The sequence below is a fragment of the Hydra vulgaris genome, chromosome 08 (genome assembly GCF_038396675.1).
Source record: "Hydra vulgaris chromosome 08, alternate assembly HydraT2T_AEP".
In the NCBI taxonomy this organism is placed as follows: Eukaryota; Metazoa; Cnidaria; class Hydrozoa; order Anthoathecata; family Hydridae; genus Hydra; species Hydra vulgaris.
In genome coordinates, this window is record NC_088927.1 from 22,824,275 (window position 1) to 22,879,038 (window position 54,764).

The 54,764-nt window shown below is 27.5% G+C and overlaps 1 protein-coding gene across 1 annotated transcript; it reads left to right on the forward strand.

Annotated features, from left to right (window-relative positions):
- Positions 1 to 12,485: 12,485 nt before the first annotated feature.
- On the forward strand, positions 12,486 to 46,399 carry LOC105850951 (uncharacterized). Its single transcript, XM_065803260.1, has 10 exons — positions 12,486 to 12,670; positions 14,320 to 14,362; positions 14,677 to 15,153; positions 24,354 to 24,411; positions 33,870 to 34,065; positions 43,436 to 43,664; positions 44,077 to 44,152; positions 44,345 to 44,394; positions 44,545 to 44,781; positions 46,155 to 46,399. Exons 1-10 carry the CDS (start codon positions 12,641 to 12,643, stop codon positions 46,226 to 46,228), a joined length of 1,470 nt encoding a protein of 489 aa, XP_065659332.1. The 5' UTR covers positions 12,486 to 12,640; the 3' UTR covers positions 46,229 to 46,399.
- The last annotated feature ends 8,365 nt before the right edge of the window (positions 46,400 to 54,764 follow it).

Genomic DNA, 54,764 nt, shown 5'->3' on the forward strand with positions numbered 1-54,764 from the left:
TTTGCTTGCATAAAATATAGAAAAATGAATGGAAAAGAGTGGATCTGTAAAAACGATCCACCTAAAAACGAACCTATCGACCACAACATTCGTCTGTTTGCTCTTTTTGCTCAATGGAATAGTTACTTCATGTTTAATAGTTACTGGAACATATGTTAAACATATATGTTAAACTTTGATTTTTTTATTTATCATTTTGATTTATGATTTTTTTAATTACCAGTTTAAACCTTTTGGGAACGTTATGGGAAGCGCATCAAATCCCCAGATCCTTCGGCCCTGATAAAATCCAACAATCAAGCAACTTTGCTTTATTTTTTTAATCATGTGGGGCCAGTCCGAAAACCAAAACACTTTCCCGTTAAAATTCCGTTCCCGTAAGCCCAGACAAAAACCATACGGTACCCGTCTGACAATATTGGCTGGGTAACTTCCGTTAATCAGAAGCATTTTGCATTTGGTCTGTAAACCAATGGCTCGCCCATTTATTTAAAACACTTGCTTTATACAATGTATTTATACTTGTAACAACTTTATTATTATTTTTTATTATTTTATAGACATTGATGTTTGAAAGGTTTGTACTAGTGACTCTTTTTATATGAATTTTGTCTATAAAATGTAAAGGTATATTGCAAAGCAGTAGTTTTTTTTTTTTGAAGCTGGATGAAAAGGTTCCCGTTTCAATCAAATCAAATCTATATTATAATGCTGAACTCATTAGTAGTAGTAGTGTCCTTTCGAGCGTATTTCGAAAAGTGTATGCAAATATCTAACTTATGTAAACTTTAAACTATGTAATCTTAAAACATACATCAAGTTTCACAATTTTACTTTCACTTGAAAATTGCATTGCGGTAAAATCTCCATCATTTCTAACATCTCCTTAACTTTCGATCAATAGCGTTTATTCCGTTTTAATAAGTCTTTTGTTTCTTAAATAGTTTTAAAACCGTTGCCAGACTTTTAGAATTACAGCCACGGTTCGAATCCTACCACTGAAACCTTTTTTTGCTTATTTTTTTGATTTTTGTAAAATATAAAATAAAAACACTTTTAAAATTTTTTAGATACATAACATATGTAAAGATATTATACATTGTAAAAAACGAAGAGGGGAGAAGTTTTGAAAAAGCATAAAGTTTGTTAAAACATTTAAACACCGGTAGAAATTTATTGCGCATATGTCAAGATAATTATTTTCGGCTCGGAATACAAGTGTCATATCGATAAATTATTAAAGTTATTTATAAAAATGTAATTATCTAATTTATGTAAATTTATCATTATTTTAATGAAAAAAATTCTTTTTCTATAATGTTATTTTGTAATGATATATAAAAATAACTTTTTAGATTTACATAATTTTAAATTTACATAGATTAGATTATTAAATATTTATATATAATTTTATTAAATTTTTGATACGATATTTGTATTCCGAGCTGATCTTATGTTATTAGTTTGCTTAGGTAATTGGTCCTAAGAAGCTGCGCATGGTCTAAAAAAAATTATGGTCTGAAACCTATTAAAGAGCAAAAATAATCAGCCCGTCCTGCTACTCCAGAAAAATCTGCTGTGGAGGCAAAACAAAAGAAAGTTAAAAAAACCTGTAGCTTGCAAAAACTTTAAAACTGGATTTTAACAATTAAGTTTTTTTTGCTATATTTATATTTTTGCTATAAATAAATACCCCCAGATTGAAAAAATTGAAAATGTTTTGTATTATGGGACGGATTTGACATGCCTAGCTTCCCTGACCCGTGTTCCTGGTCCTCTTTTGCTATATAAACTTAATATAGTCTTGAGAAATGGTTGAAATTTTATTTTCTTAGCTTTGAGTTTTGAAAAACGCTGCGATAAATGTCACATTGCCTACGTTAGGTATACTTGTGCTAAGTTTTTACGCAATTTATAAGGTTAATGTGTACATCTAAGACTTTAAAAAGACTTCTTTTTTTTTTAAAGTAGGAAGGTGTTTTTATTCAATTGTTTTTTGTTTTTTTCAAAATAGATAGAGGAGAGTGGGGACTTGGCGAACACCTAAGCGGGAATGTGAAATAAAGACACCAGTTTTACATAAGTTGATCATATTTATTGCTCATCATTTAGTCTAACTATTCAGTCACAAATCCCCGAAAGCAATTTTTATATATCTTATTATAACATAAAAGTTTAGGGCAAAAAAAAAACCAGTGAAATTCGAAATTACCCTACGTAAGTAGGGTAATTCCAAACACTCCATGGGTTAATCATAAACACTGTTGTGTTATAACAAATAAAATGCTAATTGTAATAAATAAATGCAGAAATCACAGACAAAACCTCAGGATATGCTCACCTCCACCAGGCCTTACAACTGTAACACATAATCCAGTCTTCCATTGACAGATCATGTAACTTTTTATCGCAACCAAGACTAGCATTTATGACACATGTTCCGGTCTTCTGTGAGTGAATCCTTATACTTTTCTTCGCAAGTTAAACAAAAAAGTTCTGTATCACCTCTGGCTCTTTTTTTTTTCTTTACATGATGGTACATATTCTGCCTCTAGTAGAATAAAATTCTTCTTTCTCTTTTTACTTTTACCATTAGTAATTTTTACTCTTTCCTTCTTACCTTTCTTTTGCTCTAAAATATTTCTCATTGGCAAACCAGTAATAATAGTGGAATGCTTCTTTCTTAAACATTCTCTGGTTTTTACTCTATTAAATAAAATTGTAACAATTTATCTGTTAAAATTAAATGTTTCAAGAGTAAGAAACAATAAAGTTCTGGCCGATTGATGTCCGTGTGTTATTAATGACACTTTAGACGTTCGAAATTACTCCACTAAGATCATTCGTTATTTCCCCGCGGACACAAACAAATGAAATAGGATTAATCTACTGAGGCTGTATTGACATACCCAATATATATAACTATATAATATAATAAATACCCAAAATATACAACATGTTAAACACTCCTTGATTATGGTACATTGCAACAACAACAAAATGAGTGGTTTTATATCCATTATAGCTACAACAGGAAGGTTTCTCAAACAAAAAATTATATAAAATTATCAGAAAAAGTTATGATCAATTTATTGGGAACAACTAGCGCAGCTTCACTACACTACTGCACGTCTGGAACTAGGTTTGGGACCCCCTCTCAGCAAGCAAAAAGAAATTGTCAACTATCTAATTCTATCATGCCGTTTTAACCATGTTCGGAGTTACCCCACGTTCGTCATTACTCTACTCTTCCCTAAACGGGGTACGAGATCTAATAAGCTCTAATCATGTTAATAATACGCATACTTTTTTTTTTTCCAATAATAATTCATTTAAACATTGCTCTCAGAGGAATCTTTAAATGAATTGTTTTTCAACGATTTATTCAAAAAACATTAAAGTAAAGAAGGATAGATGAATATCTGAATAAGTATAAAAATAGAGGTAGGTGTGAAATAAACTGCCCTAGACCCGTATTTTACGGTTCATGACAGCTAATATAATAATAATGATAATAAAAAATCAAGCTAACCAATAAAAATAAATATAAATTATATATAATTGTGCATTTAAAATATAAATAAACTGGATAAAATATATAAAATAAAAGAACTAAAAACAAGAAAGAATATTTTCTCTTGAAAAGAAAACTTCTTATAATTTTCTTTTGAAGAAGTTAAAGTCCATTTCAAAAACAAATCAAAATTAGGCTAAAGTACTTTATTCCATAAAAAATTTATATTTCAAATATTCCATGAAAATCTTTTAAATTAAAAGCACAAGTGCTTGAGCAATTTTCAAACATGGAGCCAGCGACAATCGAGATAGAATTGTTATATATAATTTTGGAAAAGATTTCTTTTCAAAGCGAGAACATTGATGGATGATTATGATTTTATAAAAAATATAAAATTAAAAACTGATAAAAAGATTTTTAATTTAGTTCTGTATTTGTTTAATGAACCTAAAATGAGCAATGAAGTGATTAACTTTATTACTTAATCGACCGAAAATTGTATATATCCATGAACGTTTGAAATTTGAACCATTTTAAATTGAGTTTTCTCAGAAATTAGTTTTTTTTGTGAGTTGATATTGCATTGTTTAATTTTTATTAGTTTTAGCAATGTCAAGTAAAGAGACAACATTTGAAATTTACATAGAAAATCTATCGTTCTGATATTCCATGATTTCAAATGCATATAAAGTTCCAAAATCAACTGTTTGAATTGTCATAAAACGTTATAAGGGAAACAAAACTGTATAAAGAAAATCGGGAGGTGTTGGAAAATCAAGATTTATTTCTAAAAAAAAGGCAAAATCAATCTTCGACTTAATTCGGCAAAATCTGACTCAGTCACAACAAGATTTAGCTACGAAGTTTAAATACAGTAGATCTTTCGTTCGAAAAGTATTCAAAAAGGAAAATCTGAAAGCATATTACAAGAAAAAAATACCAAAAAGGTCACCTGATGGAAAAATAAGGCAAACGGACAAGCTAAAAATTAGCTTAAATTAACTACGAACTTGAATTAACTCGATGTTTCCAGGTAATTAATACTGTTATCAGTCAATATTTCATAACTTTTCTTATAATTTTAATTACATTTTATTTTAAAAATTTGCTCCCTATTTCTTTTTACGGCTGGCTTTTTGAATTTGTGTTTTTAAAAGATCTTTTTTCATATAGATTTCAAAACAACAACTGCAAATAGCCTGCCGTAGATGACATCAGATCTATATGTGACTCAATATTTTATAAAACAACTTCTATTTGTGCTTTCAAAGAATGCTGATCCATCAAACAATACATATATATATATATATATATATATATATATATATATATATATATATATATATATATATATATATATATAGAGAGAGAGAGAGAGAGAGAGAGAGAGAGAGAGAGAGAGAGAGAGAGAGAGAGAGAGTAGTAAAAATTTGATAAAATAGGTAATGTGATTAGAAAACCTTTGTTTTCATTTGAAGAACGAAACATAAGTGTAAAAAAGTTTAGAGCCCTATAAATTCATTCCGCCCCCTCCCCTTCCCTCCTCCCACACACACACTTATACAAACTATGAAAAAAGTGTCGTCGGCCCTGTTATATGTTTAAACATGATGGTGTTTAATTTTTTTAATATTGCTTGTTATTTTCAACGCCCTTTTTAACTCTAATAGCTATGGGTTTTAGCAAAATTTGTAAGTTATAACGCAACTAATATTTAACTTTGCACCTGGTAAACTAGGTTTATATGTTTTAATTTTAATAAAATAACATTAAATAAAAATAGGTTGTTCGTTGTTAGACTATTTATCCTGCGATTGTAACAACGGAATTTGTTTAAATTATTTATGCACATAAAATATGTATGACAAATTTTATTTAAAAGCATGAGATGTTTAATTAGAAGAACCTTTAACAATGTTATTATTGTATAATAATGAAAAAAAAAAGCAATTTCAAAGATATTTTGTTAAATTCATAAATATAAATAAACTTTTAATAATAAAAAATTCTAATAAAAAATAATTTAATTTAGGTAAAAAAAAACAAAAAAAAACATTGTTTTGCGTAACTTTTGAAATTTATTTTTTAGAAGAAAACCAAACGGAAAAAGTCTAATTACTTGTATGTGAGTCATTTTTATCGTTGTGTAGTCTTAGCTGTAAGATTTTATGTAATTTTATCAATTGATTGATAAAAATACCTAAGGTATATTTTGATTGTTCAAAAGGTTTTGAAATTTCATTTTCTAATTGGATAATTGCATGGTCTGTTAACTTTTATATATATATATATATATATGTATATATATATATATATATATGTATATATATATATATATATATATATATATATATATATATATATATATATATACATACATATATATATATATATATATATACATATATATATATATATATATATATATATATATATATATATATATATATATATATATATATATATATATGTACATACATATATATATATATATATATATATATATATATATATATATATATATATATATATGTTGTTAATTTAAAATGAATATATATATATATATATTCATTTTAAAATAACAACATATATAGATATATACATATATGTTCATATATATTCATGTATATGTGTGTGTGTACAGTTCGGGCCGTCCCGAAGAGCGCTCTTATGGGGGGAGGGAGTGTCGTACATGTTTTTTGCCAACTAGAGACACCAAAAATAAAAAAATAAAAAGAAGGTCCTCGATATGTGACATTTGCCAAATATATAACTATTTCAAAACTTGCCAATTAAAATTTTAAATGTACAAATGTGCCTACTCAGATGCATTTATATCAGCTTTAAGGGTTGGGACATCCCCTATACCTCCCGTTCGGGATGGCCCTGTGTATGTATGTATATGAATATATATATATATATATATATATATATATATATATATATATATATATATATATATATATACATATATATATATATATATATATACATATATATATATATATATATATATATATATATATATATATATATATAAATATATATATATATATATATATATATATATATATATATATAAATATATATGAGTATATAAATATATATATGAGTATATAAATATAAATATATATATATATATATATATATATATATATATATGTATATATATATATATATATATTATTGTTAGCAGTAGTTGTAATTGCAATAGCAGTAGTCGTAGTGGTAGTAGTAGTAGTAGTAGTAGTAGTAGTAGTAGTAGTAGTAGTAAGAGTAGTAGTAGTTGTAGTATTAGTAGTGGTAGCAGTAGTAGTAATAGTAGTAGTAGTAGTAGTAAGAGTAGTAGTAGTTGTAGTATTAGTAGTGGTAGCAGTAGTAGTAATAGTAGTAGTAGTAGTAGTAGTAGTAGTAGTAGTAGTAGTAGTAGTAGTAGTAGTAGTAGTAGTAGTAGTAGTAGTAGTAGTAGTAGTAGTAGTAGTAGTAGTAGTAGTAGTAGTAGTAGTAGTAGTACTTGTTATTGTAGAAAAGTAATTCAATAAAAAAATGCTTCAAAAAAATTAACATATGTCTCTTTACTTCATATGTAAAGCTTATAAGAGATTTATAAAATAGTTTGTATTACTCATACATGCATAACTTCAATAGCTCATTGATTCAATGCGCTGTCATAGGTGTCGTTTTGCGAGGGTTCCAATTTGCCCCTTAACACAATACATTTTAGTTTTTTTCAATCTGGCTGTATATATTTATAGAGAGAGAATAAATATGGTAAAAAAGACTTTTTATTCTTCAAACAAAAATTTAAAGTTTTTTCTAGCTATATCTTCTTTTTTTTTTTTTTCGTCTTCACAGCAGTATCTTCTGGAGTAGTAATATGAGCTTATTAATTTTTTTCTTTAATAAGTTAGATTATAATTATTATCAGATTATAATTATTTATTCAGACCATAATTTTTTTTTCAGACCATCCGCAACTTATAAGGACTAATTACCTGAGCACATTTAATAACATAAGTATTTCTATCATGGCATATCCGCATCAACTTTCTCTAGGTATTTTTAGGTTTTTTAGAAATTTCAACCTTTTTTAAAAATTCTCTCCATTTCGTTTGTTATAGTATATAATATCTTTATATATGTTACGTATATAATATGTATAAAACTTAAAAAGTGTTTCATTTCATATTTTAAAAAACCAAAAAACATTTTGAAAAAAATGTGTAAGTGGCGGGATTTGAACCAAGGTGCATTGCATAAGAAACGCTGCGAGCTAACTACTTTGGCTATTTAAGTATATTGTATGGGGAAGGTTTTAATAGTATTAATAAGCAAATAAATATTTGCATACACTTTTGTTAACATTTACTTATAATATAAAGCGCCGCGACTCTTTCTGGCTGTTGCCCCGGTTGCAATTGCTGCCAAGAATTCCGTGTCAACTAGAACTATTAAGTTCGGCTTTAATATAATTTATACAAAACTATTAAATTCGGCTTTAATATAAAGAGATTAGAATAGCAGCAACAGCAACCTATTATTAGTCTACCTTATGTTTTTATTACTAGATTAGCTATAAATATTTTTGATTAGTTAAATTAATTAAAAAATTTATATTTCTTTTAAAATTTTCATGATTAGAATTTTTGTTTTTTTTTATATATTTTAGAAAATATAAAATTTTAACACTAAATGGATACTATTAATGTTAACAACTCTGTATATATTTTCTGTTAAATTTAGATCCAATATGGTGTTTTATATATATATATATATATATATATATATATATATATATATTTATATATATATATATATATATATGTTCAAGAGAATCTGTTGAAGTTACCTGTAAATCAAAGTCTTAGTTGATATTAAGTAATAAAACTCGTCGATATAAGTTTTGCACTAAATTCTTCCTTAACTACCCAAGCAGCACAAGTAAGTTGGCCCTACGTAGTTTTTATTGCTGGGTTAGTAAGCATTATATTTGGCCGTAAGTCGGCATTATTTTGGCATGTGGTTGAATGTAAAATGTAGGTATTAACATTTTGTTTGAACAGCGTTATAGTTTATCTTATAGATACACTGTAACACTGTATAGCCGTACGGAGACCACATACCACTGAAGGGCATTATGACCCTGGCCCATGAACCAGGATAAGTGAGTTTAAGAACTACAAAAAAATGTTAAGTAAAAGTTTGAAGTAATCAAATTAGAAAGATAGCATTTAGAAATGCGGACATTACAACTATTATAGCTGATATCATTACATTTCCATATTTATATAATATTGAATTGTACGCAAGTAAATTTCATTGTGCTACTTTTTTTTTTTTTAAATATAAATAAAACATCCATCTATTTTAATAAATAAGTAACTAATGCAATGTGGCAATCAAGTATTTTCAAAAAATCATTTTTGTTTCATGAGTTTTTAAAAACTCAAAATAAAAAATGTATATAACAAACACGTCATTCACGTCACACACGTCAAACACGTCAAATTTATATAACATGTCAAGTATTATTTTTTCTTAGTTGTATAAAATCATAGCTCATAATGCTTATATTTTGGTTTTGAAAATGCAAACGGAATAAGAAACACATTAATCTTCTAGTAGCATTTGCGTTTTTATAATTTTCCGTCTGTCTGGTGTTTTTATGCTTGCATGCTTCTAACACAACTACTTCATGCTTTTCTCTTCTGTTACTGTAACTGCAGTTTTTTCTAAAATTTCTCCTACTCTTGGTCTGTTAAGGTGGCATCATGACGTAATCTCAGTAGAGAGATGAATTTCTTTTATATGGGCTTGTGAATCTGTGGCCTCCGTACGGCAATTAGTCGGACAAGAATAAATTCAATAAGTTATAATAGACTAGCTAGAGGAAAAACAAATTCAAAAATTGTTTAAAATTGTGGTACAGTCTTAGTTATATAATTAATCTTGTGGCAAGTTAAATAGCGCAATAAATTTTGAAATTTGGTTTTAACCTATAGGAGCTGTAATTAAAGTGGGTTTTTTTTTGAAAGTTGTTGTGTTTACTTCTTAAACTATCAAGAAGTAAACACAATAAAAATCAAAATCTACGTAAAGTAATTAATTTTGAATACCTCAATACAAGGCATAAATATCAAAGTTTTAGACAATCTCTACCATTTGTATGAACTTTATCTTATGTTTCCCTGTTTAGTTATAGATTTGTTACGCTCTTAAACAACATTTTTTGACAAAGAATTTGTTACATCTTTCCAGGATTTAATTTTGTGTTCTAGTATTTTGCTAGGTTTAAAAGTAAAAGGCTATATTTTAAATATTGGGATATGAAATCTGGCAAAAATACTACTAACTACGCTATTTAACACAAATTTTGTTCCATGCTTCTGTGAAGTGTTATACTTCAATTGGTTGCAATGTCTCAAGTACGTGAAAAAATGACTTCATTAAGCACAAACTTTGCTTCCACGACAACAGCACAAAGAAAACTCGTTTTTTTGTAAAAATAGATCAAATTTTTTTTTCATTTTTGTTATTATGATCAGGTAAAAACAAAAATTGCACAAGTAATAGACAAACGCAGTTGAAAACCGCTCAACAAGATTCAGAAATGTTTAGATTTTCTAGATATACGATTGCACTGTGAATCAATACCTCAAAGCAGTCCCTAAATTTAGTCCCCTATCATGTTTTCGTTATACTATTCTTGGTAACAACGTTCAAAACCCAATATATCTTGATGAAAGCGCTCACCTTGCTCCTCGGAAGAAGCGCTCTATCTTGAAGTGCAACGGTGGCTTTAGTACTTTATGAGGTTCTTTAAGCGGCCCCCAATTTACATCGCTCTTCCCAACATAAAACTCAATCCGTTGTGGTTAGTCTTTTGTGCGGTAATGCGTCTAAGTGCCACGGCTGTCCCAGAGACAGAGGAAACAACGAAAATACACAAGTCATTCAATAAGTCAACGAAAATAATAGGCGTCATTCAATAGGATTACATGCAATACCGAAGCCTGGAATAGACCGGCAACATTTTTGCAGAAACACAGCCCATCACACTGACTAAAGAATTTGGAGAATCTTTAATGCCGCTTTCTCTGGTGCAATCTGAATTTGAGGACAGTAAATTTAAAAATATTGAACAATTTTGAGATGGAACGTATTTGCCTATCGTACGCGACTTACAACAAAGCTTTGTAACTTACAACTCCTTGAAATTAACTAGATCTAATGCATTGAAGTTTTGTGAAAATAAATTAAAACACATCTAAGCAAGAAGCAATGCATGTGAAATGCGATGCATTTCACATGCGAATATTGAAAGAAAATACTTGAAGGTAAACTGAGCAGCTGCCTTTCAGTCTGTAGCAACAAGTATCGGAATCTTGATTCAAAACACCTGTACTTTTATACTTGTACAGCTACTTTTGGAACGTTCAAGGACGTTCTAGAACGTTTTGAGAATTTCTCAAAAGTTCCGGAAATTTTTTGAACGTTCTAAAGTGTTTAGGAGAATTGTAGAAACATTTGGACAACTCTAGCAATTCAGGAATATTATAGGAGGAAGCTCGGCATTGAAAGCAAATTAAGAATTTGCTCTCAATGCCAATGTCACAGTAGCAAAGTTTTTCTGGAATAACAGCAATTTCCTTTCTGTTCTAGACCTAAGACCAATTGATTTTTTCTTTAAAAAAAAAAAGATGTTACGCCTCGTACTAAAAAACCTGTTTACAAGTACATCTAAAAGATGTTTTGAAGTTTTCTTTATAAACACGTGTTTTAGCCTTCCCATTGTTCACAAGATGTTTTTTAGACCTTTGAAGAACGTGTTACCACTTATTATTACGTTTTATGATTTAGACGTCTTCGAACGCCTATTTTATACTTTTTTAACGACATTTAGACGTCTTTTAAACGTCTCTGTGTCAATTGATCTTGTCACTGAGCACCGCGGAAGAGCATTTAACTAGAAAGTTCACGTGGAAAACACGTCTTTGTGTCTAGCTTAAATAAAATAATTTACAATACCATTATAAAAAAAGAAAGTTTAAATTGTATATTTACAAGAAACAGGATAAAATAAAACCGTATTTTAGGAGTAAATTTTAAAATATAAATTGAAACCCTATTTATGAAGTGGTCAGTAAATCAATAGGGTTATATTAAGCTAAAGCGGCCGTAGCGCAGTGGTTATAGCCCTTCCTTTATAAGCAAGAAATCTTTTTCTTTACTTTACTTAAAAATAAGTTTTCCTTATAAAAAAAATATTGACGAGTTGAGTTTTCCTAACTCGTCAATATTGCAACTCACCCAACTTGTCAGTATGCTATCATGGGAAGAAGTCATCATTTTTATTAAACAAGCTGTGTCTGCATTGTTCAAAAGATAAAATTAAACTAAATATTCCACTAAATACATAAAACTTGGATATAAATGCATGAAATGGATATGCATGGATATGCATGAAAATTCCCTTTCTGCACAGTTAATAATAAAATCACAATCTTAAATATATGAAGGGAATGAAACTACAACAGCACATCCCAAAATCGATTTTTGTTGATTATGAAAACAATATTTGTGCACAAGGGACGCATTTTCACTAAAACTAATGTAAAATCAATATAGTCATGTAGATCTAATCACTTCTTTACCAAAATCAACTTTTATGAAAATATGACCGGTATGCCATCATAGGCGCCATTCCCTTAATAAATAAAAATAAAAACTCCCCTAATAAAAAAAAGCTACAAAATTTTAACTATTTTAATATGGTATAAATTATAATTATCTCTGTTGTATGAAAATTTCATGGACAAATTGTTAATGTTTTATTTTTATATATTATACTCAATGTAAAAATATGTTTATAAAAATGTTAAATGACTTTTTATGAATATTTTACAAACTATGTGTTTATTTGAATAGCATCAATAGCAACCTCAAAACTTATAAATTTAAATTCCAAATCGTCGGCGAAAAAAAAAAAGTAAAAGAAGAAGAAATGCTACACGTTCCAATCGTTTTAATCGTTTCAATCGTTGACATTTTGAACTTTTTCAAACAATTATTATGAAATCTAATTTATTTGTGTTTAATTGATAAATAAACTCTCAAAAAAGTATGGGTGTTGCTGAAACAAATTTTCTTTGCGTAAGTAGGTTTATCAATAACTTTTTTATTACTTTGCGGTTGAGTCATTTTTTTTTGCTTTCTTATTATTTATTATATATACTACAAAAAAATTACTCAAATATTTTTCTTCAATATAATTTAATTAATCTGATCAAATCATACAAATACGGCATGGTAATGTTGTATTTATAGTTCAAATTATTTGTATCAAAGCGAGGTATACACAGCGCTGCTGTAACTAAGCATCTTGGGATTCAAGCCAAGATCGATTTAGATGCCAATACAATATAATCATATTTAAAGCAAATGTATTCTACAACTAGATTAGTTTATTACGAAACATTTTAATAGAAAGGTCCTCAAAATGTTTAAGGGCTACGCTTTTCAGTTTGGAGCATGCACTTTGTTGGCACAAATTGTTCCGACCAATGCAATTTAAAACTCGCTACAAAAACAAACGTCGATTAAAAAAAAATTTAAGATACTAAAAGTTTTCACTTGAACTGAGAGGTTCATCAAATATTTTTTATTTTTGAAGAAAATTCAATTTTTTTATTTCTTGATGTTCTACTCAAAATGGGATTCAAATAACTTTAAGCATAAAAAGTTTAAATTGTGGATAGTTTTCAAATAAACTCTTCTAAAAAACAAAAGTTATAAATACAAACCGCAATTATGAATTGACTTGTTTGTAACATTAGTAAGTTATTAAGTGTTATCTTCAATTTATAAACATTCTTTCTTTCCCTTATTTTTCTTTTTTTTTTTCTTTTTATAATCCTAACACAGCTTTTATTTTGGAGATAATGACTTTATTTATTTTGGAGATAATGACTTATTTTTAAGTTCAAAATATTTTTACTTTTCATCTTTTCATCTACAAATGATTGGGTTCTGTACACTCTGACAGAAAGAGCTTTTAGTCATGCTGGAAGTTTTGATTTGTATTGTAGTAAAAAAAATTTTACTACAATATGTATTGCAGTGAAATTTTTTATACCACAAATTTTATTGTATTGCAGTAAAATAAAGTTTTACTACAATGCGTACTTAATACTACATTTATATTATTTACTGTTACAACAACAGATACTATTTCTAAAAAAGAAATCTGTCAAATTTTTTTTTATTGAAATTTTCAATTTAATATTAATTTAAATTTCAGCACTATCTTAAGCTAAAAAAAAACTCATCGGAAAAGTTTAAAATGATGACAGTGTAAAGTTAACAAACCAAAAGCAAAAAGTGGGTAGGGATTTCAATATTATTTGATCATTTTTATTTAACGGTGAGGAAAGTTTTTAAAAATCAGGAAACTTATTTTGAGAACGTTAAGTTTACTTCCCCGAAATTTGTAAAGTTTTACATTTTAATACTCATTTGTTTTTTCAATAGAAAATAGTTAAATATGTATTTATTTATGCTCGGAAGAATTTTAAGGAAATTCCAAATTTGCAACACACAAAAAATCTTTTTAATGATGCTTTACTATGAAGGTCAACGTTACTATGAAGGTCAACGTTACTATGAAGGTCAACATTACAATGAACGAAAAAAATGACTGAAATATGACTTTGAAGGAGAAAAGATAATCAAAACTTATTTTATAGATTATTTAAATTATTTAAAATGTTATTTATTATTATAAATCTTAACTTATTATATAGATTATTCTAACTGTAATCAAGTCTTACAAGATGGTGGTTGTACGTAAGTTGTTTAATAACGTTTTATAGTGATTCAAAATCACAAATTTTGACATTTTCACAAGAATGAATGCAACAAATTTTTCTGTCTATCTATTTATATATATATATATATATATATATATATATATATATATATATATATATATATATATATATATATATATATAAAATATATATATATATATATATATATATATATATATATATATATATACATATATATATATATATATATATATATATATATATATATATATATATATATATATTTATATGTATATGTATATGTATATATGTATATATGTATATTTACAGCATTGTACTCCAAACAAGAAGAAACTCTAATAGAACACGGAAAGAAATTGACGGTTTTGGATATTGTTCCACAAGAATACATAGTCTCGTTTCAAGTAAAACCTATGTCTTATAAGCCAGAATGGCAAAGTATTTTTCATATGACACCCGGAGGCGATATGGGTTACGCTGAGAGAAACTCCGCGTTTTTTGTCGATTCTTACGGAGTTCTTTTTATAATGTCACCTATCAATGGAACAACACAGTCAACTGAAGCAACTGTTCTACCTCTTATGTCATGGACTAAATTAGAAGTATCTCAATTAAAAACTGATGGAAAATTCGTATATAGTATTTCAATAAACGAAACAATTATTTATACAACAGTTAACAACGATGCACAAAATTTTTCTCACGTTGTTGTGTATGCTGCAGATGTATATTACACTGCCCAAAATGGGTCGATAAGATATTTATTTATCAGTGATCCTGCTCAAGGTAGGAATTTTGACATTTAAGCCTAGTTAACTTTATTATTAAATATAAATCAATATAAAATCTTTTTAATAAGCGACAAGATTATATAAAGATTGTTATATTTTAAGAACTAAAAAATATATTAAAATTCTATTATAAATAATCAACAGAATAAAAAAAATTTTTAAATTTGTGATGAGAGTCGTTTGATTCGACTGTTTGATTTAATTCGTTTGACTAGGCTGTTCCAAGGAGCAGCTTAGAATTTTAAAGTATCGTCTGAAATTTATCAAATTATAAAGCGCAATTTATTTATAATTTTCTTGGGAATAGTTTTAGAAATCACGTCACCTATATTCAGACACTTTACTTAGTGGCAACCCGTTGCCAGATACCCTTAAACTTCAAAAAAATTTAACGGTACTTACGTTGCAAAATAAAAGTGGAACTTTAGACATATTTCTTGGATAACTATTAGAATATGTTTCCTCATTAGCTAAAACTTTTTACAATTCTAACCCCCAGCCAGACAAACATATGTAAGCATTATTGTTAGTCGTGCGTAAAAACGCAAGAACAAAGAACTAACTTAATATAATTAAAGATATTTGGTTGCCTATAACTCAACCTAACTTTGAAATTTCATAAATTGTAGATTATGACAATTTCCATTTTCAATTGATAACTTTTAATTTTTTTATTTACACCTAATTAAAACATGTACTATTAATTTTCCGACATACTGAATCGTCAAACTACTGTATTTTCGACCAACTGAACTTTCAATCTACTAAATTTTCAACCTACTGTATTTTCGATCAACTTTATAACTACGTCTTTTCCGGTCTGTATTTTGTATAATTTTTGATTGATTTGAATCCAAGCTAAATTTGATCACCCTATATGATTTACTTAAATACATACATAAAACATAATACAAGTACATATATATATATATAGATATATATATATATATATATATATATACATATATATATATATATATATATATATATATATATATGTATATATATATATATATATATATATATATATATATATATATATATATATATATATATATATATATATATATATTATAGCGTAAAGATCAGTAACTGCTTACTCTTACTTACTTTAAGAGCATACAGCTTTTTCAGAAAGAAAAAAAAAAAAAGAAGAAGAAGAATAAAACAAATAATTGCTGTCCCAGCCAATCGCTAAGTCGATGTAGCGACACTCTTCAACTGGTAGCAGGTTATAAGTTAGTTGATGTATGCACTAAAACCTAAGGCAACAGGTTATCAGTTAGACATTGGAATTGTCTATTATTGATTTGTTGCTAGTGTCTTTTTATAAATTAAAACCTTAAAAACGCAAACTAGTGTATTGAAATAAATATCGCCTAAAATCGGTTGAAAATTATTATCTCAAATCGGTTGAAAATGAAAATCTTTTAAATCGGTTCAAAAAAAACATCGGTTGAAAATGAAAACATCATAAATTGGTCCAAAATACTGTATTTGGTTGAAAACAATTTAGGTCTCAGTAAAACATCTGAAAATTAATATCGCTTTTTAGTAGATGTTTATTTTTTAGAACAAATTAGTAGGTCGAGATTTTTGTAGATCTAAATAGGGTTGCAAAATTTCCGAAATCTTTGAACTCGGGATTTTTCAGGAAATTTTGGAAATTTATTTAAAAGATAAGTTATTCTATAACTAATGGATCAAATTTTATGTCTTAGTTAGGCAGTTTTATGGACAATTTTATGGTAAAATATTGTGAAGCAGATCATACAAATTTTTGAAACCCCCCTTTGAAAAAACACTTTTTTTGGTATTTTTTTGAGTTTTTTTATTATAACTATAAGTAGCAACTATGATCATTTGTTTTCAAAATTTTCTAAAACTGTTTTATCCTGTTATTTACTAAGCATATTGATGTTCATTGCCGTATTTGTCAATATCTATTAAATTGACCGACAAATTACTGAAAAACTTTAAAATTATATATAAAAAGATTTGATATAAATATTTGCAGTATTTTACAATTTTTTCTTGATTTAAAGATGTTATTGATTAATGAAAGGCAAAACGTTAGGAAATTTTATGCTAAATTTGAACTATTTAAAAATTAAGTTAGCAATAAAAATAAAGAATTAATGATTTTGAGGTCATAAGCCCACTGCTATGTTTAGCACGCTTGCCTCAGAAGCTAGAGATCTATTGTTCAACGTCACCTCTTGGTAAGTTTTACAACATCGGTAAGAAAGGGAACGTAAACTTCTTTTTAAATGCGCTTCCGCGGTGTTCTGTGATAAGAACGTAGGGACATCTTGCACCAAAATAAATAAAAATTAAAAAAGTCATAACCTTGTTAGGACACTTTTGACTTTATAAATCAATATATTAAAAAATGAGGATGTGGGGAATTATAAAAAGTACCGTTTCTTAAAAATAAAAATAAAGGAGGTTTTTAAAAACTAAAATTCACCCGACTGAGTTGTGTCAAAAACCCAACTAGCCTACTAAATTTGTCAAAAAACCGACTTTAACTTAAAAATCACCTTCTTTGAGGGGGTAAAACATCCCCATCTCTCACATACCTTCCCCTAAAATTGTCTTTGTATGCATTATGTACGCATAAAAAAAGTTTTTTTCTTTAAAAAAAAAACACTCTACAAACATAATACTGAATAAAATTTATTGTCTAAAAAAGACTTCGTTCTTTGTATTTTTTATGAATATTTTACATCGTAGTTGAGAGAAGTAGAAACTAAAAATGTGTTATATACAAGCTTAAAAGATAAGCTAACGCGGAAAACACTGACTTTTGTTATTTTACAAAAGCAATGTAAGTAAAAGTAACATATAACAACTTGAGCGTTTTATATTTTTTTTAAAAATGCGTGATTCTTAAATTGACCATAAAAGTTTGACTAAAAGATGAGCATTTTTTGCTTGTGGGTCCTTATTATTTTATATTTTTTGTTGAAATATTTATGTTGAATACCTAAACACTACGATGATAAAACACATAATTTTGAAACAAAGAAATGGATTTTTATAAAACTATATAATAACTATGAAGTTTATTGCTATAAAAATTTTCCGGAAAATTTTAACCTTATATCTAACTATCTGACACGAAATATCTGCCGTTTAATTGTGCAAAAATATGTATTGGTTTTTATTAGCAATCAATAACTGTTAAATAAAAATTGTAATAAAAATGAAATTAGGGGTTTTCGAAAGCCACAATATTTTTAAAAATAATAACGAAAAACAATTATAATAACCTTCTTAATTGTAAAGAATATCGTATTATAAATTTTTACGGAGTAAAACAGAAAAAATTATTGCAACGTTCTGGTAGCAAAGATAAACCCCAGACTGTATAATTAAAGTTTAGATAGTTATCAAGTCTATAACTGAATAAAGAGCCATCGAGTTTAATATAGGAAAGCAGAAAAGTATTTAAAAGGATTAATTTTTTTTTAGGCCACCAAGTGTGTCGCGAGATCACTGGACTTAATAGTATGTGTAAATTGTAAAAAAATAACTATGCTTTCTGAAGAAACATTGAAAAAATGTCAATCAGTTTAGAAACTGCGAAAAAAACGTTGCCTCAAATAAGAGGACATTATTTTGCCTAGTAAATATACTGACAATGGTTATGCATTTACAGGACTCATAAAAATGTTTTTAACAAAAGTTTTAAAACATTTTATGAAACAGTCAAAGAAAAAAAAAAGGGATAAAGTTTATTTAAAAAGTTAATTGTAAAACCTGAGTTTTACCTCTACTGTTTAAATTTAGTATAATATATTAAATATTATGTTATATTAAATATTATAATATATTATATTAAAACGCAGACTGAGGGTTTTGATTTTAGTCTATTTATCCTAAACTTTTTTCTGTCTTATTTCCTAAAAAATTTTAAAACAATTTTCTTTACGATTATGAGGGTTGTTGTCTTTTTTCTTACATAATTTAAAAAAAATATATATTGTAGTTGTTAAAACCTCTTTTTCAATTCATTTTTATTACAATTTTTGTCTAACGGTAATTGATTGTTGATAGAAACCAATAAAAAATTTTTTACTCAATCAAAAGGCATTTATTTTTAGTTAGGTTACGTAACTTTCGCTGCAGCATTTTCACATTAAATATTCGTTTTTACTTATAGAATGTGGGTTTATACTATATACGATAATATTCGTTTTCAACCATAATATTCATTTTTGCGTATTGAATGGGGGGAGGGGGGTTATATATACAATAAAGGATAATACAAACACCGCAAACCTAACTGTAAGCTTATGAGACCATGCTAACATTACAGCACGTTTATAAAAAATTAATGATTGGTATTTTAACAACATTTTTGATTGATAGAATATTTATTACTATGATGTTATATAAAATATCATATTATTAAAAACCATATGTGGGCTAATTTATTAGTTCACACATTTTAGACGTTCATAGACATTTAGAATGAACCTTGAGATATCTGGGTACCTATTACATTTCCTGTGATCGCAACAGCTATTGTTGATGTTTAATTATGCTTCTTTTGTTGAAACTATTTTGATCGTAAATCATAGGATTAGGGTAATAATTTACTGAGTTTAATATTAATACTATTTTAAAATTTGATAACACTGTTTTAAAATAAAATATATTTTATTTATAAATAGAAATTTCATTAAATTGTATTGAAGTGTTCAAAAGTCAAAATGAGGGAGTCATATGGCTCCCTCATTTTGACTTAGGAACATTTCAATATTATTTGATGAAATTTTTATTTATAAATAAAAATTTATTTTGTTTTAAAATAAAATTATTATTTTATGAAATAGTAATAATACGAAACTAGAAAGTTATTGCCTTCAGGTTTTGGTTTAGGAGGACACAAGTTTCTAGGTTTTTGCACAAACTCCAAGGTTTTAAATACAGCAGGTCTTTGCAAAGCATTCCTATTTGATGTAGGGGAAAAGCGCCTATGATAGCATAGCGGCTATAATACCGACTAGAGTGTGACACGGTAACGGGAATTGCAGTAATACCGCGGTTACCGCGGTAATTACCGCGGGGATGGAAAACAAATTACGGTAATACCGCGGTAACGGCATTAATGGGCTCGGTTATACCGCGGAGCGGTATTTTATTTCAAAAAACGATGATAGCATAAGTTACGTGGAAAATCCGGGAACCAGCGATGTTTGGCCGTTTTTCTTAAAGGTGAATGTTGACAATGTTTTTAGTGAGCACGTTCTTTGTTCGAAGTGTAAAGCTCTGCTAAAATGGAAATCTCGAGATTGTACAAGTGGTTTGAAAGCTCACATAAAATCGTGTGTGGGGAAAACAGAGTCGCCAAAAATAACCAAGTTTGCTGTCAACCTCTGAAACTGTTAAAAAATATCGACTACAGAAAAAACCCGGCTGGTTAATGTAATTTTGAACATGTGTGCTACTGACATTCGGCCATTTTCAATTGTAGAAGGTGTTCGTTTTAGAAAATTTGCAGAGAAATTAATTTCAATTGAAGCTAAACATGGAAATGTTTGTGTTGATGATATTCTTCCTTCTGCTCGAACTGTTTCTCGTCATGTTTATACTGAAACAGAAAAGAAATGAGCTGAGCTTAGAAAAGTGTTTGAGAAGCAGAAACGTTTTGCTGTAACGACTGATTGTGGACACACGTACAGACAACAATGCCATAATTCACAATTACAGTACTCTATATCAACGTCCAATGGAAATTGTGCTCATACATCATTGCAACAAGATCAATGGAAGAAAAACACACAAGTGAGATTATTATAATTTTTATTGATTTAAATACTCAATGGTTTCCAAAATATTTATTTATTTAAACGAAATAGTTTTAAAAATATTTCTTTAATAATATTAAACCACATGATTTGATTAGTATTTCTTATTTAAAAACAAATGGTTACAAATATGTCTTTTTTAAAACCAAATGGTTTCATAAATATTTCTTTACTTAAGTTAAACTACATAATTTCATAAATATTTATTTGGCTTGTCAATTCTCTTCTCTTGTCAATTTAAAAAGTAGTTTATTGTAATAACTCTTCACAAAGCTTTCATCAATTAAAATCTTATTTCAATGTTATTGGTAATGTCAATCTTGTATTTTTTATTTTAATTAACGTTTCATAAATATTTTATTATTATTACATTTAGCTGAGAATATTAAATCCATTACCAAAGAAATTCTAGAAGAAATGGGATCATGGCGAACTGACAATTATTATGTAACTGACAATGGCTCAAATGTTAAAGCTGCTTTTAAAGATCAAATTTGGATTCCATGCTGTGGACACAACCTTAATTTGGTTTTGGTTCATGGTCTAGAAGTGAAAGATCCCCCTGCTTCGGTTGTGGAAATCATTAGTCATATTGGCACATGCAAGGAAATAGTGACACATATAAAACGTTCAAAAACTCAACATGAACTACAAACATCGGTTAAGCAATCTGTTTCAACAAGGTGGAATTCTCAACTCACTATGTTGCAATCAGTGTTGACAAATATTGAAGATATAACAAGTTTGTCAGCAAGAGAACAAGATAAAAAAACTTCAAAGGAAATTATTCGATTTGAACGAGACTTTATTGAAAGATGTCATCACACCATTTGATACTGCACTAAATATCTTGCAACAGACAAAGAATGTTCTTTGCACATGGTTGTTGCAACTAAATATCAAATAACAAAACATTTGCAAGTATCGGCTACAGTAGTAATATCATTAAAGACTTTAAGACACATTTAAATGGCATAATGAAGCGCTATTTTCCTATAAATAAAATGCATAGAATTGCAACTCTTTTGGACCCAAAATTAAAAGAATTGCAACTAAAATAATGACAGAAGAAGAAATTAAAGAAGCACTAAACAGTTTAAACAACGTGGTAGATGAATTGCCTCTAGTCAGACCAGCCTCCTTTGACTCGAATCAAAAAACTTCTCTTGAGCCACCTGAAAAAAAAAAGAAAATACATAATGACAATTCAAGTGAATTTTTTGTGGATTTATTTGAAAGTGAAGAAGCTGCCATCAATGAAGTTGAAAGCTACTGGAACAGCACAGATTCTGAGAATAATATTTCTTCGTATTGGAAAAGTAAAGCAGGACTCTATCCAAATTTGTCACAGGTAGCACAGTCAGTGCTGTCGATTCCAGCAACAAGCACATCATCCAAACGTTCATTTTCAATTGCTGGAAGAACACTTGACGATAGAAGAACACAACTTCATCCGGATTGTGTAGATGGACTGTTATTTCTGCATGGTTTGAACAAAGAATAGGTATAGTAGGTATGCATAATAATATATCTGAATCAAGGACAGTTTTCAAGTATTAATAAAAGTGTTAATAAAAACAGTTAAAATACGAGATATTTGAAATTTGTTTGATATTTGAATTATTATTTTGGATGTGGTGACTGGATGGGGAGAGAAGCGGTAATGATGGGGATGGGATGGGATGGAGATGGGGACAAACCTGACGGGGATGGGACGGGAATGGAAAAATGTGTATGCAGATGGGGAGACCTTCTTTCCCCGTGTCACTCTCTAATACCGACCATATTATCATAAAAATTGGATATGGCGAAAAAGTAATTAGATCAAAATTTCTATACCGACTTTTCATTAATTTTAGTAAAAAAACGTCCTTTATGCACAAATATTGCTTTTAAAATCAACAAAAATCGGTTTTGGGATGTGCTGTTGTGGTTTTCTTGCCTTCATATATTCAAGATTGTGATTTTATTATTAACTGTGCAGAAAGGGAATTTTCATGCATTTTATATCCAAGTTTTGTGCATTTAGTGGAACACTTATTTTAATATTATTTTTTTGAACACGGCAGACATAACTTGTTTAAATGAAAATGATGACTTCTACCTATGATGGCATACTGACGAGTTGAGTTAAGAAAACCTTTTTTTTTTTCATAAAAATAACATATTAGTTAGCGAAGTAAAAAGGAATTTTTACTTCGCTAAAAAACTTTTATTTCAAAAAACACATTAAACGTAATATCTCTGTGCATGCGCAAAATTCTACACTGCTGCTGCGTAACACGAAAGGGTTAATTAGTATGATTAAGCGCAATTTCTGGCATTTCTGAGAGAAGGCTCTAAGGTTAAATGAAATTGTCAAGTTACCCTTGATCCTAACCAGCCCCATTCCCCCTATGCTATCATAGGAGCAGCAGTTGATGGGATTTTTCTGCTTTTTTTTTAATAAAAATAACTAATAAAAAAAATAAAAACTGATGAAAACTCCTAGGGTTATTATTATTCTACATGTAACAAAAAATGTATTCATATCAAAACTTTTCTTTTCTTGGTCTTCAGGATACTCAATAATGAAGCTTCATAGTTAAGTATGCCATCATGGGCGCCTTTTCCCTAAGCATAATCATGATACAAGCATAAACAATCCAATGTTGAAGTTTGCTTAATATCTGAAATTTATCGTTCTCAAACATCAAATAAAAATGCCGCAATCCCTGGGTCAGCATAATTTATGATGAAAAGTTTTGAAGCATGATCGATATTTCTCTACAAAGTTTGGTATTTTTCTATGCAATATTACAGCTAGGAAGATATTTATTAATAAAAAAAATTTATATATATTTTAAAGATACGGCATTAAGAAATTGTTTTATATAGTTTAAAGATATTTTTTATGATTTTATTTTTATTGATAAATAACATATGAAATTACTCGTAAAATGTTTAAGACTAATTCCCTTTTAATACTATTTTATTGATTAAGTTTTAAAAATGTACAGTTAATTTCCTGTTTGTCGAACACCGGTTAAGTCAAACTTTTCTTATCGTATACTGTTTTCTAAAATCCCTTGAAAGCAATAACAATTTTTTTACTTCTCTCTAGTTCAATATTCGTTTAGTAAAATTCTTTTCCTCGGCGCCTTGGAGGTTTGAGTTACTCGAACTTTACTGTATTATCAGTTTTATTTAGTATTTTGAATGAACTTTTTTCATTTAATGTTAATACTTTTAACAGTTTTTTATCAAGATTTTTTTTTAATAATTGCAAAAATAAAAATAAATAGTCTAGTTTTGAAAAATTATAATAAATTTTAACTCTTAACAAAAAATTAAATTACTAAGAACATTGTAATAGCATATTACTTTTTTCGTTTAGAAACCGTTTTTGATATAGAACCTCGAGTTAATATAACCTACAAAGGAGTTCTAAAAAGGTAATTTGTTTAACTAATAGTATGACTGTATAGTAAATTTAGTAATTGTTGTAATAACATGCAGCAAGTCTATATATTTTTGTAATAATTTACAGCAAGTCTATGTTTTGTTGTAAAAACTTGCAGCAAATCTATGTTTTTTTGTTATAATTTGCAGCAAATCTATGTTTTAACCATAATTTTTTTTATAGCAATTTAGATTTACTGTATGTTGTTTTGTATTTGTGCTGTGAAAAATTAAATTGAAGATGAATAAGGAAACCGATAAAATTGATGAACAGCATAATGTTTATTTGTTTCAATTTATATTTTACTTGTTATTTTTTTAAAACACAAAAACGTAAACCAGATGACAATTTTCATAAAAAAATTTTTTTTTATATTTACTTTGTAAAGAAGGCCGTGTTTTACCATTATTTCAATTATTTAATGATTAAGGTGGTCGTCTAGTATAAAAAACAAAAAACATTTCGTTGTAAAGTTTATTTTTCAACATAAAGAAATTTTATTTATACTGCGGCACAAAAAAAAAAAAAAAAAAACAGGAAAAATTTTTTTTAATTTTTTAATGCTGAATTAGCAAAAACATTTTTAATACATCCCTTTCTTAAAACAAAGTGTTCTAGCTACCTGTAGATTAGCGTTGCATGAACTTTGGTGTGCATGCAAAATATATACAAAACTACTATGTGAAAAATTTATTTACTATTATTGGCACATAGAACCAAAAATTAGTTATAATTAAATTACCTTTTTCATTAAAATAAGAATGAAGAAATTAAAATAGTTGTTTGTTCCTCTGTAAATAAATAGTGATTTAATTGATGGAAATATTCTCCATACTTTTTTTATATGGCTTAAAGCACCAACTAACCATTCAGTCATGTGATACATGTAATACAAATAAAGATGGTTGTCAACTTTTACACTATACTTCAAAACAAGTACACAATGAAAAAATAATTTCAAATAAAAATTTCCAACTTCATTTAAATGATTCAAAAGTTAATTGTAATAACGAGATTTTTTTGATGCATGAACTAATTTAAAATTAAAATCTTTCCACTCAACAAAATTTTCTCTTATAATATTTTTCACAAGATAAGTAAACTGAATGTCATTTTCAAGTTTCTTAAAATAATAAAAATAATTGTCGATACCGTTATCACCATTTTGTTGTGTTTGAGATACCTCAATTTGAATGCCTTCAATGACCATATTTATGTCACTGATTTCATTTTGTTTTACTTCCATATTAAAATTAGCTTGAGTTGAAACATCGAACAAACTGATTTTTTCTTCCAATACTTGAAATCATTGCACTTCCATTTTTTTAATTCAAAATATTGGTTTTTTTGATTTAAAAAAAATTTGTAATTCAAGACATTTTTCATTTTTTTTCCCCCACTACTGACTTTTCAACAGCTTTTTCACTTTTTACACAAGGTACTATTTTTTGATAATAACGCGGAATAGTAACTTCTGTGATTTAATTTTTCCAACCAGTTCGATCATTATTTACTTGACTAATTACTTTAATTTTTCTATTCTCTATAATATAAGTAAAACAAAACTAAAAGCACAAAAATAAACTCAAAGCAAAAATAAATTAAATTAAAACATTATTACTTGCCAACATTTATTTTTGTTAAAATAAAGTTGACTTTCTTTTTCTTTTATTACCATCTACTTTTAAGTCAATGTACCTTTCAGGATACAGATATGGCAATAAACCAATCTTACTTTTCCCGTTAGGTTTTTTCAAGAATACTTTTAACATTTTTTTATAACAACAACAAATTGAATCTTTATTTTTAAAACATATGCATATTGATTGCTCCATTTTTTCATTAAACGCAATTTTTTTTATAACAAAAAATGTAATACAATTTTTTAATTATCTTCTTCCTCCGATATGACTCTTTTCGTCTTTCTTTTTTTCGTATCTGGTTCGCCCTTTTTAGTCGGTTTTGAAATAAGATCCGTTATTTTTTCCATCAACCCATTTGCATTTTTAGTTTCGCCTTGGTCACATTCAACTGTTTTAATCATTGCCGCCATAGCTTCTTCATAATCGTCATGGGTATAACAAAACTTGTCTGAAGAACATTCCTCAAAATATTTTAGATCTGAATAATTATCTGGAATCGGCAATGCCACTTCCAATTTCTTAACAGCTCTTTGTAGGGTTCGGACTATTGTAATTGTAACTGTAAATATTAAATAAAATAACACATTACAATACAATAATATTGTATTGTAATACCAGAGATGTAATTAAAACATTATTTATTGTTATTGTATTGCTGTGATTAAAAACAGTTACAATAACTATTGTATTATTTTTTTTCTAACATTACATTAAAGTTCTAAAACTAAGGTATTGTATTGCTGGAATGAAAAACACATGCAATAACTATTGTGGTGTATTGTATTACTATTTCAAAGTCCAATAGCTATTGTTTTTTAAAGTATTTAGATTTTTCCGCGAATTAATTATTATTTGTGCACTAGAAAATTCAGAGGTGCTCGTGACGCTCGTTTTTAGCAGTCATCTATATATATAAATTTTATTTAATTTGAGAAAAAAAGTGAAGCCAGGAAAGCCAAAGAAGTATATATATTACGTATACTTAATAAACATAAAGTTCAGAGGCGCTCGTGGCATCCTTTTCTAGCAACCATTTACATATATACATTTTATTTATTTTGAGTTAAATAATATAACTGTTTAAAGAATAATTCTTTTAGAATTAACATTAATGATATTCATTTAAAATCATACAAATATATAATTTATCATATGTTTGTAATTAAATAGTTATTTACTTTGTGAAGTGAAATTTTTGATTTTTTTATTATTTTGTCAAAACTGGTATTGAAATGTTTCACCGGATGATAACGTTTTATCGGATGATGACGTCTAAACTAATTGATTAACTACATAAAGCGCATAAAAATAATTTTTTTTTTTTCAGTATAATTTTAAATATAATTAACCGCTAATAAGTAATAAATTACAGCGTTATGGAATCAGGGAACCATTGATCTGGATAATTATCGATTAGATTGTGTAAAAATGTGAACTACTTTTGTTTTGCAAAAAAGTTTTATACATTTTCAGATTACTCATCGCCTATCAGACCGTACCAGTATATTTTGTTGGGGGTAATTTTTGAAAAATGAGGCAGTTTAGAATATCAAATAAATATTGTTCTTAATTTATTTAACAAAATTTTTGTACAACTTTGCAACTAGATCCAACAGTCAAGTTACTTTATGAAACACACACAGCCATAAAAGCCTCAGGAAAACGAAAAACAAAGTTATATTAGAATAAGTGTTAGTTGAGTAAGTATTGAAACAATTGGACAGGTGCCTAATGTAAAAGCAAATAACTAAGTGGAAAAAATGGTAGTAATTGATAATGTCTATCCCCAGTAGTAACAGAAGTATAGGTCAGACCAAACTCACTTTTATAAAGCTATATAAAGTTTGAAATGAGGACAAGTGATATTTAATAAATAAAATAGAAATAGAGTCAATAATTTTATATTAGTTGTACTCTATTTTAAGGCCACATATCTTGGAGACTGGAATGTTAAAACATTTATTAAATTTTGACATTACAATTATTATTTTTTTAATTACAATAAGTTATTGTACATACAATAACAATTTATTGTATAATTAATTTATTTCAACATTTAACATGGGAAAAATTAGATTTTATTAATGTTATTCTTACAAAAAATTTTCGACAAGTCAGCGACTTTGACTTTCAAAGTCACTTGAACAATTTAAGATTAGGTAAAATATATCCTATTGCATAAAAATACTTTATGGCAAAAACAACTACATGTGATAACTATGGCACGTCGTTTATTAGAGCGTTGTTTACTAACGAAGAAAAAGACAGTTATAATGAATTACATATGAACAATCTTCGTGGTAATCCTTTCGAATTTCGTCATCCTCTAAACTTTCATAAAGATGGAAAAAAATAAAATTTAAATTACAACGAAAAAAATGTAGCTCATCAAAAGTTTTTTAATGAAAATACGTATAATAAAGAATAGGTTTTTAAAACACCTCCAAATTTAGTAATAAAACAAAACGCACAAGTTATGATTACAAAAAATATTAAAGATCTTAGCGTGGTGAATGGTGCATTAGCTACAGTAATAAATTTTGAAACGAAAGAACAAACTATCACCCTTTCTATTGAAAATATTATTTTAATCATGAATATGCAAGTCGAAACATTTTATACAAATTTTGTTTTTTGTTCAATAAAGTCTTCAACTTGTTTCCAAGTCCTGAGCCATTTTGACATTGATGCAAATTAACACCAAAACTTTTACCTGGGTATTGCTTGCTCATCCAAACATTTTTAATATAAGTCACTTTATTATTAAATTTTATGTCCGCATGTTCAAAACTCTGTTCGTTACGACAAGTTTCTTCCAAATTTTTAACTACTTTTACATCAAAAGTTGATATCGGATAAAACACAAGTTGCAAGTATGATCCTTTACTCTCTGTTAAAACGATTGTTTTACTTCTGTAATCTGGATCAATAACTCCATTAAATACTTCAATCCTCTTTTGCCACATGCTTGATCTATTTTTAATTTCCATAAAATACCCTTTTGGTGGACATATTTTAATTTTAAAATCAATCGCAAAACATTGCTGACTTTCAACACTAATATCATAAGGAAGGAGCAAATCGTAACCTGCAGAATTTTCAAATCGCTTTGGTAATATTCCAGCTTCTTCTGATACTATTTCCATTATACTATTCTAAAAAAAACACTTTGATAAATTCGAAAATTTAAATAACAAAATATTCCCAATTCGAAAAAAAATTTATCATATATAAATTGATTAATAACATTAAATTTATACAAATAAGCAATAATTAATATCTCAAAGTTAAATATAGCTGGTTTTGTTAATGTGATTTTTGTTAAATATTTTTTGCTTAAATATACTGCAAGAATGGAGAATGTATGTATGGATTTATTTATGTAGTTATGTATTATTGTCAAGATTATGTTCTCGGAGGTTCACTTGTAACTGTGCGGTAAAAAGAACTCACAACTTTAGTGAAAATAAGTAAAGATAAAAATTAAATGAATTGCACAAGTACACATGTACTTGTATGTATTATTAACAAATTAGGCCGTTACATCGAGTGCATTAGATAAAAGACAAATTGCGGACTTAGCAAAAACATGTATCAGGAAAAATAACGGATCTGTTATAATAATTTTTAATGTTTACGAACAGATAACAACTAAAAAAAATGCCATCTAACAGTATAAAGAACAAATACAAATAAATTTACAATAAAAGAAAAAATTGTTGTTCCATTTTCACTAAGACTTTTTGTCAAACACGCAAAATAAAAAAGCACTGATATTACTTTTAGCCTCTGCTTTACATGGAGATAATCAAGAAGTGCATACTTGCGAATATGATGCTAACACTAAAATTGTAGAACTTTGTTAGAGCTATCAAAACATTCAAAAAAAAGTTACAGCTGATGACACAGATTTTGCTGTCATGTTGCTCGTTCATTCGAACACATAATTATTTGATATAATATTTCAACAAGGACACGGTAAAAAAACATTAGAATATTAAATATTGCCAGTCTAATTGAAAGCATGAAAAACTATTTGCTTTTTATTCATGCTTGGTCTGGATGTGACACAACATCCGCAATATATTGAAAAGAAAAGTATACTTTTTCAATTTAGTACAAAATCCAAGAAACTTCAGGTAATTGCGGAGTCTATTAGTGATTATTGGGCAAATCAAACTAAGGTTGGTGAAAGTTCAATAGATATATTTAAAGAGTTGTAAGGCAAAAGTCATTTAATGACCTGACAATAACTTAAATTTAAAACCGGAAGAATGGTGTTGGACGAATAAAAATCGATTTCTTAGTTGCATCGCATCTATCATTAGTTATACGTTGAAAATGTAAAGTTTTTCAAAGAATCAATTTGAAACAAATCTCTGTACATGTAGGAAACATTAAATAATATGCATGGGTGTTTGCAGTGCTTCTCGTGGAGAGGGCTGCAATAATGAAAACGTATATATAAATATTTTTTTAGATAAATGCTGGATATGGTATTGTATTTTTTTGGTGAACATGATTTCAGAACTCTTACAATAAGACGTTTTTACATTCTTTGGGAATATCTCGACTTAAATTATCAATAAAAATTTAGATATCAATATGATCAATGATTTAATTATAAATTTCTCAAGCATTTTCTTTGTTTTACTCAATTTATACTCTTCTGCTTACTGCTGTTCTGCGTAAATTATTAGACTTTATTGCATAGACTCAAAGGAGCTTATAATATAAGTAGTTACTTGTCGGACTGGCTAGAGAGGTTAGGGAGAAGGGCTCTCTATAAATGGGCCCCGTATAAATTAGGATGCACAAGTAAAATACTCAAAAATACAAATTAATAATAACTATTTACTGTTAAAATGCATCAATTTTGCAATGGCAATACAATAAATATGGTAGTTACTTCTACGATTAAAATATGAAATGTTTAATAAAATATACAACACATCGTAAAGAAGCCTTTGTTATTATTTATTAGTGGTAGAGTAAATTATTTTGAGTAAAAGACTAAAAAATTAATTTATTCCAAGAAAACATTAAACTTCGTGCTTTTATTGAGTCATGCGTATTATTTTGCCTTGTACCCTGGAGAGGATAAAAACGTGCTAGTACAAAATTGTTTTTGGACCCCCCTCCTTAAGACGATAATTTTATAAAGACATTCAAAACGTAATAATAATTATAATAATAAGCACTGGGTTATTATTCCTGTGGTTTCCTGTGGTTTCCTGTGGTTTCCTGTGGTTCCTGTGGTTCCTAAACAGAGAATTTTTTTATTATTTTATTATTTAAAATATTATTATTTCTTAGTAAATATTATATTTCAGTTTTTTGTATTTATAAAAAATATGTAGTGAAATGCAATAGGATAATATAATACAGGTTTATATAGAGTAAAATTTGCAAATCTAAAAAATATCTCATTTTCTGAAAGAAAATTTTTTTCAGAAAATTTTTTTTATATATAGTTTTAAAAAATTTGTACTATAATAAAATAAAAAACATAACATTATATTATAAAACTAAAATTAAAATCTTTGATTTTTAATATTTTGTTAATGGCTATGCTCTTTAAACAATTCCTAAACTTTAAACAAACAAAACTTAGCGGCCAATATATATTTTAAGGAAAAAACATAAACGTGATGTTTTGATTTCTAAAAAATGATGACATTTAGATCCCAGTGAGGCGATTTAAGGTTAATGTATTCTATGTTATTGTTGACAATGCCACAACAGCAATCAGAGACCGTTTAAAAGATAACGATTTTGGTAACTTAAGGGATATTGCTTGTCTGGATCCTCAAAACTTTCTATCTTTGCGTGACCATATAGACGACTACATTTTTCATAATTTAGCCAATCTTGCTGGCATACAGAGGAAAACACTGTCCACAGAAATGACATCATTGGCAACTAATTGTTCATTTGTTACTAAGGCTGATGAAACTGAATCAGAGGATTGCAACTCCAAAAAAGACTGCAAAAGATGATTGAGTTGCGTTCTTTGCTTTCTCCATTGCTACAATTTATATCGCATTGCATATTCTAATATGTATGCTGTATATAAAATGGCATTATGTCTCCTTTGCACACAAGTTAGGTGCAAGCAAGCTTTATCAAATGAATAATGAGAATGACATGAAAATTGATTATGAGGTCGTCCACAGTTAGCAAAGTCATTAAACCTCTTATAAATTACTTGCTGTAGTATAATAATACTGCAAATACATATCTTTTTATTATATTCTAATAATTAATTTCTATATAAATATTGAAAAACTTTACAACAAACTTGTGTTTTTTCTAATATGGATAAACTTATTGGGCAAATTCATTTTAGCATAGCAATAATGTGCAAATAAAGTGGAGCGACGCTACTTTACTACGCTAATTTATAATTATTATATTTTTAAAACCTTGCATATGGATTTATTTTATTAAACCTTTCGAACAAATTGATAAACAGAGTGCCTGGTCAAAGATATGAAAACTTGCATGCACATTATTAAAAACTTCTTATACCATTATAACAATAAAACTATGTGATTAATGGTTTAACTTACTTTTTCTGAATTTTTGCAACCATAACAGCCGCATCAATTTCTTCCCTCCGGCCCCTCAGTGCTAGTTTGACCCTGATTACTCGTGTTATAAGCTATTTTGAGTCGATGCAATAAAGTATAACGATGTATACAGTACATAACTAAACGGAACAGTATAAATTAAGTTATACTTAAAAATTCATATAATTAATTACCTTGCATTAATACAAGAGCAACGATTGATTATATGAACTTTTAAGTATAACTTGACTGGAAGTAATTTTGAAAACATGGTTTTTTTACATTAATTAATCAGCATTAAATTATCTTTTCCACGATATATTGGAAAGTGCATTTTTATTAAATTCAAATTTTTCCTTCAACATGCCCTATTTTATGTCCAAGTATGGACTTTCCCATGACCTAAATGATGAGGCTTTTTTTTAGTGACTCTAAACATATTTTTAAGTTGGCGTACCAAATTTTAGCTTTATTGTATTTCTGACGGGCTTTTATCTTTTTTTTTTTTCCTAATTCTACTGTACTACAGTATTAATCAAACGCGTTCGTTACCGTTTCATCTCCGAAGCGTTATAGTTGGTCGTTTGTTGACGTTGCGTTAACATATTGGCTGTTGATCTAATAAAAATTACTTTTTTTTGCTGCGCCATATTGTACTAACGAGCGGGTGATATATTTTGATTATCAAAGCATGATATCGTTCTCAGGTCTTTATACTAACTATGATTTAACAATAGTGTTTTTGCCACTCATATCTCAACACAACACCGTATTTTATAATTGGGCAAAGTAAAGTAAATTGCGGTAAGACCAATTGCAAACCTAATGCAATTGTGTGAATCAACTTTAAAATAGGGTTTGCCTAGCTGCATGATGAATGATGTTGCGTCATTTCACAATATGTGGTGTGCATATTAAATGTTGTTGAAAAAGTCCGATAGGATAATTTGACATCAAATTATTTAGCTAAACTGTATATTTAATGTAGATGTGCTAACTAACTTAAAAACTTGATTATGTATGTATGTATGTATGTATGTATGTATGTATGTATGTATGTATGTATGTATGTATGTATGTATGTATGTATGTATGTATGTATGTATGTATGTATGTATGTATGTATGTATGTATGTATGTATGTATGTATGTATGTATGTATGTATGTATGAATGTATGTGTATGCATGCATGTGCCTTTTATATATTCTTATTTTTAAACTTTTTGCGGTACAGTAAACTGTTGTCACTGGGTTTATCTTTGAATCTAACATCAAATTTGGATACGTCAAGTTTAACGTTTAAACCAGATTCAAGTTTATTAACATTTAATATGACAATTTCATACTTTTTTCCCATATTCTTTGCAAATATTTCAGAGAGTAAAAAAATCAATTTTGAAAAGAATGACGGTTTACATCACAAATACATGGTATGTATATTTTTTTATTGCATTTTTCCAGAATCTTTCTTATTGAAACAACTTAGCAGTATTTTTTAAATTCGGAGTTTAGCAATATCTTCAAGTAATATATATATATATATATATATATATATATATATATATATATATATATATATATATATATATATATATATATATATATATATATATATATATATATATGTATATATATATATATATATATGTATATATATATATATATATATATATATATATATATATATATATATATATATATATATATATATATATATATATATATATTGCTTGAAGATATTTTTCAACCAGAAAGTTGCATTGCTAAAAGATTACTACATCTGTCCAACAACATCTGTAGAGTAGTCCAAGATTACTTGTATTTTTTTTTTTACAAAAACAACATCTGTCCAATAACATCTGGAAGAATTTCCTCTAGATGTAATTACACCTGAAAAAAATTTTATGTGTAACTACATCTGGTTAAAATAATGTATTTATATTTATTATTTTTTTCAAATGTAACTACATCTGAAAAAATCTATATATGAAACTACATCTGGTTAAAATAATGCATTATTATTTAATAATATTTTCCAGATGTAACTACATCTGAACAAAATCATTTATGTAACTACATCTAGTTAACAAAATGCATTATAACTTAATAATTTCATAACTCCTTTAGTTATATTTAATATAATTGAAAAGATGTTACTACATCTGTAGAACTCTCAGATGTAGATGTACAGATGTAGTTATTCTTAACATAACCCAGTGGGCACGGTGCGATTTTAAAACGTTTTTTAGACGTTTTTTTAAGGTTTAAACCTAATAAAAACGTCCAAAGAACGTTTTAAAAACGTACTGTGCCAACTGGGAATTAAGAAGATGTAACTACATCTGTAGTAATCATATACTTTTTAAATAGATATTATTAAACATCAATGAAATGTTGTTGGACAGATGTAGTTATACATCATTATATTTACAGATGTTGATGGACAGATATTAGCTGACATAGCAAAAACTGACGTTGTTACCCTGATCCGTTGCATCAACCACATAAAAATTAATCATGAAAAGAATTCTTTAGAATTAGGATAATTTTAGTCTGGTCATGTGTTTTTATAATTTTTTAAAAGGTACATATTTCATGTCTACATTTAAAAATAATTCATAATTTTTTGTTTAATAAATTTTCTTGATCCAAATGAGAAATAATTTCTAACTTTTCTTGTAAACATAGCATACGTTTTTTGGAAATTTATTAAAATTTATTTCAAATTTATTGTTGCTCTACTCTTTAAGAACATTGAGCTCTCTGTTTTTAGAATACACTAACATAATATATATATATATATATATATATATATATATATATATATATATATATATATATATATATATATATATATATATATATATATATATATATATTCTTATACTTTACGGCTAAGAAAACGTGTTTGTGGTAAAAAAAAATGGCTCTTCGCTTGTTTGTAGTTTTAAAGCTGATAAAATTAAGGTTAGACTATGTCATTAATTTAATTGTAGGAAGTAAGTAAACCACAAAACCACAAATTAAAAGACTAGAAAGTTTTTAAAAACATTCTAAATGCTTTTAAAAACATTCTGAATGATTTAATTTTATTTTTTTTAAATAAAAAAATTCGGAATGTTTTTTAATTTATTTTTTAACTGTAAAACATGCGAGGAGTGACTGCTACATCAACTGACAAATAGCCTGACTCGCAACGGAGTGCTGCTATACCGACTGAAAAATAGCCTGACTCGCAACGCAGTGCTGCTACATCGACTGAGAGTTTGGTTTGGGCAGGCAGTCTATCGAATAATTTTATTAAAAACAAAATTTAACTTTAACATGACTTTAAAATTAAAAAAACTTACAACTGACATTTTATGATAAAAACTTAAAGACGACCATGCAAGAGTGTGTGTGTGCGTATATATATATATATATATATATATATATATATATATATATATATATATATATATATATATATATATATATATATATATATATAAATATATATATATATATATATATATATATATATATATATAATATATATATATATATATATATATATATATATATATATATATATATATATATATATATATATATATATATATATATTAGAATGTCCTGTTTTCAGGGTTTTATTTTATTTTGACTGCTTCTAGCATTTTTCTGCGGCTTATATTTGAGAAAATGAGATCTGTAAAGTTTTAGAGGTCTAACTTTATTTTTGTGACTACACAAGCCACATTAAGTCTAAAAAATCATGAGTTTTGAGTGAAAAAAGCCTATTTTTCAGTGCTTGTGTAGTCACAGTTTGAAAGATACAGGCTAATCTTATGCTGAATCATGTACTATTATTCCTCATTAGTTGGAAAAAAACTGGGAGCAGTTTGAATAAAACCGTTAGTTAGGTTTGAAGTGAGTTCAAAGATACGCAGTTGACACAATTTACCCATTTTTATGCGGTTTAACGCGGTTGACAAAATGAAACAAAATACTGATCTAATCATTATGAAATGGGTCTAAATCGATTTCGGTACCCTTTTCACACCTAATTAGACCAACGAAAATCCAAACTCGTTTGAAAAATGTTAAAGTTATGTATATTTTTCCAAAATATTCATTCCTGAAGTGATAAGATTCGAAACATGTAAAAATGCCTCTAATATTGCGTGTTATATAAATTAGGGAAAGGGGAGGGGTGGGGGAAGACTACAATCTAAATGTGGTTTCCTCGGCAAGGAGTGGGGCCTGGGGGTTAGTTGCAACGGTAATCCTTCAGTAAAGCGGCGTAAAATAAAATTATTATTTAACTTTCTTGCATTGTCTCAAAAACGTTTTTAAAAGCAAAATAATAATTTTATTTTACGCCACTTAACTGAAGGATTACCAAAATTGCTTTAAAGTAGTGATAGAACGCTGTTATTGGAACTTTATAAAACTTTATCTTTTTAAGTGAAAGAACACTTTATAACTCTGTAAGTGAAAGAACACTTTTATAAACTTCTGTCTATTATAATTCTTATTTGACTCCAGTGCAGAGAGTAAACTTCATTGAACAGAATGGCTAAAACCAGAAAAAAGAAAGAAATATTTCTTCTTAAGAGTATAAGTGACAAGTAAAATGACAATCAACTTCCTTCTAACAAAGATATTTTGGAACATTATTATTTTTTAAGGTCGGAAAATCCAAAGATCGAAGATAACACCCTTCTCTGCTGTGGATTTTCTATTGATTTCAAGCTCATTTGTGAGGAAAATTGCCAGTGTTTGGTTAAAAAGGTTACTGCTATTTATGAAAAAGCTGGAATTCCAACATCCAGAGTGGACAAAGTGTAGAAGAAAATAAGTGAACTGCTTGCCAAGCACCAAAAAATTGATTTCTCTTCAAAAAAGGCAAAACAATATTTTGCCTTTTCTTTTTGATGTTATGCCAAGTGATGTGATACAAATATTAGAGAAAGATAAGAAAAGATTTCAGGTAGACAAGGCAGAAGATATCATTTTCATAAATGATCAAAAAAGTTGCAGGTAAAATGTACATTGGGAAGAAAGATAAAAATTCCCTTTGTTCTGCTCAAAGATCTCAAGAGGCAAGAGTAAGGATGTCTGGAGCAGAGTTATCAGTCTGAGCTGAAGGTTTCATCTTCAAGTGAAACAAAAATATCTTCAAAGGAAACAGACACCTCTAATTCTACAGACTTGAGTAAAGATGAGATAGATCCACAATCTTCTACATCTGCTGGCATAGTGGGAGATACTGCCCTTATTTCGAAGGTTAAACATGTGAGCATCAGAGCTCAATCCGATATTTTAAAGCAGGTGGCTGATACAAGTGGACTTTCCAGTAAAGGTATGTCAAAATCCAATATACACAGAATTGGTAGAAAGGTCAAACAGGAAACAGCAGAGGAAGCCAGGGTAGCTTTAAGAGCAAAAGTTGGATCAAACATTATTCTTCATTATGATGGAAAGCTAGAATAAAGAGTATACTGATAGTATACTAATGGAAAGAAACTCAAAAGAGAGCGCTTAGCTTTGAGTGTAACTTGTGATGGAGAACATTTTTTGGTACTGTCATTGATTCTACTGGAGCTTGTCAAACTAAGAAGATTATTGAGATTTTAGAAGAAAACTCACTTAAAAAAGACATTAAAGGTCTAGTATTTGAAACCACTGCGATTATTGGGAGCTAGCGGAAATTGTTCAATTCTATTTATACCCAAAGATTGATCAACTGACAGTTCGACAACCTGGAGCAATTCGTCATGCAAGGTTTATAGCACAGGCTATTTATTACATGAAGCAAAAAATTCTGAGCCAAAGGACAGATATTTTGTTCACAGTTTCTACAAAAAGAGAAGTTGAGGCCATCTCTGAGTTTGTAGAGTTGTATTATGCAAAATGGTTCTTAACCTCGTCTCAGACTGTAATTTCTCCAAGACATGACATAGAAGCAATCTGGGAGATGAAGTCATACATGAAGGGCAGACTTAATGTTGCAGCCAAATGTCTCAATAGCATTGCAAACCATACATGGTATCTTCATCTAACTTTGATCCAATTTAGTTTACTGGATCCTGGAGTGTCAGATGAGGAAAAGACTGAAATTTCTGAAAGAATTCTGATAATAAATGGTTCAAAGGAAAAGGATCATCTATCACTTATGTATAAAAAGGTTAATGTATCAGGTTTCATTGGCAAAGAAGGAGAGAGGCCCAGGTTGTCTGAGTTTGTTGATACAGAATCTATTTTGATATTTAACATCTTAAAAATGGATAGCCAGCAGCATGAATGGATGAAGATTCCATTTAGTATGTGGAACAGATTGTCTGGCTTCACACAGTTCAAGGATTTTATCTCCAACATTCCTGTAACTAATGATGCTGCAGAGAGGAATGTTAAGCTTATACAGGATTTTGTTGATGGAAGCCATGATGACGAGCTGAGGCAAGATCTTCTCCTAGCAGTGGACCAAAAAAGAAAAGCTGGAATACCCCAAGGGAGTGGTGGAAAGAAAATTAGATCTTAGTATGTTGTAGAATTAGTGGTTAAAATATATCTAGTATAATAAATAATAATATATAAATAAAATTAAACATATAATTAGTAGGGGAGAACGGGGTGAGATGAGACAAAAAAATTTACTTGCGTGCTGCGCTTTAAATTTTCCACAAAAACCATACAAATCGGTTTAAAACTATAGTCCAATGAATTGTCATGTTAAATTATTGCAAAACCCATTATTTAACCATCAAATTAAGTTCAAGGGCTTGGTTTTTTAAAGTGACACTGTTTGTCCCATGTCACCCCATGTTGGGGTGAAATGGGACAATGGTTGGGGTGAAATGGTACAAAAATAATTTTAAGCATTATTTTATTGGTTATTCTACTCCTTATAAAACATAACAATACACAAAATTTATTTATGTTTAACAAAAATAAAATACCATTCTAAATGCATTTGTAACTTTGTTTAACAGGTTGCTCGATGTTTAAATTGAGTCAAAATTACGTTGATGTCTGAGGGGGTAATTTTTTTTCTTTTTCTTATCTTTATCTTCTTTTTTTCTTTTACATTCTGATAAACTTTCAACTAGTTCATTTCTTGTTGGTGTGTCAGTCAATACCACAGACCTAGAACATTTTCTTTTTGCACTTTTTCTCTTTGCCACCCTTTCACCCGCTTTTGGAAATGGCCATATATAATCTGCTGTCCAATGGTAGGCAGAAGTGATGATTTGCTGTTTCTTTTCATTAATAACTTCAAATACAATACACAGTGATGTGGGGATTGTTTGTTTGTTGGAATTATCATTTGCTGGAATTGGTCGATCAGATATATAATAACATAAAAAGTCGACATCACTGAAAATATATGGATCGTACGGGAAAATGCCAGCTGCTTTAAAACCGTTTTGAACATTTTGGGAAGTAAAGGCTCACGTATAAGCTATTCCTAAATTTTCAGAAATGTCATATATAGTCATAGGAGTACTTGGATGTGTCTTTAACCATGAATCAAATGCTGAAGTGTAAAATTTCTTTAATGGCTTAAATACTGATCTGTCAAGTGTTTGGAGTTTGTGGCTGCAATGGGGTGGCAATGTCAAGAGCACAACATTGCTTTCCTTAGCTTTATCCATCAGTTCAATCGATATATGAGTTTTGTGGTTGTCCATTATTAAAAGTAATGGATGATCCTTGCTAGGATTTCCATACTCCACAAAATGATCAAACCATTTCAAAAAAATTTCTGTATTTATCCATCCACTAGGATTAGCATCACCTTTTGTACCTATTGGTGCACCTTTAAGCATATGGCTACGAAAGTGGACACGAGTAAATATCAAAAGCGGTGGAACAAAATTTCCAAGGGCATTAATGCAACCCACCATTGTAACTTGGGTCCCCTTTCAACAGAAGTTACCTGTCCTACTTGCATTACTCCTTTACCAGGAGTCATTTTCACTGGCTTATGAACAGTTGTCAGACCTGTTTCATCAATATTGTAATGTGCGATTGAAACTAGTTGTTCAATTGAGGCTGGTAGCTTCTGGCGTACGAATAGATAATTTTGTACGATTTAAGAATAAATAAAACTATTCAGTTCCAGCTCTTTAAATCTTTTTCGAGTTTTCTGGTATTTCAATTCCATTTTTAATTGCATATTGATATGCAAGTTGCTTTGTTTCTCTAACATCAATTCCATAATTCATATTAGATGCTTGACGAAGATATATTGAAAGTTCATCTTCTTGTTTCTTATTAAAAATATACTTATGTTGTTCATCAAAGTATAAGTTACTGTAAGAAGTTTCTTTATTAACCTTTATTTTCCGCTGTAAACTTGATTTTGAAATTGTATACTCTTGAACAGTTACTCGTAGTGATAAACTGCCAGATTCGACAGCCATCACAGCAGCTTTTAATGTATGAGCATCAGGCTTTCAGATGCCAAGAAAGTACAAACGACTTGTCACTCGTTCGTACTTTCTTGGCATCTGAAAAATTATTACTCATATTACTCACTCCATTACAAAAAAAAATTATGCTATTTTTAATTGCATTAACCAAAATCCAGATTAGGCTATAAATTTTAAATTTATTTTAATGAAAATAAAATAGTATCACAACCCTATAAAACTTATAATGTGATTAAATTTAGTAAGGCTAATAGTGAAGAACTATATATTTAAACTGAATTTAAAATACAAAAATGATTAGCATTAAAACAATACTTACTGTGAAAGATGTTTTCAGGACAAAGTAACAAAGAAATCCAATATAATTATTATTGTTTTCTATGATAAAAACACTTTATTATAAAGTAAACATTGAAATCTTATCATAAACATAAACATAATTTTCTGTTCACTTGCTTTTTTACAAAAATATTGATTATAAAAGTTAAAGTAAAGTAAATTATTAAAATGATAAATTGAACAGCGTCCCATTTCACCCCAATTCTCCTGTCCCAAGTCACCCCATCACTAGTAGGTGTGAGAAAACCTTTATTTTATATAGTTCTCGTAGCCATATGCTAATCATATTTCTTCAGTAGTTAAATAGAATAATAGTGAATAATTAAAAACCATAAACATAAAAATATATGCAAACAACACATAAATATTTAATATTAATGATGTCTTCAAAATCCAGGAAAATTGTTAGATTTTTACTTATTCGCAAATAATCACCAAAAAAAATACTTCTGAAACTTAAGAAACACAATAATATGAAGAAGCTATTGCAAACTTATAACATATACAAAAAATTTTGCTTTATTAAATTTTTCACTGAGATATTGCCAAGTCCCATCTCACCCCATGTCCCATCTCACCCCGTTCTCCCCTACTTTTTAACCGATTTTGGATTTTCGTTGGTTTAACTAGGTGTGAAAAGGGTTCGGAAATCGATTTAGACCCATTTCATGATAATTAGATCAGTATTTTGTTTGATTTTGTCAACCACGTCAAACCGCATAAAAATGGGTAAATTGTGTCAACAGCGTATCTATGAACTCACTTCAAACCTAACTAACAGTTCTATTCAAACGCTCCCAATTTTTTATTTAACTAATGAGGGTTAATAGTACATGGTTCAACATAAGATTAGCCTGTATCTTTCAAACTGTGACTACACAAGCACTGTAAATATAGGTTTTTTTCAATCAAAAAGAGTGAAAAAATCCTATTTTTACAGTGATTTACTTATGATTTTTGAAACATAATGTGGCTTGTGTAGTCACAAAAATGAAGTTAGACCTCTAAAACTTTACAGATCTCATTTTCTCACATATACGCAGCAAAAAAATGCTAGGAGCAGTCAAAACAAAATATAACCCTGAAAACGGGACACTCTAATATATATATGTATATAGATGTGTATATATATATATATATATATATATATATATATATATATATATATATATATATATATATATATATATATATATATATATATATCGGATTTAGGGTCGTCATTCGGCAGTACCGACCGAATTACTGACCTAGAAGTGTTTGAGGTAGTTTAAAAATTTGCCGACTTCAATTCTATGTTTATGGTCTTTGTTTTACATTATTTCTGCCAACCTGATGCCGAATTTGATAATGACTTCACACATGCCGATTTCATACAGATTAAGGTCAAATTATTGCTTTATCTGAGGGCTATATATATATATATATATATATATATATATATATATATATATATATATATATATATATATATATATATATATATATATATATATATATATATATATATATATATCAATTTATCTGAGGGCTATATATATATATATATATATATATATATATATATATATATATATATATATATTTATATAGATATGAGGATAATAAATCAGATATTCTTGTACTTTAGTTTTTTGTTACGTAAAATTGAATGTAAAAAACTGTTAATTTTTTATATATAAAATTATTAAAAAGTATTTATTTTTGTTTCTTTAACTGCGATATATAATTTTTCATCATTTCAAAAAAAAAATGAAGAAAACAAGTCTTGTATAAATAAATGTTATCCTTTTTGAGTTAGGAAACGTTATAAATAGTTACATAATCACATAATATGCAACTTAAATACCTAATTTTTTATTTTTTGTTTATATTACTATTAAACGAAGTTATCCTAAAAAATACTGTGATAATCAGATCATAACTAAGCTAAACCATAACGTGCTTATATTGGTTAAAGTTTTCTAAATATAAAAGGCCAGCTGTAGGGAATATTAAATAAAGAGGAATCAAACCAACATTTTAATCATTTTTTTTTACATAGTGGACTGGTTCGCTGAAATGTAAAGAAACTCTTACTCATGAAATCAATGCAAATCTCGACGAAGCAAAAATTCCAACCAAAAGTAATTTTACATTAGAAGTACCTGTTGAGATTTCTTTACAAAATTATTTAGGAAAACGATGGACACAGTTCAGAACATTTAGAACAAATTTTAGTTTTCTTTACAATCAAAAGTTAAACATTCCACGACATCCTAACGCACTTCCAGGTAATAGGGTTTTTTTGTTATATTTTTCGAAGAATTTATTTTGACCCTCAATCAATATTAATAATAATAAGATTTTCATGGGTGTAACACCCTACAGGGTATTAATTTTTATTCATAAGGAATACAGTTTTAAATTTAACTTTAGAATTTTAGCTTAATCAGACAAAGATTTTTAAATAAAAGTTATGAATAATATCACTTTAACAAAATTCTTAATAACTTTTTTTTTTTTTATTTTAGTTTTATCTACGGTATTACATTTAAAAACTTAAATATTAATAATTTTAAATTAATTTAAAAATTAATAATTTTAAACATTTGTTTAAACTTTTCAACCTGTTTAAATAATAAAATTTTAAATCCTAAAATTGTTATTGTTAAATGTTTCTCTCTTTTTTTTATTTTTGTATAGAGAGCTATGGTCGAGGAGTATATTGGGATTCAATAAACTCCCACATTTATGTTTGCAAAAACCAACATGTTATTAGGTAAACACATTTGAGTAGTAAGTTTAAATATAAACTTTAATCGCGTACGTGTATATATATGTGTGTGTGCGTGCGTGTGTGTATGTTTATATATATATATATATATATATATATATATATATATATATATATATATATATATGTATATATATATAATAAAAATAATGATAACAATAGGTTTAAATTTTTTAGCACAAAGACTGCATGTTATTATTCTAACAACTTGGGAGCGCTATGGGCAGGTTACACTTCTTAACATAATTCATAAAGTAATTTAAAAATAAAATTTGTACGTATAACTACTAGATGAGGTTATAAAAGTAAATAAAAATAAAATAAAAAACTTAAAAAAAAGAACATCTTTTACTTGCTTTTTTATTTTATCTATTAAGCTATAGACGTCAGTATAGGTTCTATTATTGGGCACCATTCGATAACAAGAGAACTCTACGCAGTTCACAGAAATCAGAAAACCTATTTAATGTTTCATAACACATTCCAAAAGTGGTTTTCTTTAAACGACGACGATTTTTACAAATATTCAGCCAAATATATTAATCCTAATATGCGGAAAAATTTAGAAGGAGACGATGAAAAAGTTGTTGTTCTAGGTCCAAATCAATGGAAAGGTAAAACTTTATTTAAATTAAGATCAATGTATTAAAAAGCAACACATATAAAACATGAATAGATTTTTTATCTATATATGTTTGTCATATGTTGACCTCTTGGTTCTGAGTCAGAATTTATCCACTGCACCACAGCTGATATTTATAGATAATACACATTGTAATGGCGGTTACCGTTAAATTTTCGTTTACTGGTAATTCTGTTAAAATATCTTAAGTGAGTTTTAAATTAAGTATACTTAGAATATCGTAATTGAAATTGAATAAGGTGGGAATAGAATACTTTAATTGAGTTTTAAGTAAGGTAGGCATGAAATGTTGTATTATGTGTTCGATAGAGTGAATATGAAATAATTTAATTAAAAGTTAAATAAAGTTGTTAGGGCTTTTTAATTGTTTTGATTTCTTAACATTAATATTGCAAGTAGAAACATTGCATAGTTAATTTCATTAATATTATTTTTTAGACTAGTTTACTGAAACTTTTAGTTATCTCAGCGGTGGATTGCATTGCTGTCTGTCAAATATGTGTGGAGTTGACAAAGCAAATGTTAAATGGGGTTAAGTGCAGTCTCGGTGAAATACTGTTTTTGTTTTTGATCATAAAATACTTTGATTGAAGATTAGATAAAGTTTAAGGACTTTTATAGTATTTATTTTCTGGATGATGGTATTGCTTTTATTGCTTTCAACATTAGTATGTACATTAGTACTAGGATTGTAATACCGGTTTACCGGTTCATAGCTATTTTTAGTTAAAATTTACCGCTAATTTGTGTTTTTTATTATGATCGAATAATTCGTTTTGGTTGGCTATTTATATATAAATAGAAAACGGTGTGTTACAATTAAATTTTAAATAAAGTAAGTATTTCATTTTCTTGTCGACAACATTTTAATGTTAACATTGTAATGCATTTTGAACGCTCGAGTAAAACCTTACAACTGTAATTTTAAAATGTTTGAAAGAGCAAAAATGTTAGCTCGTTTTTCAATTTTAATAAATTTATTTATATTCGAAAATTTACCGGTATGCCTGTATTTCAGTTTTCATTTACTGATGTTACTGGTAAATGAAAAAGTCGCTTAATTTACAAACTAATCATTATTATAATTAAAAGCAATTTAAAAGACTGCGTATACTTGAGATTCTACCACATGTTTGATTTTTTCTATAAAAAAAAGACATGAAAACCTCGATATTATGAAGCTAAACCACATTTGTTTAAAAAAAAAAAATTTTTGTTGCCATGGTTAAAAATAAAAAGAGTTAAATGTAAAACAATTTAAAAAATAAAACTATGTGGATAGTATGTATAATAATGTATATGGATTATTTATACAACTTTTATTATGCACTTGTTTATTTATAGGCGATGCTGATGGAATATACTTTAGAAAGTTTTTAAATGACTCCTGGGTTCAAAGGGTTAAATGGAAGATTTGATCTCGTACTGATAGTTAAGTTTTGGCATCAGTAACAGCGTTGTTACCAGTAACAATAATATTTAAAGCTTTTTGGTGTAAAAAAGAATAATGTTTTCGCGTAACCGTAAGCTAATCAACGCAGCTAAAATATTGTTATTTGTGGTTTAACTGAAATAGAAGTACTGTTTTCTTTGTTGGTTTTGATTAACAAATAAAAAGATATTTTATACAATAATTTATATTATTGTTGAAAATGAACAAAATTAATTTGTCAAAAAAAGCTTGCTAGGGTAGATAGTGGATTTTGTAATTTTTTGCTGCGTTGGCATAAATAATCATGTAAATTTCGTAAATAAAACCACGTGTTTTGACGCCATTTTTTATTGAAGTTTACGACAAGAGTGTTGTTATAGACTATTTTTAAAAAAAATTTTCATACAACTTTTAGATTTAAATAAGTAATATCATTAAAAACCGCTTTTATTTTTGTTTTATTATTATTAAATACTAATTATTATTTTCCTCTCCGGACAAAAAGTTCCCAATTTTTAATCCGTTTTTCATTTGTTGAACATTAAGTTTCTTTCTATTTTAATTAATTTAGTTATTATAAACTCGTATTAAAATATGAATTAAGGATATTTTATCTATTTTTTCAAGTGTTGCATTTCCATAAATATACAATGTATTTGACTTTCTTTACGTGTTTTATTACTCTTATAACATTTTTTCAAGTGGCATGTATGTATTGTATGTATGTATTTGTATTTTTTGTTTGTTTTATCATGTTTTCTTGTTTTTATGTTGTTTAGAGTATTGATTGTTGAAAAATAATTCAACATTTTGTTCGTAAAATCCAGCAAACATTCTATAGGAAAATTTCAGTTGATCTGTATAGGCATTTTTAGCGGTCCACTGTAACTTTGCTTATCGGTTACTTACATTAGTGACTTTCACCAAAAATGGTTAGCTGATAACGAAACCACGTGTTAAAAAGTTATCGGCTGGCCACTTATACAGGATGCTAATAATGGTCCACTAAATAACCGATAAACATCAACAAACATCAATAAACCGAAAAAAATTGTCTATATAGGTCCAGTACGAATATGCTTGCTTGGAAGGAACTTGCACCTTGTTATATATTCTAGACCACTTTTTTAGTAAAAATTTTATAAATTTCCATATAGTTTTTGCCGTCCTACAAAATCTGAAAATGTGGAAAGTATTATCAGCTATCATATGTAATTTTTTTTTTTTCCTGTTTTTTATTACATTGACATTTTTATACAAATATATAGAAAGTAAACAAGTTTACAATTAAAGATTATGTTAAAATAAAGATTAAATAAAAATAAAGAACGCGAAAACTCAAATAAAGGCTTATAGGTCTTGTCATGAGAACCGCTAGTTAGAAGCGTCGATAAAATAAAGTTGATGTAAACTCGTGCAAAATAGTTTTTTTTTAATAAAAACAGTATTTGATGTTTTATTCATTTATTCAATTTCTTCAAAATTTATATCTTTTTCAACAATAGTAAAACACTTCTGGAAATACATTATTGAATAGATTAAGACAATCAATTTTTGTTTTTATCAGATTCACGATTGTCTTGTCGAATATTGTTTAGTATATCACGATTTTCTTGTCAAATTTTTCATTTTTCTTTTTATGTCATTTTCATACAAATAATTTTTATTGTCATATGATGAATATTTCCCATTTGATGTTTTGAAAAAGTTCTTCTTTGACCCACGTGTAGCAACTTTGAACAATTTCAGCCTTTTTTAGGCAATACATACATACATACATACATACATACATACATACATACATACATACATACATACATACATACATACATACATACATACATACATACATACATACATACATACATACATACATACATACATACATACATACATACATACATACATACATACATACATACATACATACATACATACATACATACATACATACATACATACATACATACATACATACATACATACATACATACATACATACATACATACATACATACATACATACATACATACATACATACATACATACATATGTATATGTAGTATCAATTAGGAGAGGCTTGGCATGAGTAAAACAATCGCTAAAATTAATAAGGCGTGCAACATGTTTTCGTTGACGATATAGTGATTCAAGTTTACTTATTAAAGTTAAGTTTATTATTTTAAAAGCCTATTCAGGTTCATCGAAAGTTACCTCAAAAAAGTTAAGATGTGATATTAGGGGGAAAGAATAATGTTTTTCAAAATCATCAGTTGGTTGAAATTTTTTGGTTAGGTTTGGGCTTACAGATACAAAATATTTATTTAGCTCACAATCTATATTTTCTTGATTAATCAAGAACTCTTTATTTAATTACTGGTTTTGGGTAAATACATTTTTGTTTTGCTACTGCCTGTAATTTTTCGTATGATTTCCCAGGTGCGTTTAGAATTTAATTTATTTTTTTCTGGCAAATTAGAATAGTATTTATAATTATTAATTTTTTTTTTTTCACTCAAAGATTTAAGTGTAATTTATATAAGTTTTACTGTCTACTGTTTTTGATTTTGAATATTTAACATATAGTTTTTATTTAAATTTACAAAATATTAAAATGTACATATATTAAAAATATTAAATATAAATCAAATAAAATTGATAAAATCCCGTTGAAATTACCAAAACTGTTATTAAAAGGACTTCTTCAAAAAACATTTTAGGAGTTGGATATAAATTTACGATGGAATTTTTTAGATAAATAGTGTAGAAAAAAAAATTTCAAAAAGCATTGGAATGATATATAGAGCTAAACCATTTCTTAATTTTAAATTACTAAAAGGTCTTTGGTTTTGTTCATAGTAACTTAAGATACTGTAACATCCCTTGGCCAAGTACCATTTATGCAAAACTAAAAAAGCTTTACATTAAACAAAAGCATGCATGAAGAATTAAATTTGGAGCTAAGAGAGAAGAACCTTACGATCCTTTCTTGTGTTTACTTAGAGCATTAAATATTTATAAAATCTATTTACATCAAAATTTAGTGTTAATGTATAGAGCGAAACTAAGATTTTCGCCAAAATCTGTCATAAATATAAGATTCTCAAGAAACAACTTTGTTATTCAAAAATACAGTTTGAAATTGAGCTCATACTCAATTAAGTATCTATGAAAAACATTCTCCGATACTATGCTAGATTTTAAATGTTTTTTTTTAAATAAACCTAAACTCAAATATAAAAATTAAAATAATTTAAAACAAAATTTACCATCAAAATCCATAAAACAAATTTTATTAATGACATTACCACTCTCTCAGAATGGTATATGTATGTGTGTAATATATATATATATATATTTTTGCTACTGTAGAAAATGTTAGCAGTTTAGCAATTACTATTTTCTTCTTTATGTATTAAAACTTATATAAAACAATACGGTATCTTATTTTCTTGTTTATATATTTACGTCTTTATAATATAATATTTGTAAACTACGATTTTATTAAAAAAGGTGCTTGGTGATATGGTGATATGATGCGTACGTGATGCAAAGTTAAAGAAAATAAGAAACGGTAAACAAAGTTTGGTTTTGAAAAATAAGTTTTATATAGTATAAGGGCTTTATAAAACATTATGGCAAACTCGGGATTTATTTTTTAAGTTGTCCAAATGCAGTTTTTCTCCCTTCACTTCGGCTGCAAAAGTCATTGGCTATATTTATGATGCTCAGTTCGTCGGGTTTTTTTGCTGTTTATATTAATTATAATAGGCGGCCGTGGCACAGTGCACAGTGGGCCAGAATTGTCTAAAAAATCGCAAAAACAATTTATGTGTTAAATATAGACACATGATACATGTTTATAGAGGTTTTTGGGGTCAAGGATTTCATTTTTGGGCTCCATTTTAATTTTTGGAATGGTCATGACCACACAAGTTGTTATTTTAGTGGTTGTCAAAGGTGGTCATGGTGATTCTCAATGTTTTTTAAATTAGGTGGGACATGTTTTATATCTAAATATAAAAAAGGCTATCAATGAATATAAAAACTGGGCATATTCGGTCTTCAAGAGTGGTTATGACCGCTCAGCTGATCATTTTAGGGGTGGTCAAGGGTGGTCCTGGAATATCCGGATGGTTTTTCAATTAGGTGGTTCATGTTGTATGTCTAAATATATGCAATTGATATCAGGAAAATCAAATCTGGTAATATTTGGTCTCCAGGTGGAGGAGTTATAATCACGCAGGTAGGTGTGGTCATAATTATTTCAAGATATCTTCGTGATTTCTATTTATTTTATATACTTAATTTTTTTGATATTGTGAATATATACAAATAACGTTTAATAAAGTTGAACTTTATTAACATATTTTTATATATGTATAAGAATCTAGGTAACGACATATATCATATATTAATACATCAAGAGTCCCTTGGCCTCCTCAGATTGATTGAAGTCTTTAACTTTTCCCTGACTCCTTCTTATTCTGGACAACTTAGTAACGTAGCTGCAAAGCATTTTCATCATAAGATCATAATTTGTTTGAGGCCTGGTGATTTGTGTAGCGCTCTCTGTTGTTTTAGTCTAAAACATTAATATTGGGGTGTATAAAATGACAACACAACGAGAAATCTAAAAACTTTTTTTCTCATAAACAAGCTAATTTTAACTTTTTACTAAACCAAACTCTTCTTTTTACATAAATAAAAACTTTTTGCTTGCATAAATAGAAATAATGAATATTCTCTTCAGTGACGGATCCAGCATTTTTTGGAGTATGAGATAATAAGCTAACTTCCGGACATGGAGCAAACTCCGAACATTTGTATGTTTATACTTATGTCAAATAATGATGCTTTGCAAAAAATTGTGATGATTAGAGGCTGGGAACAAAGAAGCCCAAAATTTTGTTAACGTTTGGTATAAGGTAGGGGATAAAATTATAGGGTTTATTTGTTCCCAGCCTACAAATCCTTATTTGTTACCTCTTCTTTCAAAAAATGTTTCATAACTTTTTACAATAACATTAAAAGTGCTATTCAAAAAATATTTTAACAAGATTTCTCCTGTTTTCAAAGCAAAATCTACGATTAGATATCATTTATTATAAAAACCCTAGCACCTATTGCGCTCAGCTGAGCTGAGAAAATTTTATTCTAAATTTTTATCTATATATGAGAGTGTAATTTAAAGTATATTACATGTGCGGCCTGGTGCGGCCTAATGTTTTTTGACATGTGTAAAGGTAAGTCTTAAAAAAAATGTTGCGCATTTTAGGAGGTTTTATTGAAAAACACATTGAATTAAAGCAAGCATAAAAATAAATTTTCATATTTTTTTTTCTTATTTCAATGATAATGGACTAATATAAACTTTTAAGAAATTAAAATGTTGTAAAACTGTCTTGCTGCCCTCATATTTCATTTTTATATGATTTTTTACATTTTCACTAATATTAAAAAAATAAAAATATACTATTTTTGTAGTAAAATTAATATACTGAGCTCAAACATCACAGTAGGGAAACAATTATATCAGTTTTAGAGTGCTGGGGGTCTCTAGAATTACTCCAATATAAAAGTTGGTTTTGAAGGGTTTTGCTCACTTCTGGCCCACTGTGCAATGGTTAGAGTTCTGGCTTAGAACGCAGAGGTTTGATGGACCGAGGTTCGAAGGTCCAAGCTTCGATGCCAGCTCTAGTCCAATAAGCGACATTGGTAAGAAAGGAGGTGTGAACTTTCTAGTTAAATGCTCTTCTTAGAGGCTTTAACCTCTCACCCCCTCCCACCATACCCCCACCCCCTTCCCCCACACACACTTTTAATAACCTCATGGCGCTCAAAAATTATGATCATATAAAGTTTGAACTTGCTCAATTTGAGGGGGCTACAAATTTATTCGAACAATAAAAATTTGTTCTATGAAATTTAAAATTTATCAATCAATATTCATTAAGTTGATAATAGCGAAAATAAAATATTTATTAATTTGTTGCCCTCACGTTTGGGATAATTGTGGCCAAAATTTAACATACTATTTGACTTAAGTATAAACATAAAAATGTTTGGAGTTTTGGAGATTTAGATAACTTCCATTTTTGGAAGTTATCTCTAACCCCAATACAACTGTATTTGCCCTGTATATATATATATATATATATATATTATATATATATACATATAGATATATATATATATATATATAAATATATGCATATGCATATACATACATATATATATGTATATATATATATATATATATATATATATATATATAAATATATATATATATATATATATATATATATATATATATATATATATATATATATATATATATATATATATATATATTTATATATATAAAAGACCGTAGACAACTTTTTCAGATGCTTAAGTTAAGCAACTTTAGAAATGAAGAAAATTCTTTATGTTGATATATTTGAGTAAAGAGGATTCTATGCAAAAAAATGCAGAGGTTGAAGATTGGGAACATCAAATACCTTAAAAAGCTGGCCCATACAGCCCCAAAAATGAGGGCAATGAGTAAAAGTATTTTTATTCAATCTAAATGATTCAAATAATTTTTTTCAATCTTAGACCGAATTTATATTCATGAACGAATTTCAAATATGATTCAATAATCTCTTGTTGTTCGGGTTATATGACCTTATAAAGTTCACAGCCCCCTCAAATTGATGTGGTGCAAATTTTACAAGGTCATTATTTCAGAACACGAAGAGAATAATAAATAAAATTCAAAATTTGTTGATGAATATTTGTTTATGATTGCAAAAAAAATAACAATTTTAACTCACTACCCCATATTTAGGGCTGGAGGAGGGGGGGGGCAAAAGTTTTACGTCTTTGTTGTTCTCAGTCTACAATCACCGCAATTTATTACATAACATCCTCATTCCTTATATATATGGAGTATTTGAGCATAAACTCCATATACCCAAATATGGAGTTTATATCCAAATAGTTTAATAAAAATATTGTAAACAAACTACTTAATCAAAAATATTTTTGAGTTTAAACGCTCCACACAGTCCGATATTCGTTATTTGCAATTTAAAATTTTTATTTTTATTACAGACTTGAAAAAGTCTAACGATTTTACCCGAAATCTTTTAATTTAATTTTTTTTTTTTTGTGTGTGTGTGTTCCATGTGTTCCATTGTTTTGGTCCGCTGTATGATATTCCATATTCAGAATACTTACTACTAATTCTTGGCAGTTTATAAGTAATTTATTGGTTTATTCTGAGAAAATACTTTTTGTTTATACTTTTCGTAAATTTATCATTGAAGTTTTATGGAATCAAGCTGTTGTTACATTTATACATAAAATCTAGGTGTTGGCATCATTTGCATGTCTTCCATTAATGGTTTTGCATGTTCATATTTTTTTTTCCTATATATAAGTCTGTTTGCATATTTTTGTAGAGAAAATATTTTTTTAAGTTTTGGGACAATGTATTAGGTCAAAATATACTATTTTCAGACTTTCTGATATATATATGTGTGTATATATAAATATATATATATATATATATATATATATATATATATATATATATATATATATATATATATGTGTGTATATATATATATATATATATATATATATATATATATATATATATATATATATATATATATATATATATATATATATATATATATATATGTATTATTAGAAATATATATATTAGTAGAAAATCACTTAAAAATTTTTTTTTTCGTTTAACACTGTGTTTAAAAGACTCATTAGAAATATTTTTGATGTGTCTTTATTGATGCATTTCTGATGAGTCTTTATTGATGAAACACAGTGTTAAATAAAAAAATTTTGTTAAGTGATTTTCAACTAATTTATAATAGCTCTGTTCTTTTAAGAACATTGAGCACTCTATTTTGTAGAATACATTTTCAAGTTGTTTAAATATATATATATATATATATATATATATATATATATATATATATATATATATATATATATATATATATATATATATATATATATATATATATATATATATATATATATATATATATATATATATATATATATATATATATATATATATATATATATATATATATATATATATATATATATATATATATATATATATATATATATATATATATATAGCTAAAACTGTGCAAAAATTTCTAAAATAATTAATAGACAGGCCCTAACCAAAAAAAAAACGTCATGTATACCCTTACTTTCCATATACGGATACTCGTTATTTGCATTCACTTTTGATTTTTCGAATATATATATATATATATTTGTAAAGGTTTGCTCAAAATTTCCAAAAAATTTTTAATGCATTAATCATATACTTTTATAAAGTTAATTTCTTTGTTTCAAAAATATGCGTTTTGCCATTACAGTATTTAAATTTCAAATACTGCGACGGTAAATATTTAAAGAATACCCAAATACTATGATCATATAAAGTTTGAACCTGCATTTGCTAAAAAACCAATAAAACGCTCAAGTT

Coding starts and splice junctions, on each gene's coding strand:
- LOC105850951 (XM_065803260.1), top strand. CDS start 12,641: ATGGGTGTTGCTGAAACAAATTTTCTTTGC. Junction 34,066..43,435: donor GTTTACATCACAAATACATG/GTATGTATATTT, acceptor TTTTTTACATAG/TGGACTGGTTCGCTGAAATG. Junction 44,395..44,544: donor CTTGGGAGCGCTATGGGCAG/GTTACACTTCTT, acceptor TTATCTATTAAG/CTATAGACGTCAGTATAGGT.